This window comes from Falco biarmicus, chromosome 7 (assembly GCF_023638135.1).
Source record: "Falco biarmicus isolate bFalBia1 chromosome 7, bFalBia1.pri, whole genome shotgun sequence".
In the NCBI taxonomy this organism is placed as follows: Eukaryota; Metazoa; Chordata; class Aves; order Falconiformes; family Falconidae; genus Falco; species Falco biarmicus.
The window spans coordinates 63,714,356-63,786,251 of NC_079294.1; the positions used below are offsets into that span (position 1 = coordinate 63,714,356).

Below are 71,896 nucleotides of genomic sequence, written 5' to 3' on the forward strand. Positions count from 1 at the left end.
AAGGAGGGAGGCTTCCAAACTGTCCGGTTCACTATGTGCCACAGTGGTGCCAGATGAAAATGTGGTTGCGATGCAATTAGAAACACAGACCATCACCAAGCCTTGCTTGGTGTTTTTTTGTTTCCTCCTGTGGATATCAACTCAAGTTACAAACCACAATAAACTACGGGTAACAAAGGGTCACAGAGGTATTGTGCTGTGTCATAAGTGGTGGGATGGGGCCAGCTTCTGGTGACATCTTCATGAGGGTGCCCACAGGACCCTTATTTGCAGTGCCCCCAGGCTGGTTTGTGTATAATTGATGGGTACCCTGAGGTTCTCCCTCCCCCTCCTCCCTGGGATGTCCTTTTCTGTGTTAGTTTATTTTTTAAATAATTAACAGACTTTGTGACTGCCTGTCTATCTGTCCCCCTGGAATTCCTCTCCAGCTGCTCTCATCCCTCCCCGTAGCCCCTCCTCCTCCCCCCCAACGTGCTTCTCCTTTCACTGTATGTTAAAAGCATGTCTTTTGTTTTAGCTTTGTGCAGTGAAACCTCCGAGCAATTTTTGAACATGATGCCCTTTGCCGCTTGCTGGTATCCTGAAATCTTCTTTTTTCCTCCCGGATGCACAAGGGAACCTTCTGCTCTTGACAAAGAAACTGATTTTGGTCTGAATAATTCAGTGCAGGGTAACTCTTGTCTGATGGGCACCTTCTCTCTGCCCAAACTGCCTTTAAAAACTGCCTGTCCCCATAGCATGGAGGGGTGGGTGCAGCTGAGGGTGGCAGGGAACACCATTGCCACCCTGTATGTCCCCTCCTGCACATCCTCCCGGTGGGTCTGACCCACGCAGGGGTTGCTCTGGCTGATGTGGATCTGAGGTTGTCCAAGCAGCCCTGCGTGCACCTTCTGCAGCTGTTGGTAGCAAGGGCAAGAGCCTGTTCCTTCTCTCTTCCCAGTGCATCCGCCTTGCTATGGTGCTAGCAATGGTATGGGCAGTAGGGGAGGTTTAGCACATCATGCCATTGGGAAAGTCAGCTATTGAAGGTGCTGGCTTTCTTTCCTCTGCCATGCTGGCCTCTCTTCCCAGAGGAAAGTCTTACTAATAGAAGAGAAGCTCCAAAGCACAGTAGAGCCACTGGAGATATTTGCTCTACATGCTGGACTTTGGATAAGTGGCCAGCAGCAAGGGTGGATGCTGTGGCCCCGGTGGAAATGGTGAGTTCTCTGTAAAAGCCTGGGATTCCAGGGAAGTGCCAGTGCCTGGGCATGTATTTAGGAGTGAGAAACGCTAGGACGATGCTTGTGGAACCTGGACCCTTTCTGATTGTCAACAGAAGACTTTGTTGGATTGTTGTTCTTCTACCTCATATGAAGACCATCCACCTATTTTAATCGTTTCATAAATAACCTTGCTTCCCACCTTTACTTGCCTAGGCTTGCTGCTCTCCAGATCCACATTTTAATTGACAATCAGCTTGTGGCGTGGCTGGAGGCTATGCCAATAATGCACATATTCATGGTATGGGAGGCAGATAGGCCCCCTCCCTCAGACACCATCATTCCAAGCAAACATCAGACAAGTGGCTGGCTTTGATGTGGGTCCTGGGTTTGCAGCCTAAAATGAGGAATCTTTGGAGCCCCGTTTGCCCTGTTCCCTGTGCCAGACATGGCAGAAATGTCATAACGGCCAAGCAGTTGTGTCCTCAGCATGGTGGAGGAAGTATTTTGCAGTTCTTCAGCAGACATGGTTGTGCTAGAGAGTAATCAAGAGCAGCCTGGGCTTTGCATAGACCGGTGCTGTGAAAATAATGTTAATCAGGGATGGGGAGTGGGGCAGGGAGGGTGGGTGGTAGGGCTGTTGTTGGGCCATCTGAGGCACTTGTCAGAGGACATTAGCCCTGCAATTAGGAGAAGCTGAAGAGAATGGAAGAGAAGACAGCAAGAGAAATGCTGCAGCGAGGAGGGCTTTGTGTCAGCATACAAAGCTTTTTTTCTCAGCAGGGCTGCAGGGATTTGCTCAGGTCTCCTCCCAGATAAATTAACACAGCACAACACCTGCTCCTTTAGTGCAGCCAGGCTAACTCCACTGCAGACCTGGCCTTTCTCTCCGTCTCTCTCTCTTTTTTTTTTTTTTTTTTTTTTTTTTTTTTTTATGTGACATGGAAGCAGACTGTGAACTCCCTTCTGTTTTCTTCCCCCTGAACCGCCCTTTTCTCATGGAGGGTGAGATTGTTTCCCCCAGAAGAAAGACTGGAAAAAAAAAATCCAAACCAGCTGAAAGATGTAGAACAAACCCTCACCAAAAAAACCCCACCAAGCTGGCAAGAGGTGAAGGGTATGTAATTACTATTCCTTATGCAGCCCACTAAAGCTGCATGTTTTAACCATCTGAGGACAGCAGGGAATTTTCTCTTCCAAGAGAGTCAAATGTGGGGTTTGCATTTTCTTTCTTTTCAGGAGGGGTGCGGGGAAAAAGAAGTGGACTTCATTTTCCTTGGGATTAGCTAAAGCTCCTTCCACTTTTATGTTGGCAACATGAGGTTTCATCAGACCTCTGATCCTGTGCTGAATAAAAATATAGCATTACTGTCAAACTGCAAAACGGAGGGCTTGAACTTAACTGGATTAAAGTGCATTTGAGACAGCATTCTTCCCTTAATGCAGTGATGGTGTGGGGGGCTGCTGCCGCCGTGGCCAAATCAACCCACATCTGTGCCAGAGCATAAGGGGGGTCCTGTTCACTGTTGCTGACCAGAGAACCTCGGGCTGAATTTTCTTCCAGGATATTTGACTTGATGCTTAGATGTCCCATTGCTGGAATTCTGTGGATTTATTCTCCACGATGCACCATTGGCGACAGGCTCGCTAATCAGTAGGGTGCACCTCATATTCATGGAGATGCATGCACGAGCTTTAATTGCACATAAATGCACTGAGCCACATTTGCTTATAGTTTGGTGTTTGTCTTTCCCATATGAATAAACATCCCGGGCTGCTCCTCTCTGTCCTGCACTCTTGATGGCACTTCCACAGCCTGTTTGCCACCATTGGCTCTTGGTTCACTCTTTGGGCACCTTTCTTGCTGGATTTTGCAGGTTTTTTCTGACCTCCACTGATGGTCCAGTGTATTGTGGGTTTGATGGTATATTTTACAGTGGGGCAGAGGCCTGGGAGAATCCACTCGTGCCATGTTGTGTGTTGCGCCTCCCGTCTCGATGAGTGCCTGCATGCTTGGATGTATCCCCATATGTCCAGTAATGAGCGTGGGCTAATTGCCTAGGCAGATAGAAAAATAGATAGGTAATTTGTAGCTATTTAATTTTACATTAGGCAGAGGGATGTAGGGGCAGAGGCTAATGTTGTTGGCATTTCTTTTCAGGGTTGTTAACCAGATATGCTGCCTCTGGGGCATAACAATGCCTCCCTTGGTAGAGCTCTCTAATACTTTTATTACATTCTTATTAATTTAGCAATGGCCTAAAGTCTGTGAGGCACCTTCCAAGGCATGATCCCTGCCCTGAGGACCTTACAGACTAATTCCAAAGCATGATACAACTGGGGATTACTCAGTGAGGGCAAGGGCCTAATGGAGTAAGAAATGGTTTGTATTAGATAAATGGATAAGAATGAATCAGTGGAAGAGTTAATCACATCGTTCCTTGCAGGCATGCCGGGATAAGCGGCTCCTTAGGAGGTCTGCAGTGAGGCTGGTTGGTTTAGCGAGATCTTTCCAAGAAGGGACCATGGACTAAGGTTGCTTCTCATGTCCCAGCTCCATTTGGCACCAGCTCCACGTGGAAGGCTCCTGTGGGAAGCAACGTGTTCCAAGTACAAAGAAGCCACATGAGTAAGCTGTCTGATCAACCAAAGCGTTGGCGGTAACCTCCAACAGGGGACAGGTCTTGCTCCCCCAGAAACACAAACAGCTCTCCTCCCAGCTCTCCTCTTAGCCCTTTAGATGGGGAAGGCTGGGGAGGATTTTTTATTTGGAGTGAAATTGCAAAGCCATGCCTTTTTGCCACAGATTTCAGTTCTTGAGAAGCCACAAACTGACAGTCCCAAACAAAAGAGCTATCCAGGAGGCTGGGGAAAGGGCCGGAGGGGAGCGGGGGCTGGAAAAGAGCTGCTGCTCAGGGGTGGCCGAAGGGCCCCCCCGTGCCCCCCAGCACCTGTCCTCCTCGTTTGAAGCTTGTAAGCTGCCCAGTGCGGCCAGCCGCTGGTGGGACAGATGGGTCTGCAACAGCTGAGGGAGCTCAGGTCAGGAGGGATGAAAGCGAGACAGTGAGCCCTCCCCTCGGTGCCTCGGCAGCGCGGGCTGGTGTGAGCCAGTGAGGAACATTTGGTGTCCATGTGGCATCTGGCAGCAGAGTTTGCTTCTCTGGCATTTCCTTTGGTGAAAGGAAGAGCAAAGCTATTCACTTCCAAGCAGCTGCTCTGCTCCACTGGGAGGGAACAGCATCATCCGCCTCCCTGCCCCGGCCCTTTGGCAGGGTGCTACAGCACGGTCCCCTAAACTAACGCCCCCAGCCCCAGGTAAACATCCTTTGCCCTCATTTACTCTCTCGTATTTTTTTTTATTACTGAGAAAAGAAAAACTCACTGCATCACTTACTTTAAAACCTAGTTGCTGTGGCAACTGGACGCAGGGTTTGAAGTGGCCAGCTCCTTCTTCTTGACATCATTGTTTGACTTTCAGTTGCTGGAGCAACAGATCGCTGGGAAGAACCAGCAAGGTCGAGGTTTCTCTTTCTTTCTTCTTCCATGTTGCTTTTCTTTAGGGCCTGAGAGCACCAGCAACGGTTTGCTTTTCACTGAAGACACACACTGTTAGCATATGATGGGAAGATGTCAGGCAGTATTAGAAGAAACGGAGATTAGGTCAAAGGCTTGTTACAATGGCAGAATTCCTACAAAACTGGGGAGGGAAAAAAAGAGAGAGAGAGAGAATGAATGAGCCATTATATTTCCCAAGATCAGAGGGTTAGAGAAGACATGGCTCTAGCACACTTGGTGTTAACATTTACCACATAGCATTTTTCTGTTGGTTGTTCTGAACCCCAAGTTTTTCCAAATCAGAGCTATAGCTGGGGTGATAAGCAGAGAATGTAAAATGCTATCAGATGTAACTACGTAAGCCAATACGATAACATAGCTCCATCATTTCCTCTTATTGAAATGTTACACTTACAGCTTCCTTCCAAAAAGTTTTTCTTTCTGTCAGTGTCATCTCTGGCCACAGAATAGCTGTTTAACCCATCCCAGACTGCTTTCCTCTGCGGTGGGGCACAAGAGGGGATATAGGACAGCTATTTACTTAAATATTGCTTTATAAAAGTTACATGTCCTCCACGCAGATTGTCCTGGGCTCTGGCTGTAGCCACAGGGGTGGTGGGACAGTGCTGCCAATCGGGTGCACCAAGGTCACCCTGTGCTGGGAGTGAAGAGGGACCGTGTCCTCATTCATAGAGTCATGGAATAATTTAGGTTGGAAAAGACCTTGGAGATGATCAAGTCCAACTGTTAACCCAGCACTGCCAAGTCCACCACTAAACTGTGTCCCTAAGCACCACATCTATGCATTTTTTAAACACCTCCAGGGATTGTGATTCCACTGCCTCCCTGGGTAACTTGCTCCAGTGCTTGACAGCCCTTTTGGTGAAAAAAAATTCCTAATAATCAATCTAAACCTCCCTTGGTGCTGCTTGAGGCCATTTCCTTTTGTCCTGTTGCTTGTGACCTGGGAGAAGAGACCGACCCCCCTCGCTGCAGCCCCTTGCAGCAGCTGCGGGGAGCGATAAGGTCCCCCCTGAGCCCCCTCCTCTCCAGGCTGACCCCCCCCAGCCCCCCCAGCCGCTCCCCATGGTTCTTGTGCCCCAGCCCCTTCCCCAGCCCCTGCCCGGCTCTGGACATGCTGCAGCCCCTCAGTGTCCCCCCTGCAGTGAGGGGCCCAGCGCTGACCCCAGGATTCGAGGGGTGGCCAAGGGACAAGGGTGCCTTGAAGGTGATGCACCAAGACTTCAGTAAGCTGGCCACTGTCCTTTATCAAAATGCTGATGGCCGGGAGTGCTCAACATCATTTTCCTAAACTGAGACTCTCTCCATTGGTTCTGTGTGCCGTGGTGGCTGACAGCATCTTGGTCCTGGCTGAGCTCTTTGGGTCAGCAAACACCGTGTCCCTGCACAGAGCTCTTGGTGAGATTTGGCTGGTTTCCCTCTGGGGTTAGTGTTTGCAGAGCCTGAGGTGACAACAGCTACTAGCTTTTAAGCTGATGCTGAATTTGCAGTTCTCTGGGTTTGAGTTTTGAATTTCTTCCTGGCACGAGGCTGACCAGGCATGGCGTAAAGGCCAGAGCAAGGGGGAGGTTGGAAGTAGGATGATGCATCCACTGGAATACAGTTTTGGCATTATGCATCAAATTAGTAATAAGTAAAATGTCAAAGCAGAGGCTGGTTTTTGGCAGACGTTTTGTGCTTAAAACCTAAATGATTAACTACTGCTCTTTCAGGAGGCTAAACATGTCCTTGATTACCTGACAAAATATTCGTAGGATTTCAGTTTATATCAGTAAATCAGGAGTGGCCGTAAGTAATGCTGTTGGATGGAATAGAGTAAATGAAAAGTAAAATGCAGTTTTTAATAAAAATGCAACTGGAAGTTAAAAGTATATTTTGAAAAAAAAATAAATTAGAGAATTAGTTTAAAACCCAAAAAAGTAGAATCTATTGGTGTAAAGCTAAAGGAAACTGCCATTAAAAGGTACTTAAAAAGCTGAGCTTTTCTTGTTCTGAGAATTCCTGCTAATGTATCTGACTGTCCAGCTCATTCCAGGTTTCCATATATATATATATATACACACATATAAAAGTGCAAACTTTTTCACAATGAACTTATGGTTTCAGTATTACACCCTCATTGCCCACAAAATACACAGAATTCAAATTAACAAATATACATGCCTCACAGCCTGCACAATGTCAGCCACAAATATGCAAGCAAGAATGCTGGTTGCTAGAGTTCGGAGTTAGCTATTAGTGAACATTTGTATGGTGTTCAGATAATTTGTTCTTGAATGCCACACATGTACCACATGGTTCAGATGTGGTTTGAGGAGCTATAAAATGGGATTTCAGACTGGTTCTGTCCCTACTCTTAAACCCATGGCTCAATTAGGGCTCAGATGCATCTCAGCTATAGGGCTGGCGTCCTGAGTCTGGGATATTGTGACTAGCTGGGTTTTGTGGAGGCTAAAAGGCATGGATGCAGCTGCTTATTAGTGAATTTGTGCACGTGCCAGTCTGCAGTGAAATGTACTTGAAATAACCTATCCTAGATGTCTCTATGAGGATGACGGCCCTGATGATTTAGCTATTTCAGTTCCAGCTTGAATTATTCATGTATTTGAAAACACTCATGAATTATTTGTGTTTTCACTAAATATATAATTTAAAAACCCAAACCCTTTCTACGAAATATAAAAATTAAATTTGTTTTTGCTGCTCTGAGATGCTGCCCCCACCCTGAAACAGCCCTTCAGCTGAAGGCTGGTGGGGAGCTGTGGTGTCAGGCTACAGTGATGTCTCAAGCACCAGCATCCCTGCCTTAACCTGGGCCAGCAGGTGATCAGCCCCTGAGTCAGCAAGAAAAAGGAAGACCCTTATAAAACTTAGATCTAACCCTAACTTATTTTCTTAGCTTCTGGATACTGGGATTTTGAGAATGGTGACTATCTTGCACACATGGGTTTAGGGTTTAGTCTGCTTTCACAAGCTGATGCATCTGGACTTAAGGTGCACACCAGTGGATCAAAAGAGCTTGATCCCTGCGATGCAAAGTCCTGATCTGGTACAAATTTACAAGGTGTTTCAAATGCATCCAGCTGTTTTGGTGACATAACTTTATCCTGGCAACCTTTATGCCAAGTCTAGTACTGTCTGTCATCTTCAGGCTGACATAATATGGGCAACTAATCTAAAACTGGAGCACATCATATCATGTGCTTAGGCTAATTCAACAAAAATGTGTTTGTGCTTGATCCAGATCAAATCTGTCCTGCCACGAAATCTGGGATACAACTGATGTGATATTAATAGACATGGAACCACAGCCTAAGCCTCTCCCCCTCCCCAAACATCTGCAGCGGAGGGGGGATGGCAGCGCTGGGAGGAGGCGTCCTGTAGGGACAGCAGTTCTGCTCTCGTTTAACTGTGTGAACTTCCCAGTGCTTACATTAATTTTGAAGAAAGTACTTTGGCATAACTGACACAAAATCTGGTCCCTTCACCTCAAGGGATTTGTTTCTTCCAGGGGAAGTCTGAGTAGCTGCACTCTAATGAAGCATCTTAACATATGATGCAGTTTTTCTCATATTTTTTTTCTCTCTCAACTCTTTTGTTGCCGTAGAATTGCTTTATACAGCTACTATAGTAGTAGTTTTTTAACCTCTTTGGGCTTCAGATTGTCTGAAAGATCTGGCTGGCCAAGGGCTCTTGATTTCCCCTGGATGTGATATTGTCCTGAACTGCCCAGTGGCACTTCTGAGCCCTGTTAAAAATTACCCCTTCCATTTCGTTGTCTCTGTGCTTTCCCTTGGTTTTTAAAAAAAATAAATTAAAAAAATTGCCATTTATAGTTTTCCATCAGATTCCCTGGTCTTTTTGCCTTGTATTGAGTCTACATTCCACTAAAATCTTTCCCTTTTGTGGCTTCTGTCATAAGAATTTAGATATCCATCCCCCCCATTAGCTGATTAATGTGCTTTCATTTTGTCTGAAGCACCAACCGCTTCCACTGACTGCTTGGGGGGCGTGTGTGTGTAAGTGTGCGTGTGTGTGCGCGCTCAACAAAAGCCTTTTCTCTCTTCATCTCTGTGTTCTGGGACTGAGGCCAAGTTGTGATTGTAATAATGTAATCTCTTCTGAATACTTGAAGTGATGGGAAAAAATGAGATTTTGAAAATGAAATAGATTAATCTATACAGCTAGAGGGGGGAAATCATGCATTTTAATTAGCTCTTGAGAGTAATTTTCCTTAAAGTAGTACAAGCCAGGTGTGCAAAAGTATCCTCCTGCCTTGAGAGTCTCGCCTCTCCTTCTGGAGTCCTTGGAAAAGATGGTGACAAGTGACAAGTTCATTCGGGATGCTTCTGCTGAAGGGATTGAACATAAGGCAACTTGACGGGACCTGATTTTTCAGAGGTTGCACTTATGGAACTATGTGAAAATCAAGCTTCTCTTCCCCTAAAGATGCCTAGAAAATTGAAGCAGCTGCTCACTTCAGCATGCAGGAGCACTCTATTTCTTTGTGTGCTCGTGCACACGGGGGAATGGGGATTTATCAAGTTATTTTATTTAACTTTTGTTCAGGATGAGATCATTCCCTAAAAGGTGTTCGCAGTTTATTACCTCGCTGGCTGGGGCTGCTAGCTGTTCTGTGTGCAGGAGAGCAGAGAAAGAGGGTCACACGTGCTTTTCAGTGGGCAGGGGCACGGGGCTTGCATTGGAAAAGGAAAGTTGACCTGCTGTAGTTTGCCGTACACCTGCTCCTTGTGAAATGAAAATCGCTCGCCCGCAGTATGGCACTTGTGCCCGTCCTCACAGCCAGGGCCGGGACAACACACCCAGGTGATGGCCATCGCGTGGCTGATGAGCAACATCCATCAAGCCAACGTAATCCTATGACTTTTGATTGTGCACCAGCACTCTTGGGAAACCCAGCTTAGTTGGGAAGCCACCCAGTATTCACCCTCATTTCCTCTCTTTGCCTGGGAAGGGGCAGTTTTGCGATGTTATAGCACATGAAGTCTGGTGACTGGGACTGGGGAAGTGTTTGGTTCCTTGACAAGGACCTTTATTGATCAATTGAGTCTGGTTTTTGCCCAGAGCCTCCCCCGCTTCCCCCGTGCCAGGTGCCTAATGAAAATCTCCCATGCTGGAGTGCTAACAAGCTCTTCAGCCTCCTCCTTCAGCCCTGATCTGCGACTGACTGCAGAGGAGAGATGATCTTAGAGAATGTGTTGCTTTACCTCAGCCTGAGTTTTATATCCCAGCTAGGCATACTGAAATTTTTCAGACTTCCTTTTCAATCACTCACTTTGGCATGGTAATGGCTTGGGTTGCTCTTTTCTAAAGTCTGTTTTAGTTCTTTACCTTTGTATTTTAGCAGTGAGTTGCCTTGAATTTACAGTTCCTGTTGAATTCCTCTATGAATAACACCTAGGTTTCCTACTCTGCAGCTGCAAACAAGGTTTAAAAGCTTTTGGGATTTCTTGGCAGCTAATAACTCCCAGACTTCAGCATAGTTCATTTTCGAAATGTTTCTCATGCTTCAATCTGGACAGCGTTATGCAGGTCAGGGAATCCTGTCAGACTGGGGGCCAGGGGAGGATGTTCCATCAAAAGCTTTTTTGGCAAATAAAAAAAAAAAAAAGGCCAAAAGGACCTTTAGGAATACTGCTTAATATCCTTTCCATCCAAAATAGGAAAAGCACCTGTAACTGATGCCAAGCACAGGACAAAATAAATAAAAAAAATTCCCCAAGCAAAGACCTCCAACTGGAAATATTTCCTGAATGATCTCACTGAGAATCCCGTAAGTGGCTGGATCAGTTTTCGGGAAAAGGGAACATGGGCTTGAACTCCGTACTGAAAGACAAGAAAAATCTTCGGGAAAAAAAATGAACCAAACCCATATGCAAGCTGTCAGAGGTGCTAGGATTTTTTTCATTCCTGATTGGAACCTCTTGACATTTACATGGAAAATGTCACAGGGATACAGCAAGACTTGAGATGAGGAAACAGGTCTAAAAAGTGACATAAAATTATGTTTGCAGCTTTCATGCTGGGCCCACTCTGGTACAGGGGCAGAGCTTGAAGGGCAAATGTTGGCTTTATAGACCTGGTATTGGTACGTGAGGGATGTGGCATGTGGTGGGTTGAGCAGCAGAGGACTTGTTTCATGTCATCTTGGACTTAAGCAGTTCATGCAGCTGTGCTGTACAGTAAGCGTGTGTGTGTTTGGTGCATTGCCCCACAGAGACAGGACCCTTTTAGACCTGTGCCATCCCCCAGATTTTAGGCTGCCCTTGATTACAGGCTTGCGCTGTTACCAAGGACAAGGTGCCCCATCAAACTCATCACCAAGCTGGGGTTTTTCTTTAACTACGAGCAGATCTTTGCTTACATCTGACCTAGAGTCAGATAACGGTCTCTCCTTTTTAATGATATGTCTGCAATTAGTATTTATTTTTCATTTAATCAGTCAGTGCATGTCAGCTAATACCTCAATAATTATGATCTTGCTGTCAGGGAGGAAGGAAATCAAACCTCAGGAGGTCACACCAAAACTGTGAATCTGATCTCAGTGTAACAGGGGTTCTAGGCAGGACTGATCATACTAATGAGGGATAGGCACTTAGCAGGTTTGGAGGCATAATCCAGGGAACAATGTGACAGATTTTTCCTGCAAATTTGGGCCAACCCGAGTCACGAAGAGTAACATCCGGATGGGTATTTTCACTTAGCAAAAACACCTGCTCAGAGCTGGATCTTTATCGTCCAGAAATTCTGTTGACTTGCACTCTGCTTCACTTCTACTCTGAATTTTATTCCTTCAAAGAGGTTCAAATAGATGTATCTTAAGATGCAAAATCCACCAATCTTTGCTTCCAGCTGCACTGAAAATATTGCAAGGCATTTTCTTGTTGAGGCTAAGAAATGCAAAACAACTGGATCATACAGATCAGATGTTTTCAACCTGTAAATTGCAAATGAATTCAAGAGGCCTCCCTCTTATTTTAACTGCCAGGAAAAAGTCTTGAAGTCTTTCTTTTCCATTGCAACACAGGATCATGAGATAGAAGAGACTGAGATCTGCCAAAATAAATCCTCATTGGAAACTTGCTTGGAGCTTTAGAAAAGATTTGAAGAACTTATTTGAGCTGAATTCGTTTGCCTAATCCTAGTGATAATTTGGCTGAAGATGTTCAGTCCTCTCAGATATACTGCAGGCTGCATGATGTTGTACTTAGACACAGGCTTAACAAGAACAGAGTCTCAGTGAACTTCTGTACCACTGTCCTAACACCTTCAACTTGCCAGACTGATGCATTTCATCAAAGTCAACTGTTCTGTCACAATACGATAGCTGAACGCAAGGCATGAGCCTGCAACTGCAAGTGTGTTTAGAAGGGAAAGTAATGCATATGCCATATGGTAGAAATTGATGTCTGGTAATAGATGTTTCATATATTCCAAGAACATCATTTGCTCCAAACGAAAATTCATATACTTTAACTCTTTTTTAACCTACAGCTTGTTTTTTAAGTTAGAGGCCTTGGTTAGTTTTTCTTCTGCTTGAATGGTTCTGCTTTCTCCGAGGTTTCATAGCATCCATACTAAGTACTACGCTGTTCCTCTGCAAATGCTATCTGTGGTCTCAGCTTCACATTGCCCCTCATCTCCCGTGCCCCGTCGGGAGGGCTGTGCAGTGCTGACAGCTTTTAATGAGCTGCAGAAATGCAGGGCAGAGAGCCTTGCTTCCAGCGGGGGAGGGTGCGCTTATCTCTTTACTCACAATCTCAAAAATACTCCCGGGTCCTGGGAGATGAAGGGCCTGGGCATGTAAGTGTAAAAGACAATTAAGAGTGGTGTTACTGGCAAGTGAAGATGATTGAAACGCTGTGACTGAAGTGTCCCCTGGCAAAGCTCTGGCTGGAGAGTGCACTTCTGCCCCAGGCTCAGCGTGCCCCAGGACTGTGCCCAGTTCACTGAACGCTTCTTTAGAAGAAACAGAGGAAGGAGGTTCCAGCAGTATTGCATAACTCAGTATTTAAGTGGGTTTGGAGTTTCATGTTCTGCTGTTTCATTTCAAAAAAACCTTTTTGTTTTAAAACTTTTACAGCACTCAGTTGTAAAAAACTAAGTTATTTATTGTGCTCTTAAGAAAAAAAAAAAGGAAAATTACTAAATAACTTGTAAGGCTCAGAGTAAGGCTGAATCTTATTTTCAGGAGAGATGTGATCTTTAAGCACTTCACAAGAATGGAATTGATAACTTCTTTCTGTATAATTTAAATCTGATTTGGTTCAGCAAAAGCAATGCCTCATACTTTTTGGATATTTTCAGTAAAAATCACCTCTAAATCATCTTTATGCATCACCTTTTAGGAAGAAATGTGGAAATGCAAAAGTGTCTGGGGTGGAGAATGAACAGTGTTCAAGACAATGCCAGCGCTGCTTAGCACCAAACTTTCCTGGGCTGGAAATGAACAAAAATACCAATTTTCCTTGAAACTCTTAGGGGCATGCAAGGCAGCAGAGTACGCTCAGTGGGTAGTTTAGGAAGACCCATGCAAGTAGGGGCACTGGAGAACCCCTCAGAGCTTGATACAGTGCCTTATCTAGGGAGAAGTGTTTCCCACTGCTCCATGACCCCTCCAAGCTTGTCCGGGAGAAGAGGGCATCTACCAAACCCCCATCCCAGCACCTGCAGCCTTGCATGGACATCTTGAAAGGCAGCTGGGCTCTAGATTCCAGACCTGGAATAAGATGGGCCAGAGGAGGTTTTTGCCTAGGCAGAACAGTCCTTTGGCTGCTGCATACTCCATATACATAAATAAATAGACAAATAAATAAATAAATGCATGTAATATGTATACGTCCTGGATGCAGTTATACTTTTCTCCTTGATGTTTTCTTTTCTGCCTCACTGACAGGACTCTGACCAAGACACATAACTTGTAGTGAGTGTGTGTTGAGATCTTGTGAGGTCTTTTAGCTTCAGCGAGGCGAAGGACTCTGTGTTTCAGACCCCCATCAAACAGGGCAACATAAGTTGTATCTGATGAAGACCAGCGCAGCATGTCATCGGTTCAAAACAAGGGAACAAAAACAGAGCAGAAAATTGCAGCCAATGTGCTGGGAAAGACTCCAACAAAATAGGGAGGCTGCCTCTTTGTGTGGATGAGACACTTTAACTGGACAACGGAGTGAAGAAACACCAACAAAGAAAGGAGAGACCTTCACTTGCAGAGAGAGACCTTATCCAGTGTTGTCTTCTTCCTCCTGGACTGGTGCATGCATGCTTTGGCTGGTGCCAAAAGAAGGTGCGGAGGAGGCCCTGGGATTTTGTGACAACAGTGAAGACCGCAGCATGCTCTGCTTTGTGATACGCAGATCTCATGTAGCAACCGAGTAAGGTTTCAGGTCTTCTTTTCCACCCTTTAATGAGACCCTGGCTGCAGCAAGGAGAAGAGTGTCCTGGGCCTCTTCCCGTGGGCTGTTTGGATGTTTTGCTGGAACGGTATTTGTGATGCACAGATCCAGCTTTTTTCCCAGGCATGAGGGAAAGGGAAATTTTAGGAGAGGGGAGAAAGGAGGCTGATGGTAAGAAGGAGAAAGCCTGTGTGTTTTTTACTTTATGAGCATACGAGCAGCCCACTGTTACAGTAGGGATAGGTGTTGGCTTGTCAATTTTAATATGGTGAAAAGGTGCCTAGAATGATGGTTGGGCTCTTGTTAATGGAAGAATGGTTTGTATTACTGGTAGTAATAAACTGATACATAAATCTGCAGCAAACTTAAAGGCACTTCTAGCTGTCTGAGGAAGATGCTGTTGGTTTAAAGGTATTTTTTCCCAATGACTACTATTTCCTATCAAAATCAGATCTCTACAGGAAAGAAGACTGTGAAGATGTTCCTCATGCTGAGGCACTATGTGTTCAAACTTTCTGTACGGTTACGGAAAGAGAGGCATGCCCTTAGCCTAAGTTTTTTAACTGGCCATGTAAAAAACCTCCTGTACAGCAATAGACACTGGCACAAATCATGGGCAGCATCCTACACGTGAGAAGTTCTGGAAACTGGAATGGATGAAGGTACCTGCTTAAAACCTGTGTCATGCTCTTGGGTGACTGCCAGTGGATGGAGAGCAGCAGGGAATTATTTCATGTTCTCCTGAAGAAGCCAGACAGGACTACCGGCAGGAAAGGGAGGCAGCTGCTGGAAAATACCCACTCCTCAAGACATCACCTGGCCTTTGGCCTAGCTGATGTGACCTTCTGCAATCACTCTTCCAATTTCTGCATTGACTTAACCAGTCAGTCCAGTCAGTGCTGGCAGGTTGCATTTTCATGTCATTTTTCTCAGGGCATAGGCCCGGGCTGAGATGTGTATCTCTCTCACGGTGGCACAAAGAAGAGGAGCTTCCAGGACTTGCAGCCTGCAGATGTACAGATAAAGATGAGAGGACATCTGGTCTCACCCGCAGTCTGTTGCTAGCTGGCTGCGGTACCAGAGAGACAGGCTCTTGGCAGAGGTTTCTAAAGTGGCTTGAAGTGGGGAGGAGGGAGGGGTTGCTGAGGATTATACGCCCTTATTCTTTTGAAAAAGCAGGAGGGTCCTGGGGAGAGGGCTGGGTGAGAGAAGCTACCAGATGTGAAGGGAAGCTCAGCCAAAGGAAATTTTCCAAAAGCTGAATCTGATTTTCTAAGAGAAGGCATACAGAGGTATTCCTATGCAGAGCTTCCACGTGCATCTCCAGACTGGTGTCTCCTCAACATGGCAATCAGAAAAATTGTCAGGCCAGTAGTGGTACAGTTCCCCACCCTCAGCCCCCATGAAATCCACATATCAACCAAAGATATACAAGTCTGGGCTTTTTATCAGGTTCTTGCTGTTTAAAGAAAGAATCATCTCAAATAAGGACAATCTACGATCAACCTGTAAAGATGCTTCAAGGTTTTGCTCTATGATAAGCACAAATAGAGACTGACTATCTAAAATTCATATATCCCCCCCTGAAGTCCCTGACTTAGAAGTACAAATATCTCCCCCACACAGAATCACCTAGGGTCACATTCTCTGCTGGTGTAAACTGGCAGAAATCCATTGAATTCTCCCATAAATCAATTTAATTAAAAGTGTCTTCTGATGTGTCTTTGTTTAGCAATAATGTTCATCTGAGAGGGTGTTATAGCAGGAAAACAAATCCCTTCTTTACATTCCCTCCCCCCAACCCCCTGGCTCAATTTTAATGTTTTTAAAAAATATTTATTTTTTAAACTGGAACAATAAATGTGTTGTTCACAAAGAACCTTTTGTTCTGCCAATACATTCACTCAGAAGAATGCCTATCTATGATTGTGTATTAGAGAGGGAGGAGAGAAAGGGTGGGGGGCAATTCACAGGTAAAAATTGTCCATATATGTAACAAAGATGAGTTCATTTGATAAAATAAGACCACCCTCCCTGCAAAGCTATACCTGCAGCATAAATAAATAAAAAAATAATACTTTTCTGAACTTCTGAAATAATGTGATTTATTTAAGAACTTTTGGGTTTTTTTTTTTTAGCTTTTCTACAAATCTGACTATTCCACTGGGACAAACCCATTAGGCCTAATTCAGCAAAATGCTCCGGCAAATCATTTAACCACATGCTTAACTTTAAGCAGGAGCTTAAGTCTCAGGCATTCAAACCATTTGTGTGTGATTTATTCCTGGCCTTTTGGAGAGCAGAAGGAATGCAATGTGGCCAATCCACAGCTGATAAGGAGGCAAAACCAAAGTGACAGACTAAGGTGTTGGGAAATATTTGCTTGACTCTGAACTTGTGTATTGGCTGGAAAGAGTTCGGATGCTTTTTGGAACTCTATAGAGAATGCTCATGATATTTTTTCTGCTTTTCATGCGGGCTTTAGCCAACTCACAGGCTCCTAAGCCCCAGGTGCTCTTGCTCAGCACTTGCACCATGGCAGCACGTAGCACGCGGGCTTCAGGACTGCTTTGGGAAAAAACTGGGAGAGGCAGCCAGTCTGCTGGATTGTTATGGTTGTAAAGGGTCAGCTCTCAAACAGGTCTCTCTCCCTTCCAGTCCGCAGTGCATCTGTGATTTTAGGTTACTTACACTGTATGGAATACGTGTCTTCAGTGTTTTCTTACCTTTATGTCATGTGGGGCTCTCCCAAAAATCTGAAACGTCAGGTGTCACTACGCCTGTCCTTTATCATGTGCCAAGATAGACCTAAAAACAAGTTGTCTGAAGACTGTCAGTCCACTTATTCTTTTAAGCCTCCTTGTGATCGTTTCATTTCCATATTCAACCTCTTTCCTCTGGTGAAGGAGGCATCCAAATTGTGCATTTTGATACCAGGTAAAACGTGTGTGTCTGTGTGCAGCAAAACAACATGGTACGTCTGTGTTGGACTTCTCGTTTTAGCCCACCCCAGATCTCTCCCTCCTCCTCTCTCTCCCCAGGGAGCAGCTGTCACTCAGCCACCCTTTCCCTTCAGAGCACCCCACAGGTTCACAGCCCACCAGGCGAGCAAGTGTTGTAACGAATGGTCTCATCCAGTGGTTTGCAGCAAGAAGAAAGTCCTGGCCTCCCAGAGACTAAAGGAGAAACCTGGGGAAAATTCCAGACCTTGAACATATACTCTGACTAAGAGACTAAAGATATAATGTGCTAATGCAGAGATTTCCTTGGAAGTACAGGAGGCTTCAGCTCCCCTCTTGCTGGCTTTGGTCATGGACTCCAGTCCTACCTCACAACTCACCACTGCCTGTGGTTTCTCCTTATAGGTAGATAAGGGCTACACATTCCTTGATCTTCACTTTTGCAGTCCTCACTGAATACAAACGTGCAGTTCTTTCATGCATGAAAAAGATGTGTCAGTACTGCTGTAGTGAGACCATCCACTGAAACTGTATTTGCTTTATTAAATCCATTTTTCTCTGAAGTTTTCCCGTCACATGCTGGCTGTGTTGAGCTGATGAGACCTCTTCACCTCCTGAGATGTTTATAGGTTTTAGTAAAGAATATGATGGACAATTTCATCCTTCAAGAGCTAGGATTTCAATTTTAGCCTGCATTAAGCAGGGATATACTGTGGGATAAACTAATATTTCTTACTTAAAAGTCTTATTTCATTTGATTCAAAGCACCTTATTTTTCAGACTTAAACATTACTGCTGTAATTAATTTCACAGTGGCACAACACTGAATCCTAAGAATAGTTCTGAACTGACCTTAACACATATATGTCCTTTTGAGGACTGAAAGAGGGAAAAGAATCAGAAAGGGAGAAAAGAGAAAAGACTGCAGGAGCTAAAATAAAAGACAATCCCTTCGTCACCTGAATAAAACCCACTAAGTGTTGAAATGAGGTCGAAAGATATTCGTTAAGACTGTGAAGTAGAAAGGCAGCAATTATTTCTTTGGAAAGTCTCTCTTAAGGACTTTAAGTAGAAGCCTGGAGGAGGCTGCCTCCAGCTAGGAGGAATTGCCCCTGGCTTTACCAGGAGCAGGGAAAGAAAGGAAGCAATTACCCGCTGAACAATGGCGAATTAAGACGCTCCTTTCTGTTTTCAAAACCAAGCTCCTTCCCCAGTGTGGTTTCCAGCTGGGTGAGAGGAGGAGATGGCCTCCTGGGGAGGAACCAGCTGCAGCACCCCACAGAGCCCCCATGGCCGGGCAAGGGAGGGAAGTGCTGCGGGACCTCTGAGGTGTGCTCCTTCCTTCAGGGCCAGGTAGCTGGAATGGGGTTATCCTGTGGACCCACTTTTGGCAAGCCTTGCATCATTCCTGTTCCCTTCCACGCTCTCCTCCCTGCCCACCGACCCCCTCAGCTGTCCTCCATAGCCAAAACTCACCCAGAAGCTTCTTGTCAAGGTGTCCTTGCATCCTGCTCCCTCCTCAGTTTCCATGGTGGTTTACCAGCTGAGGAAACACCGAGAACATGATGTGGTTTTGCCACATCTCCATCTCCCCCTCCTTCCCCTCCGCCCAGGATGGGGATGGGCAGTGCATGGCTGCCCCATGAAACCAGCCCAACCCTCGCAGCAGCTCAGGGGAAGCAGAGGGAGGATGGGCTGTGGGTGGAAGTGTCACTTCAGGCAGATTCGGGTCAGGCCTGGGGATCGGCTGAAGAGGATGCAGAGACATTTGGCTGACCAGAGAGAAGAGGTGGGGGACATAAATCCTTCAAAGCTGGGGCTGAGCCGTCACGCAGCCCTGTCCTGCAAAGTGCCCCAGTCCCTCCACTCCTCTGGAAGTTAGTGGGAGTTGGGGAGGATCAGCCTCCTTGCTGAAGAGGCAACCCTGAGCCCATTTAAAAAAAAAGATGAACAAACCCACCTTTTTTAATTAAAACCAAATCCAAACCAACTCAGGCCCTTTCTCAAACCTGCCTTGTTGTCAGAGCAAATTGCAGAGCACCTTGCATGCAGCAGAAAGCTGCTGTTTTTTAATGCATTGCTACAGCGGTGTCCCTGGTGGGGTAAAATAAATGAGCGGCATGCACAGCCCCATGTAAAGGTCAGCAAGAGGCGTTAAAGACAAGAGGCCCTTCCAGCCTCCACTGCCGCTTCCCGGGCAGGCGGCGGAGGGAGGGACCGTGAGTTCACCACCCACGCGGGAGCACTCAGGGGCTTCAACACACACATGTGCTCCCGGCCGCTGTGCTGCACGTTTGCCTTCCAGGAGCGAGGGGTTCACCCACCTCCGGCACGCTGGAGTGCTTAGCTTTGTGGGAACAACCCTGGGCATCAATGCGTCGGGCTGAGCCTGGTGCACAGCCGGAGCCTGCTCAGTTTTATGAAGTCTGTAAAGCTCTTGCAGGTGCTGGCAGCCCCCCTGCCCCCCCTCTCCACATCTCCCCGCCTCCCTCAGCCAGGCACCCAGCCTTGGCCTCCTGCCCCAGCGCTGCGTGCAGCTGGACAGTATTTTTGGGCTGCTTGGAACAGCCAATTCCCACCGCCTTTCTCAGCCAGCCTTGTTCCTCTTTATGTATGACCTTAAAACCATCTTCCTGTTCCTCCTCCTCTTGCCTTATTCTTACACTTTGCCTTCCCTGACCCATTTCTGCACTTTTTCTTTCCCCACCCTTGTGCAGTTAGGTCAGAGGGGTGCTTTCCCATATCTACGACACATTTCTGGTTGTCATCTGTGAGTAGTGTTTCACCTCCTTCCTCATGACTGTCCCCAGCTCCGTATTTCTGCCAAGGTCATATGAAGCACATAGGAAGGCTTTTCTGCCGCCGTGGGTTCGAATGCAGGCTGAGTGACTGCAGGGGTTTGCTTATCTGGGTGGAAACCCCCCCAGCGCCTCGGTGGCATGCGTGCCCCTCCACGCCTGTCAGGCTGCCAGAAGCTGCCGCCTCATTCACTTGTGTGCTGTGTTGGAGGGCATTTCCCCCCTTTCGTTCTTCTTCTGGATCTTGCTGACTTCAAAGAGATTTTGTTCTCCATATCTATAGGTCAAAACACTTGAGCACACGATGTGAACAGGGCTGACCCCTGTAACGACAGTGGGTCATGAGTTCAGCGAGGAGGCTGGTTTTGTTCCCTGCTCAAAGGGAACTTATTGCAGCCTCTGTTGGGGCAGTCTCTGCAGGAAGAAGTGTAATGGGAAAACCAGTCAAGGTAGGGCCACAGTGCCCCCAGGGATGTCAGTGTCCATCCAAGCTAAAAGAACTTGATGGCTGAGACGTGGATTTTGAACTCACCTAATGATCTGACCCTGATGCTTAGAGTGAGTGAATCCCTCTAGACAACACTCCGGATAGTGGCATGGATGTAGCCGCCTTTGGGCATCTGTGTTACAAGTCCCTGACGCCTTCGCATTCTCTATAACACATATCTGTTCAGTCCATGAAACAGTGGGTCTGACCTGCTCTTGGGTCTCAAAAGCAGACTTCTCCCCCATACACACTGTAAAGCCTGAAGCTTGCACTAAGTGCCACCTGAGCCCTGCTTTGGGGTTTACTGGTAGAGGGGACCTGAAGAGAGTGAGGCCTTTGGGTAGGTCTGAGGAGGATGAGAATGGAGTCACAGCTGAGCCAGCCCACAGATGTCCTAAATTTAGCTCCTCTCTGCTAAGGTGGTGGGAAGGTTATAGCCAGCAGGGTCGGTGGAAGTAACAAAGGCTATAGGGCTCAGCTGTTAGGCTGATGCCCCTGCTCAGAGAGTACATATACCCACCCAGCTCCTAGGAGAATGCTTTTTTTCTTTAGTCTGGTGGGACCTTCAATTGATGGTTCATCTCTGTCACCAAGGTAGGACTTGTGCTATGGTTTTGCTAATAGGTCATTTTCTTTCGCCTGAGGATGGACTCGTTGCTCTGTTCTTCTGCCTCACTTATGTCCTACTCGTAGCTGGGAATAAGGAGAAGAGCTCGTGTGCAGCCGTGCGTGGCTCTCCTCTGCATGCTCCTCTGCCTGGCGATCTGTAATCCTGGTAAAGCACCATCTGGGCTGTAAGTGTGTGAATATCCAACATGGCAGCACCTCAAATTCCTAGTTTATGCTTATTAATAACAAGCTGTAAAAATAGCAGTCAGACAAGATGAGATCATCAGGCTGATCGTGGGATGCCATATGCTGTCTGTTCTACTGAGCAAGCCTCACACAGAGGAGACCTGTGCTCCCTTGCCAGAGCAGGGTGGGCTGGGAGGCAGCAAGGTGGTGTGTGGGTACCATCCTCTTTGGGCAAAGCCCACAGGAGCAGAGAGGTACTGCTGGCAGCTGCTGAAAATCTCCACGCCTGAGGACAGGACAAATATACTATGGGTTTTAGATGGCTTTGCCTGGCTGTGCCTCTAGCTGCTTTGTCCTGCTGTGACATGTACAGTGCATAGAGACCTTCCAGACCGGCATATTTCTGTCTCATTGGGGTGATGGTGCCTTAACAGAAGCCAAAGTTTTCTCATCATTTTTTTTTTTTGATTCTGTTTACCGTGAAGTTAAGATATAAAAAACCCCAGTGAGAAAATGCTAAGCCCATTTTTGTATGTGCTTCAAAAAGATGATGTAGGTCTTGGCCAGTGGTGGAATAGCAACGTTTTCTGTACTGAAAGGAATGAGATTTCCAGCACCTAGCAGTGTCCTATTTGTCTTTCACAATCCTCTGGCTGAGAAGTGTTTTTCTAGATTAGGGCTCTCCAAACTTTGATAGGTCATGGACAGCTGTGCTATGTTGGTGAAGTGTGAGTGGCACGAACTTGCCCTCTGCTAACATGGGCCGGGGTGCTGGTGGCTTCCCTTGCTCAGGAGATTTGCCTGTGTTGCACCTGGGCTGTGGTTCACGGCAAACAGCAGAAACAAACTTTCTGAATCCTTCCCTCTGTTTAAGGAACTAATTTTCTGACTTGGATTGTTGCTCCCTCGGTAATGGCCTGGACTGTGGAGCTGCATATTCAAATCCCCCCGCGGACCCTTGTCTGGTTCCCCTTGCTGGTGCATTGCCGCCTTGCCAGGGGGGCTGCTTTTGGGCGGGGGTTGTGTGTGTGACTGTAACACCCAAACTAGCCCCTTGCTTCTCTGGTCCTAAAGAGGCTCAGGTGCCAATTAAACCTTGCGCAATCAGGAGAAAATGGGGCCTTTGGTAATATCCCTTCTCAATGCCGATGCCGCAGGTTCTGCTGTCCCAGGATGTGTGTATGAGTCATTGTCTGGAAATCCAAGTGGCCAGATGTCCGCCAGATCCTGCCGAGCCCCTCGGCTCGCTGACTTCAGCTGCTGCAGGGAGGGGGCTGCCCTCCCCCGCAGGTGAGGAGCCTGGTGCATCCCTGCAGGTGGGGGGCGGCTGGGCCCACCTCAGTGACACCCCCCTGCCCCGGGGAGGCTGTGTGGGCAGCTGCCCTGCGCCACTCACTCTCCAGCTGTGACCGTTGTGGCTTGCAAGGAGCTCTACGAGGGATCCATGCAGGTCCCTGCCCTGAACAGCTGGGGAGATGCTCCTTTGGGTCTTGTTGGTGCCCAAGGCTTTTGTTTCTTAGCACCATATTAATGCCAGGGTGCTGCCCCCCGCTGCTGCCCGCTGCCCCCGGGCTGCCACCTCCGGCAAGGTTCGGGCAGACAGTGCTGCCGTAGGGTTGGGGTTGGGATCTTCTGAAGGGAGGCAGGGTCCTGCTTTGGACTCCAGGTTGGGCTTTGGCTTGTAACCAAGATGGTATTCTTAAAATAAAAAAAAATATTTTTTCCAGAATCTTTCATGTTGTCAAAAAGCCTGGTGGCAATGCAAAGTGTAGATACTCCATTGCTTCTAGACAGTGGCGCATGAGATTTTTATGAAAAAAAATAAATGAAATAGCCAGTATTGAATTCAATAAACTCTTTGAAATGTTGTGAAACACCAGGGAGTCCTGTTCTAAGGAAGGTCATTGTGTTTTCAGGAGAAAACCACAGCTTTCTGTGGAAAAATGTGTGACTAGATCAAGCTGCTAACTTGTTGACCAAGGCCAGTGGTCTCTCTCCTTGCTTCAGACCCACCTCCAGCCTGCCCCATAGCCCTGGGCTCAGCTGTACCACCAGTGGGCAACTGGGTCCCATCAGCCTTCATAGGTCAGGTGACCCTCTCCCTTCTTGGGGAGAAGAAATCAGCCAAAGGTCTTGAACCCTGTCACGATGAATGGGGCACTGCAAGAAGCAGCTCTGCTTTAGGGCAGCTCCCTCCTCACCAGCACGGTTATTCGATGGGTGTGTTGTTCACGTACATGCCCACCTTAGGGGATGTATAGACTAGGGCTCCATAATGCACTGCCACGCTCCAGGAGTGCAGCAGAACCCCCCCTTTTTGTATCTGTCCCTGACCGAGCCTTGCTGGAAGGTGAGTCAGGGCAATGGCTCTGCAGGAGCCTGTTGTAATTGCCAGATTTAGGATGTTGGGCTCTGAATAAATCTCTGCTTTTACTTTGCTGGGGATAATTCAGGCTTGAAAACTGAAGTGGCAGTTTATAGCCAGGGTTTTCAGTTTGGCTCATCTAAGATTATGCATATGTGTATGGGGCTAAATGCAAATAAGCTGCTCCCAGAAAATATAGTCTCACAAATGCTAAACTTATTATCCATGTGGACTTGATAGCGTGAGTGACTGGAGACTCCATAAATTACCTTCTTTCTGTTCAGAGTGAAAGTGATACTGGTCCTGTAGACCCTGACAGTAAGGAATGGCTCCCTTTCTGGTTGAACAGGTTTGATTGGCCACTAATTTACTCTCTCTCCTGTTGTAATTCAGCACAGCTTTCTTGATGCACTCTTCAGCTCTTACCGATTTGCTGCTAGGAGGATTTTCATGTAGTGAATTGTGGATTCTAGTTAAAACACGCACAGAGCACGCTCCTGCTTGATGACTCTGCTCTTAGATGTCACAGGAAGAGACAGTGTTTTGTATAACTGCAAGAAAAATACCATGTTCTAATTAGTGTAATTTATAGTCCCTTGCAGGCTAAAACAACAGCTGATGAGTCATGGAAGTTCCTTCTGACATTTGCTGAAAGAAATGTTATTTTAGCTCCCATGACTTTTGGGGAAGGGGGAGGAACACGGTGGGGAGGGAGCAGTTGGTCTGAAGTGCCTCACCCCTTCTCCAGTGCCTACCTTCTGCAGCATGTTTCCTGCTGAAGGACTTCTGGTGTGTTACTTTGCAGCGAGGAAGCATTGTTTATCACCATGTCTAATTACCAGGTGTGGTGGGTCCCGGTTCGAGTTTTTGTATCTGGACTGGAGTTCCTGAGCTGATTGTGGTTGCTGGAGTAGGAGGTTTCAATAGCTGCAATACTACTGTCATCGCTGAACTTGATGTAGCTGCGCAGACAGAAGACTGGACACTAAGGTCCCTGCCATGTGCTATAACTGGGCACTGGTGTGTTGTGAACGTACTCACTGTGGTCAGGTGAGGTCTGAGCATAGTGTAGGACCCTCAATTCTATTTTCAAGGATGGTCTTGCTACTGAGTTGCAACCTCTTCCTACCCCTGTGATCCAAGACTTTGTTCAAACTGGTCTCTGAAGATGAGATGGTTGGATTAAAGCAAAGGTTTTCTCCAAGTTGTTTTTTCCACCCTGAGCTGGTCACTGATGATTAGGTGAACTGACATAAACAGCTCAGGAGTTGCTCGTTAACCGCGGGCGGGAGGGACAAGCACAGGGTGGGTGATCCTTCCACCTCCTGGAGACTGTCCCTGGCTCTGTAAGTCTGGCTCCGACCATCAGAGGTCAGCAATGGACCTGCCCAGCAGTCAGCTTGTCTCTCTGGATCATGCATCCGCAAAGCCTTCTCCCTTCGAGTATCAGGGATGCCATACGGACTATTTTGTTCAACATGTGTTGTCCATGCACGTGTTTGGAGTGGTTAGCGACATAAAATAAGATCCCCGGAATAGCGGTGTCTACAGCAAGCTGTATGAAAGGCTTTGCCCACAGCAAAGCTGAAGATTACTTTAATGATTTTTTTTTTTTTTTTTTTACCCTGGTGGCTTTTTGCTTGGCTACCATGAGATACAGGCATTCTTCCATTTATTTTGTTGGAAGACAGACTGTTGTTCTCCAAGAATAAGTAAAATGATGCCAAAGTGATGGCTACCTTGCACCCTTGTCTGTGCATTTCAAGAATTTATGGAGGCATTTAAAACGTTTTGTTGAAGGGAAAAAAAAAAAAGTAAAAGTCTGAATCTTTCAGGTTGGGTGAAAACACAGTTCCAGAAAGTTCATCTAATGACAACGCCAACTGAGGTGGCAATTGCCTGGCTCTGCTGAGTGTGTGAAGGACTATCCTGTCCACAGACCTCATGCTCCTCCTAGAGGTACTACTTCAGCTTCTGGCTAAGTCCATGGCTTTTGGAGAATTTCTTCAAAATTCTGTGTGCTCGTGGCAAAAATACCATTGCTGTTTTGGCTCTGTTGAGAGTCGGTGAAGGGCCAGTGGTCAGAAGGAGGCAAAGGTGGCTCTGTGAAAGTAGTTTGGACAGAGCCTGGGGGTATGTGAAGGTGTGAGAAATGAGAATCTTTAAGGAAAGGGAATCTTACTGTGGTGGGGGAAGCACAAAGAAAAAGATCCCAAGGAACTTGGTAGAACCTTTATACAATTTCTTGTGACCTCTGCATCTTGCTGTATCTGGAGCAATGTGTGGCCTTTGTTTTTCAAGCCTATCAGAGTTAATAATAAAACAAGATAAAAAAAGCCAGGGAAAATACTGCTTTGCATCCAGATGCGAATGCTCTGTACCTGTGCAAACCAGAATAACTTCTAAGGCAACAGGTGATCTCAAACGAGCGGTGCCAGGATAGCAGAGTTTCTGGCAGACAGGCACAATTGTAGGGTGATTTTCCCAGCTATTGTTATGGCTGTTCATAAGATGAAAGATTCAATAATTTCCAGAAGACCTAATTTTTCAGGGAGGGAAGGAAATTTCTTGTAAGGACTGCATGTAACCTGAAAACCTCAGTTACCCAGGTAAATTTGTCAAGTCTCTGACTGTGATAACATACTGGTTCAAACAGATTTTGGGTGGATGGATCATTCATATGAGGCCTATTATATTTACTGAGGAGATGTCAGAAAAAAATAGCACTCGGTTCAAATTAATCTGAATCTTTACTGATGTGTTCAGTCTTAGCTTATCTTTTTCTCCTATCTTTGTAGAAAGAGGCCTAAATTCCTACATTCAGACACTTGTACTGAAATTTTAAGAGTTGTGACAAGACTAGCAGCATTTGAAAGCAACATCCTCAATGTTTTATCAGTTTTTCTCGGGGAGAGAGACATGCTACTTTTCAATGTGATTTATAGAACTTTGCAGATGACTTCTAGCTCTTTCCTCCTGGGTCTTATTTTATTTCATCCTTCTGCCTCTTCTTTCTTTTCTCTTATCAGTCACTTCTGTGTGAATATTCTCTACCCTTCCAGGACACCAAGTCAGCATCTGTAGTCCTGCAGAGATTTTGTTCTTCTGGTTAAATCGGTGCGTGTGATTACAGACCCTGCAGAATGGGAACATAAGCAGAGGTTGCAGAGACATCAGTGGAAGACTTAATAGCTGCTTATCAATAGCTTTTTCCTCTGGGCCTGTATGTAACAGCTGGGGTGACTTTTTGCAGCCAAGTGTGGCAAATATTCGCTGTTGTGGACGGAGCTGTTTTTCTTTCTGCCTGTTGCATATTAAGGATAGCCTCGATGAAAAGTCTGATGCTGATGCCTGAGAGGGCCTCCTTGTATGATGATGAGATGTTGTTATATGGCGTAGCTTTGCTGGAATGGCCTCTGGATTTCACAGGGCAGGGAGATGGCTGTGAGCTGTTAGCCTCTTGCTTGTGGCTTCCTTCCCAGAACTGACACTGGGCTTGAGAGTTGTCCTTTGCATTTCTCCTCCCACTTATATATCAAATGACTTCTCTGCAGAGACTGTCTTCTCTCTGACAGCAGCAGCAGTCTGGGGAAAGCTACAAAAGCCTTTCCATACGGTCACAGAAATATCTCTGGAAATGGAGATCTTTTAGGAGATACCATAAGTTAAGGGCTATTTGTTTCTTGCCTTCTTACTTGAGAAGGGCCTTGATGAGGGAAAGGGGAGGTCTAGAACTGGAAGAATATGGGATGATATTAAGCTAAGAGATTGGGTGAGGAATGCTACTCAAATGGAGGCTGATGCTTTGGAAACCAGGAGCCTGTGCTATGTGCCTTGGGAAAAGGCAAGGTGAGGCTTGATGAAGGTCAGGCAGCAGTAACGCCATGAAAGCTGTGGATGGCACGAGGCAGGGATGGTCACAAGTTACACGAGTACAGCTGCAGGTAAATGGTACAATGAGCATCCAACAGCACTGCTAGGATGCATTTTCAAGCAAGAGAAATCATCCCTCACAGCTTGTTCTTCACTGGCACTGTGTATGAGGCTGTCTGTCACGAAGATGGCTGATGATCAGCAGGCTCCACAGCTTGGTTGCCCAGGTAGATTCTGGCCCAGACTAATGGAGCTAACTGATGTTTTAGTGCTGATATTTCTTTCTCCATGTGTTGCCTCCAGAGATGTCTCCTGAGGTGTCTGTAGTCCTTGAAAGGGTCCTAGCCTAGGCTTGGATATCTGAGGGGTTACTCTGGACGTGTCAGTGGCTCTGTTCATCCCTTCTGTCATACATCCAGTGAAGGGAGAAGTCAGTGCCTTGGACAGAGCTTAGAAATATGGATGGTATTTCTGCCTCTGGGGCAATTCCTTTTTGTGATCCCATAGGCCACTCTTGGCATATCCAAATGCTTTGACAGGATTTAGGCCCTTTATTTTGGGGAACAATATTCAAAGCTGGTCTTCCAGATGCAGTGCCTTTGTTTATAAGTTAGCCCTGACACATAGCTATGTAATACTGTTGTAGGGCACCATCCATGATGCCAACCCTTGAGCCCTAGATCTTTTGATGGAACTTGCTATCCAATTGTAAAGATAAAATTCCTCAGAGATTTAAAACTCAAACTCTTAAAGCATTCCTGAAATTGTTATGAAATGATACTAAGTAAATACCTAAGGCAATGTTTAGATGTGGCAAGCAAAAATGCCCTGAAGCTGTTGAGGCTTGCCAGTTACCTCTTAAGTGTATTCTGGAGCATCCAAAAAGGACTTTGTGTTTTTGATGTAAGTGACCATGCAAGGCATGTGAGATGCCTGGATAACTCTGGCAACCTGCTGCTTGAATTGGAACCTGGCAAATCAATTGCCAGTGTGCAGCAATGCAGCTTTCCTCAAGTGAGGACATGAGTGAAAACATACTTGATACTCTTAGAAATTGCTTTTCACCATCGGCCATATATCACAATCAGTGTGGTTGGGGGAGGAAAGGGGGGCAATGTCTCCTTTGTTCTGCTCCTTTGTGTTAAAGGAAAATCTTATTTGAAAAGCTTTAAATTTATTCAGAAAAGTAACCTTCCATTGGAAAGGCTTGAAATAAGCCTGGGCATTACACCTGTAGCAAGGCAAAGTCACTTGAAAATCCCCCACTAATAAATTGTCATGCTCTTACATGGTCTTGTTCCACTAAGTATAATTTATACCAGTGCTCCAGTGGCTAAGCACAGCACAGGGCACAGGGAGGGATAAGTTCAGCAACTTGTAAGCACAGCTCATGTTCCCCTCTCAGGATGTTAGAAGGCATAATGGCAAATTCCTTGTCTTGACTATAATTTATTCTTTTCTTAGGAGCGTCAAGATCCTGGTTGGCAGAATCAGGCTGATGGAGCAGTTGATTGAGAATCTGAGCAAAGCCTATACCTTAGGAATGAATTAATGAAGCAAGGTGAATGTCTCTCTGAGGTGTCTACATGGTCTTCCTTGTGACTACATTTTTCAAGTTCTATCTGCATAGTTCCCTCAAACTTAACCTAGGAGCTCTGACTTGTGTGTGTGTGCGTATGTGTGTGTTGGGGTTTTTTTTTTTTTTTTTTTCTCCCTGCAAGTGATCAAAGCCCTACTGCCAGTTAAGGAGAAACTGAGCTTGGTTTTAGCAAAGATGGACAACACATGTATGCAAAATATGTATGTGTCTGGACCTTCATGCTGCCAAGGCAAGATTCAGTGATCACATTGGAGGCTGTCCTGATTAGTCGAGCAGATCTGAGTCTTGCGTTAGTATGCTTTGAGTAAAATCTATCATGCTCAGTTAGGCAGAGAATTAAAGTTGTTGTGTACGTACTTATATTATTCCAACAGTGCATCTGAGCACTGGGAAAAGCTTACCTTGTTAGTTTGCCAGCCAGCATCCTGAAATAAAGTGGAGAAGCCCTGGGACTACTTCTGCTTGCACTGTCAGGCAGTAAGGAGGTGGTGTGGGGCAGGTGAGTGCAGCCTCGAAGCCTTGTCCAGAAGAAGGCAGGGGTAGAAGGGGAGGGAAAGGGTGGTGTTACTGGTGGAACTGGCTGCAGAAAGCTGTGAGCTGGGGATGGGGAAGAAAGCTGCTAGATTTTCTAGGAAAGACTCTTGTGGATCAGTGTGACAGTATGAGATGGGCTGCTTTTAATAATCTGCTCAGAGCTATTTCTGCAAGAACAATGAATCTCTGTGCCTCAATCACTCCCCATCTGTTTTCAGATCTCGCCTGAAAACTCATCTTTTCTTCCTTTCCTCTCCCCTTCCGCTTTCTTCTCTCCGCTGTCATTTTTATTTTGTTTTCCTTTCTGCTCTCCAAAGCTTTTGTGAGGATGTAGTTTGAATGAGGCAATAGGCAAGGTTACATGCATTAACCAGCAAAGCAAGAGATGATTTATTTTTATTGCACCCATTTATTTTCTTCACACCCCAAACAACTTCATAAAGGAAATGATTTAACCTTTTGAGTACAAAGAATAAGCCAGGAAGTTCTGGATCCATGTTGTAAAGTGTTGTAGCTTTAAATTAAAAAAAGGAAAAGAATTAATCCCTCCCAAGTTTGATGCAGTTTTTGAGAGAGGGTAGTGTGAGATGCTCCAGGTGAAGTGTGGGAAATGTGCTGTGCTGCCTTCAATCCCTGAGCAAATATGAAAAGTACTCTTTGGTTTTCTGAACGTATACAAAAAGGAACAAGGAGGGGAAAGACATTTTTTCTTAGGTGTGTCTTTCAGTGATACTACCCCTCCTTCCTTATGGCTCATGGTGGAATTTGGGTTCTTTGGGAGAGGCAGAACATGAGTGAAATGGGGATATGAGGTATTAATGGATTGAAATCTTTTAATACATTAATCGTAGGCTTAGGCATTCTCTCTTTATGCTCTTCCAGTCACCCCACCCAAACTGCTCTCAAGGGTATGCTTCCTTTGGGTTAGAATAATGATCTCTCTGGTCTTCGAAGTGCTTCTGTTCAGCAACTATTTCCAATTTTTACTGGCATAATTTTGCTGTGTATTTTTTTTTTATTTTCTCCTGCCAAAATACCCAGCCATATGCTATTATTTTCTTCAGGTAAGCTGCCACCACTTCCCTTTCCTGAGCCAGTGCCTGTCAGGCAGGAGCCTGCCAGCCTCCTATCTTGATAAATGATGCAAGCCTAAACAGCAGTGTCTTGAGCCAGTTCCCGTGCCGGCTGAGCATGAGCGTGTTGGCCACGAGAGCTTGGGCATTCTTCTTGCTGTGGGAAGCTTACACTAAAGGTCCCAGGAAGATGATTTTTTTTTTTCCCCAGAGACATTACTGGCAGGTCCTACGTGCCAGGCATGGATGCTGGTGGTAGCAACGAGTAGCAGTTTAAGCTTGCAGCCTATTGTAAAGAGACTTTTACTTGCTGTGGTCCAAAGCCCTTGCTGGGGAAATGACCAGATGTCTGAATTCTGTCAGCTGAAAATAAAGTCAAAGAACAGTGCCTTATTTGATAATCTACGTTGCAAGTTGTTCTCTGGACTGCAACCCCATTGATTCTCTTCTGTTTTAAGACTTGCCTCCCTCCTGCAGGGGTTAGGAGTGTGCAGCGTTAAGGAGTGTTGCAATTGTTTCTAGCACTGTCTTTCTGAAGGCCTTAACTGTTTGGGGCTCTGATGTTGGGTGGTGGGGCATTGGGGACAGGTAGACTTTGAGAGCTGGAAAGTTGTGCTGTTAGCATGAGCTAATTAGCATGAGCCGATCAGCCTTTGAGCTTAGTGAAACAGAGCCTGCATCTGTCTCATGGCACAGCTGCAGTTATGTTTGGCTTTAAAGTTTGTGAAGCTCTTCTGTGAGCCCTGATGTTGAAGAAAAAATTCCAGCTTCTCCTCTGTCCTGTTACCCTGTGATGGCTCCCTTCATCCTATTCCTAAATTGAAGGAAAAGGTTTTCTTATGAAACTCTAAACACATAGCTACAGATCGGCTAGAATAACTTTGATTCAATTTGGCTGTGAAGTAACACTGAAAAAGGCTGGAAAAAAATGTATAAGCATAAAATGAAAGGCTAAGAACCCAAAAATCCACTAAGAAATAAACCAGATTTCCCTGGTCTCATAATTTCTAAATAAATGCCTTATCAGCAGCGTTGATATGGCTCATGCCATTTCCCTGCTGTAGTTAGCTTGCAATGATATTTTATCCTCCCTTTCCTACAGTCCTTCTGAATGCATTGTAAATGAGACCTTGTATTTTTCCCTTCAGCATCCACTTTATTCTCTGCTTGTATCCACAGACCTTAGGATGCACTGCATGGCAAGGAGGAAAATAAATAAATAAGCAGAGTTAATTTGCTGGTATCTGTACTGAACAAGGTTGCTGTTAATTGCCAAGTTTGTAGTCTTCTCCTGGCTGGAAAAATAAGCTGGTTGAAAATAATTCACTGTGTGCTTCTGTATTTTGCTGACAACTTGCCAGCTACCAGCTATGGGTGTGATAAATGCCCAGATATATAAAATTTCCAACCAGCTCACCATTCTGCGTTCTAAGCTCTACTTTTAGTTTCAGGTTTGTCATCAAAGTGACTGTTGCCTCCTCCACCAAAAACTCAGCAAATATCTCCAATCACCTGGCATTTCAGACCTTGGCCAGCCTGTGCAGCCTTCTGAATCTGGGCACCCTGTTGTATGGTGATGCTGACAACTTGCTTTCTGGCCATGTCTTAGTAAAATTCTCCTGAGCATGCTGAGCCAAGAGCTGGCTGGCTAGGCAGGTAGCATGTTAATTCTGTAGGGGACTACAACCAGGCATCCTTTTTTTGGGGGTGTGTGGGGTGGCCATGGGGTGGATGGTGTGTGCATTTAAAGCTGTTGGACTTAAAAGATTATACTCAAAATTTCATGTTTATTGCCTGACCAGAATGATGCAATGGAGGTTTTCTGCCCATCTTTACAGCCAGAGAAGCAGTTATCTCTGGCAGTTTAAAATGTGACACTGACATGCCATGCACAACCACTGTCTGATAAAGGTCCTCAGGTTTTATAAGTCTAGGTCTGACCTTTTTTAAAGTGTAATAAACCCCATAATCTGGATTTGTTGAGGTAGGGGCAGATGTGCTCACTGCATAAACTGATACTGACTATAAATATTCCCTTTTCATTATGTTGCTCCCATGAACACACAGTGCTGTTAATGATGCTTTGCTTTAATACCACAGTTAGTACTTTTGCTCTCCCTCAGGCTTTAAAATGATTGACCAGTTATTGTCCAGGAAGCAAATAGCCTTGTCTTGTGTTTCTTTAGGAAGGGATGGACAAATATTGAGGCCATGCACTTAATAAGTTTCACTTGTGTCTTTTTCCCTGGAGATCCATGAGCAATATATTTCTTGACTCTAAGGTAACAGTTAGATGAAACTTCAATGCCCTGAAGAATGCCAGCAAAAGATAGAGCAAGGATCTACTCATCTTAACCCAGAGCTCTTGTTTGAGCCTGAGATATAAAATGCAGACAGGAAACTGACGTTTGTTTGAACCCAGATGCAGCTGAAATTAAAGATATAGTTCAAAAAAAGCTGTGAACATCTTGGCTGCCAATTTGAGCGTGGTGTTTTTCCACCTGCTGGAGCAGTGAGAGCAAGTGAGGACAGCACAAACAGATGATGTTGCTTTTGTTATTTGTTTCTTGTTGAAGTGGACTCTTTAGTAGAGTTTAATTGTACTCAGAAGAATGAATGAGAAGAATACAGGTGTGATGGTTTAAAATAATATAGTGAAGGATAATAGGGTAAAGGGGAGACCTGATTATGGGCATTTCAAAGGGAAGGCACGAACTGTGTCAGTTCTCTGCCCTCTGAGGTGTTTTGTTTTTTTGTTTTTTGTTTTTTTTTTTTCTAATCTTGCTTGCTCTAGTACCTCATGCAGTTTGGTTTAAAATGCTCATACTAATGAGAACTCTATTGTTCCTTAGACAAGGAGACCTCCCCTTCCTGCCCTCTGGCCCAACATGACCTCAGCAACATCTCCCCACCTTCATTTCATCCTTGTAGTTTCATTTCTTCACCCGCTGCAATGGTGGGACACATTCTAGGTCTGTCTTAACAATCAAAATGATCCTTAAAGAAAAGATCTACAGCCTTTGTAGATCAGTTTTTCTACCCAATCTTAGAAATAGATCCATAGCAGAATAGTACAACCTTCTCTTACTTCAGATTACGGTTTGACATAAATACCAAGGTTCTGTTCTATATAATAAAACAAGCATTTAATATTTTACACAATTGTATTTTGAACCTGGGCAAGGGCAGTGGCTATTTCTGGCAATTCCTTATTATGCGTGCTTTGGGAAGAGTCTGCCCACCCTTTAAAAACAAAAAAGCCTTTATACATCAGCACGCTACGGTGCTTGCAGTGCAGCAGCTGATCACAAGAGAACATAAATAACAGGACAGGCTAGTGGACTAACATGAGGAATAAAGCTGACACAAGGACTTGATGATAAAGTAAACTCTGAGAATGAAATCCATGCCATGAGAGTAAAATGTCACAGCTGGAGGACATCAGGGTTCCCAGTTACCAGTGATGGTGCTGCATTAGAGACATGGTTGAAAGCATTTATTTTATTTTTTTTTTAATGGGAAGAAAACATAAATTGCTGGGCCAGAAGAGAGGCACAGTATAGACTGGTTAGATCTCTGACAAACAACGCAGAAGCTTTTTGAAATACATAAAGATTTGTTTTTAACGATTTGGGCATTTGATGTGGTTTTTCTGTAATCACATTGGGACCTTTGGCTGAACGTTAGAGTTGTTACAACCATTCCTGAATCTTTGGGTGTGGAAAGACGTCCAGAAGGCAAGATGACATGACTGGGGTCACACAAAGCCTGGCTCTGAAGGAAAGAAAAATGTCCTGCTTTCCAGGCTCAGTCCATCTGGATGATCGAGGACAACTGAAAAAGTCTCCTAGATCCCTTGCTATTGTTCACCACCTGTCTTCAAAAGAGGAACATCCCCTTACGGTATTGTGGTTCTGTACACAGTGCAGTGTTTCCTGAAGTCCAATATGGCTCAGTAGTATGAAACCACTGTTTTATTTTCCTTTCTCCTTTTTCCATGTGAATGATGGCACTTGAATCTGCTAGTGAAAGGAGGTTCTAAAGATTATTCCTCTGTGGGGAAACAGGACAGGGTGACTCTATGGGTTAATCTCTGCTTTCTTCCATCGTAGCTGCTTTTCTAATTAAAAATGCTGGCTGGCAGTTTGTATTATCAGGAGAACACTAGAAGCTGGTCTGTGCTGAGGGCTTGCAGGCGGTGTTTCTCCTGAGCTCTGGGAGCCACAGTGCTGTACGGTGGCAAAAGACACTGGAAACTCTATCATGCCCTGCCAGGCGGATGGAGATGTTCAGCCATTTACCAGCCAGTGTGAGCAAACTGATAGCAATTCCCAGGAGCTAGATCCTAATTACATTTCCCTGCTTGGGGATCATTTGAACCTTTAATGAGAGGTTGGTAAGGAGAGAGGGAAAGGTGGCTTTTTATTACAGTTGAGGAGAGGAGAAGGTGCTACTGCCCGGGAACATGGTCTCCTTCCAGTGCCATACAAAGGCAGATGTTTCTATGGTGGATGGAAGACACTGTAGCTACTCCCCTTTCATTGAAGGGGTGGGCAGGTTTGACTCAGTTAATGGTTCATTTTCCCTGCATGTTGCTTTCTGGAAGCAGGATTTTGCTTTGCAGAAATGGTTTTGGCATAGCTTTCCCAATTTTGACACTTGGTGGCATATCTCTCACTTTTTTTGAGGTGGGATGGAGTGGAATAGACATTTTTTGACAAGAATTTCCAGTTTGGTAATGTCAGAGGTGGATATACTGGCGTACAGACAGTGGTAGGCCAGAAAGGATGGTTTTCCACTCCCCACTGACTCTGATCTGGCCACCATTTATGGTTAACGGTCCCAGGTCGGACACATTGATGCTCTGCCCCATGCCCCTTTTTGTAGAACAGGTCCAACACTGGGACAGAAATGAGTGCTGCCACAGAAACTTTACCAGAATTAGTTCAGAGGTTGCTCCCTCAGTTGTCTTTAGCATAAACCCTTGAGACTGAAGACTGCTCATGGGATTGTTGGTGCAAAGTCATGGACTGGTTTTTTGGAATCCAATGTGTCCCTATAAACTGTCAAATCACCTGATCTGGGAAGAGCCAGTATCAGACAGTCTAAATCAACCAGACGGAGAACGAATGCTTGAATAAACTGTTCCAGGAGTGGCAGGAGGGAGTTCTGGGATGTCCCTGACAAAACAGCTTAAAAAACCTGTAGTGGTTTTATTGAAGTTTCTTCAGCTTTAAGAATAACAAATTGCAAGACCTAGACCACTCTCCTCTTAAGTCCCAGTGTAGTTGGAAGCCTTTTGATGCTCACTCTGTTTTCTGATTACATTATAAACCTATTTAAATTCTATTCCTGCTATCAGCATTTTGGGACTTTGACCATCTAAGGTTTGTCAATATTGTTCTTGCCATTCTGTGCTAATTTGTCACAGATTACCCTTTGTCAACCCTGAGTTTTTCAGATAGAAGGTCTTACATCTTCAGTGAGCAAATGCTGATCACAGCATATAAGCAGAAATTAGCTCAGCTGTAAACAGAAAAAAAATAATTTGAGTGTTTCTTCTGTATTCCATCTTTTGCAATGCTGAAGAGGTGGCTGAGGAATGAATAGTAAGAGAAACCTATGGGATATATTCTCCTTCTAAAGCAAGGAGTTACGATGTTCTTGCAGTATTGTGAAAATGTCTACCACGGACATCACTGCATTTTTTTTGCAGGGGCAATATCAAAGTTATTGCCTCTGCTTCCTCTTTGAGGTGTTTATAGTCTAAATGTTTTAGCTGTGTAATACCACCATAGGAATGAAGACACTAAATTCTTAGCAGACTCCTGGGAACTCCCTGTGCCATGTCAGGCTGGTTTTCCAGACATTGGGCACTGGGAAATGTTTTACTATACTCCTGAGTTACCAGTGAGGATGATATAGTTTAAGATGCTTGTTTTCCATTGCCCTCTTTGCTCTCCAGACTTATCTTCACCTTCCTTCATAAGCTTCCCACTTGAGCAGCTTTCTTCAGACAGAGAACAACTGGAGGAACTTTTAAAATAACATTGGAGACTTGTTATTTGTGAAATTATCTTTTCCTTTTCAAGCCTGCTGAATGGATAGTAAAGGGAGCAGGCAGGGGTGTTCTCTTCAACATCTCTTGTGCAATGACTGTGGGTGTTGGTGGAATCTGCTAAGGAAGGGATTATGCAGGTGGATTATTCTCGAAATAGTGTCTCATACAGCTGCTGTTGGAGAAATCACATCGGGCTACATGAACCACTAATCTAACAGGGGATTTTTGTGTTCTTCAAGCAGTCATATCTGTCCTTTTTGGAGTATAAATCAGAGTCCTGGAAAGTAATCGTTGCTCTAAAAAGGCTGGATGCACCCTGTGTATATCTGGCACACAAACACAACTGAAGCCCCAGCTGAGACTCTGCCAGAGCTTGCAGCCAGGTGCAATACTAGCTGAACCAAAATAAAACATCTCAAGTCAATCCACCTGGCATCCTGCTGAGTGTCTCACCTTTTGGCATAATCTTCTCATTTACACATGCTCCTTATTGTGACACAGCTCTGGCCGTTGCCCACGGTTCCTCTAGCTATCATAATTCACACTGATGCCTGGTACCCAAATGGTTAAATGCATTTGGCTTTGCTGTCCTCCTCATTCCCTGTAGATTGTGTTGGAAGAATTGAATGAAATTGATAGAGCTAGCATTACAGTGAGCAAAACCCCCCGAAGAAAGAGTAGATGGGTGGATAGAGAGAATGACCCCAAAGAAAACAGCTGTCAAGGGCAGCTATTGGTTTATCTTTCATGGAAAGAGAGACGTAATGAATTCTAAATTAAGAGAAACTAGAAGCAAGGCTGTTTATCAGCTCTCTACTGCAGCATAAACAGGCACTTTAGAAGTATCGACTGCAGTCTCACTTAATGTACCAGTAGGTACGTTTCCTTGATGCTTGGGAACACCATGTAACCATCAGGTTAGACTAAAGCACTGATATTGAAAGTATGCTAGGTCAGGGCATGAACTGTTTTGCATGTCGGTCATCTTTCAGAGGGTTTTTGACAGGGTTTTCTTCTCTTTGTAAACTAAAAGAGCAGTATATGCATGTGCAGCCTAAATGGCCTTTTGCTTAAGGAATCCATAAGGTACAAATGCAGGTAAAATCCCCAGGGATGGCACTGTGTAAGGGTCTCTTCTTCATAATTACTGGAGATGCTGAGAACAAAACAGCTCCTGAGTTAAATATACTATGAGAAATCTCAAGGAAAATGTTATCCCAACATCTTATCTGTTCACATTGTGAGAATAATTGCCTCTTTTGTAATTCCACTGCTAAAACCCCGAGTATTTATCAACTGATTGTACAGGGGTGGTAAGCAATCTGACTCCAAATAATGTAGTAATGCTGACTGATGAGTTTTCCTTGCTACTCGTGACTTAATTTTTTTTTCTTCCCCCTCCACAGCCTGTCTCTGAGACACAGGACAGGAAAAGTTATGTCTGCCCAAAGAGGGTTTTGTGCCATGGCTACCGATTGACTTAAATTCACCTCTAATTTAAGGGAATTCTTGAAGCTGCAAAGCACCATAACCTAGACAGGATCCCCAATTATGCACAGAAACATATTTCACAGGGTGTATGTTGCATGTTGCCCACAGAAAACCTATGTGAAGCCTGCCTTTGAAAGAAACTCATATTCTCAGCATCTAGTTCACAGCAGAGTGACTGACATCTGAGCCTGTATTTATGAATAATGTTCCCAGTAGCAAGCTTTACAAGAGCTGATAGAATATAATCCTATTAACTTGTTTGATAGGTTGAAGTATATCTCTTAGGAACTAGTGAACATTTAGTGAAACATTACTTTTGTTAAGATTTGATGGAAATTTTGAGTCTGCCATATCTTGAGCTTTAGTGTTTGTTCTTTGACTTATGTTTAGATAGTTGGCAACAGGAGGCTTCTGCAGCCAAATAACCTGTTGATTTTTCTGGCTTTTGCATATTATTGGTATTGAGCTGTAGCTCTTGGGGGCTGAGGGGGTGGGTTGAGTACCGATGGCTAAGCCACAAAGATGCTAGAGTGGGTTCCCATTCCTTCATCAACACCACATTCCCTTAGCTGAAGTGTTGAAGATGAATTTGTCTCAATGTGTCAGCTTAATAAGGTCAAAATCCAGATGCCAAGGATGAATATGGCTTATTACGTTATCTCCTTGTGAAAACAATCCTCGCCATCCTCTGAGGTGCTTTGACTCTTGTCCTTACTTGGCCACATGCTCTTTTGTCATTTTTGCACATTTTCATGTCTTTAATTAAAAGAAAAGGCCTTCCCCATGGAAGATTAATTAGGATAAATGTGCTGCCATTAATATCTGCCGTGTTTGGAAAGAGATGATTCACCCTGTGATTACAGCCAAACGGAATCTGGAATCTGAGGAATAATTAGCCCTCAGCGGCTCGTAAGTCTGAAGAAAGCACTATTTATCAGTGGCAGTGCTAATGCAATTACTTCTCCACTGCAGCCTTCTGGAATGATAAATCATAGCCTGAGCATTGGGAGAAGCTATCAATTCAGGTTTATGCTTCTCTGAGTCTACAAAGAGAAAAAGAGAGGAGACAAAGGGACAATCAGCTTCTCAACATCTCCAATTGTATCAAAAATGTGGAGATCAATGGAATCTGAGCATCTCTTCTGAATTCCACTTCCTCGTATAGAAAGCTGTGAACCTTCATGAAAATCATCGCAACTGGTTGAAATTATGGTTTGATTTTTCTTTTTTTAGGGACCTGGATCGAAGAGAAGTTTGTTTAGAAGGTGTTCTGTCCAGTTTTCACAGCTAATCTCTGCTGAAGCTGAACTTTGGATCCATCTTTGCTTAGATCATTTTTGCTTGGTTTTCCTCTGATGGTTTTGTTTAGGAGTGGTCAGTGAGCAGTGTGTATTGACATGTTGCTTCTCCACATGCTGCTCCTCTTTGCTGTGTTGGGTTTTTAGGACTGTTTTGCAAACCTGGAACACCTTGCCTGTGGAATCTGAAAGGGCCATGTAAACATCAATCAACAACAGCAAAAATATTCTTCTTGCCTTCATATGCACATGTATATCCACTGTTCCAGTCTCTGAGGCAGACAGTGGTGAACGAAGTTATCTGGGCCCCTTTGAGAAACCAGGTGCATCTGTAATGATGCTCTCCTCACTTGCATAAAGTGTGCCTTTTTGCATGAGGGATTTTTCCTTGAGACTTCCAATTCCCACCTCAATAAAAAAAATAATCTCATAAACCTGGATGTCTTGCAGAGCAAGTAACCCCCGTCTCTTCATCCTGGTGTTTCATAGGTTCAGTTTTCCAAGTTTGAATAACACAGCACTATACCACATTGAAAATAAGTTCAGCGCCATCTGACCCTGGGCCATTCCTTTGGCTTTTCCAACTGATGCCATGAAACTCGGTGCCACACACCTTCCATTAACATTGTATTCCTCAATCCCTTCCATATCCTGTAATGCATAGTATGGAATAGATCAGCCAATAAAATGTCTGGAGGATATGGATGGGAATGTGATATGCTAGAAACTGATTGCTGGCCTGAACCACAGGGAAATAGCTTGGTCCATTGCATTATGGTTATATACAACTATGCATTTAAACTTGACTTCTTATCTCTGAGCGGAGCCCAAATAAACAAGCACAGCTGAGGGAAGTACTGTGGGGATCGGACTACATGAGATCTTCCTTCTCACAGCTGTAACCTGCTGACAGAGTTGTTCTGGGATTGTTCTCTCTATTTATCCTCCCTGACACAGAGGAATTTGTGCCAAGACCCAAGCTGTTTCTTGCACTAGCTGAAATACTAACCCCGTTTTAGGTGTTGCTGGAGCTGAAGGCTATGTAGGATCGAAGACATGTTCAGTGTTTTGTGTTGACCATCTTCATAGGTACTTTCCATAGCATTTCACATCTGCTGTGCTGGAGCTAGAGATGTATGTAGAGTTAATAGTGGAGGGGCAGTGTAAAGATGAATCCTGTCCTTCAAATTCCAGGCAGGTCTTATTTCGGGAACATAAAAAATGAACAACATTTGGGATGCCTTTGTGGCAGGTGTTAATTGTGTTGGGTTTTTTAAGCAGATGGGCAAACAAAGACCGACTGAGATTTATTGAAGGAAAAGATAACAGATGAAATTATGTTGTTAGCTGTTGTGTTACATTTGTTGACATGTTGGCTGAGTATGGTATGTGTCACACTGGAACAGCTCCAGCATCAAGGGAAGAATACTGACATATTTTTTTTTTAGAAGCTAGGAGGCAAAAAGCTAATGTCCCCTTTGGCTGCTAGGAAAAAATCTAATTACCTATTGGTCCTCTTACAAAAAAAGATCTGACATGAGATGAACATTTTTCTGAGATGATTTTCTTTAACAAGTGTGTCCTTCACCTAGCTAGTGAATTATAGATGCTGTTCATCCTGTATCAAACACTTTGATTCTTTTTAATTTCACAGTGAAAATATAGGATAGTTTTGATTACTAGAGAGTGGTTTGCCTTTCTAGGTCCAGTTCTCTCACAACAAATTTTTGTGCTAGTATGTTGTTCCACAGCTTGCTAGGCATAACATTAGCCAACAGATCCTTGTGTCAAGATCAAAGAGATTAAGTTCAAAATTCAGAGGAAAAAAAATTGGAGAAAAGATAAGGACTGTTTTGTGAGGTTTAAAAATAAATAAATCAGTACTTAGACAAGTGCCTCTGTCTTGGCATCATGATAGCAACCAGTTAATTTTTTGGTGAGACATCAGCAGCACTTTAACTAGAGCTTGGAACCACATGGTGAAATAAGACATGGGCTAATATAGTGGGAACGGTAATACTAAATTTCTGTGTACTTTATATGTTTTCTCTAGAAGATGACTGCTTGGGTGAAGAAAAGTGGAATTAAGAAATCCCAGTACCTGTTGGTATTAATTGTATGGTAGAAAATTAGCTCCAGAAACAATACACAGAATGAAAACTGGGGGGTTGAAATGACCCCATTGCCCTTCTCTATGTTATATATTATGTTATGTACTCAGGTAAGCATGAGTACATCAATTTTCTTTCTAGAAGGTCAGTAGTGGGAGCTATCGGGTTGCCAAGGAGGTGGATTGCAAGAGACATTTGAAGTGTAATTGCTTGACTGGTTCTGGTTAGCTGCAAGGTTGAGTTTGTGAAAGGGCTGCTATGGGGAAAAAATGGCCAAGACCAAGTGAGGATTAACTTGATTTAAACAGAAAAAAAAAAAAAAAGACGTATTTTCCCTTGTAAGAACGAGGACTCTCTAATTCCTGATACCTCTGTTTGAGGCTCAGTGGGCCAAAAGGAGAGATTAGTAGGATTATTCCCTGTTATGGGTGCTCGTTGCATAAATCCAAATTTTGCATTCCATCCCAAGCACACTTTTTCCCTGTTCGTGGAAGCAGTGGATAGGGAGAAGTGCTGGGGATGAAAAGGAAAGCACCCCACCCAAACCTTAAGATGATCTGCTAGCTGCTTATTTATATTCTGTGGTTTGAGCTAGTGTTAAAGCCCTTGCTGATTCTGCAGTGGTAAATAATACTAATGAGCTGAAATGTCGATACCTCGTAAAGCTAGGGGTGTTTCAGTAATGGGAAGTGAGAGTGGAACTGGGTTTAGATGTAATCTGGACACTCAAACATCTTTCATAAAGGCTGATTTTATTTTTTTTCTCCTTGAACCCTCTATGTCATTTGGGATGGCTGAATGAATTCAAACAGACAACATCATGTGTCTCTGTCCTATTCTTCGTCACTAGCTGCAAAGGCAGCTTCGAAGAGGTGGGCTCACATTTTAAATGGAGTCAGTTATTTCCCATATATTTGGTGAAACATTCAAAGACTTCAACCCAAAGTGAGTCTTGAAGAGGTGCTAAAGCAAAAGTCTATTCCTGAAAGCGGTTTAGACATGTGGCGGCAGAAACTCTAATGACTGGTGATGACATTTAACTTTCTAGGTAACAGGCTGCTTCTGCTGGCCTTAGAGTCAATGAATCTACCTAATCTGTTCCCACACACGGCACAGCAATCCCAGAATATTCCATACTACCCCTAGCTGGAATATCATTTAAAGAACGTACTAGGAGTTCTTTAGTTGTTGTTCAGCTCTTTACTGCTAACGATCCATTGTAGTTCTTTCAGGACGTAGGAACTGGGGTGGTTTTTTTCATTTCTGGTTTTGTTCTTGAGGTCTCTGAAAACCACAGTCAATGTACCAATGTTTTTGTCCCTTGTTTCTTAACGCCTCAAATACTGCCTGTTTTGTCACTCTGGCTGAGGTTGGACTTGAAAGTATTAAACCAGTGTTTAACAGAACTACCTGAGTAGTCCGAGAGATCTGGGGAGACAACTTCCTCTTAAGAGATTTGAAGCTCTTTCCTGGAGTTGCAGGAAAGTTTTCATCACTGTAGTAAGCTTCCTTTTGCTTTCCTCTGTATCAGCTTGGAGTTTATTCATCACTTAAGGTTTTTTTTTCTTCTGTGTTCTGTTTTCTTCACACCTGCAAAACCGATCAAAATTCACCACTACACTTTTTAGTCTTGCTTATTTTTCCGGTTTCTTTAGAGGAACTTGAAATGTTAATAATCTAGTTTCTTAAAAACCAGTTTCATGCCAAAAGCTTTGTGTGTGCAAATGTGAGTATGCAGTTTGGAAGTTAGCTACAGAGCTGCTGGCTTGCATGCAGCTGCCCTGTTTTGTGGCGATAGCTGCAGTATGAGACCAGTGTGCAATTAAGTTTGTGCTTGGACTGCTGGGTTACAGAAGTGTGTGTGTGTGGGAACCCCCTCAGAATCGGTCCAGTGTTTTTGCAACTGGCTAACAATTGTTCTGTTGTCCTCAGAAGGCCTGGAAGAGTCACTATTTGTTTCCTTTCTCATATCCCTGCAGCACAACGTATGGTTGTTTCTATTTGGAAATGGCTTTGGGCATGTGGATGGGAATGTGGTGTGTAGTTTGGGTATCGGTGACATCAGCCCCATGCCAGCAACCCTTGTGACTAGAAGGACCAACTAGCTGACTTAAGTAGAAATTACATTTAATGTTCCCGGCCATGAGGGTACCTCTGGACTTCCCAGGTGTCTGCTGTGGTTTAGTTTTGTTGGCAACCAGAGGTACCCATTGGTCCTGCACTACTTTACTGTTCTAGTTAGGGTTTCATAGTAACATGTAAAAATGCTGGATTAAATATATCGTACGTGGACGTGCCGTGCAGAAGCTTCAAGACATGCAGAAGGTGCACTTGCTGCCAAAAGAACTTGTCAAATTTGCAGGCACTGCTGGCTTCCTTGCACCTCTCTGAAATGCACACCATCATCTTGACTTTACAAATAGATGGAGGCACAGAAAGATTTACCTGAAGTGGCAGTGCGCAGGGAATAGAGCTTCATGCTCTCTTTTCCTTCCCCCTTTTCTGTGGGCACCCTCAGCTCAGTAGGGCCTTTCAGCATCCAGTAACCACCCGCAGAGGCTACAGCAAGAATAAACTGTGTGTACTGTTCAGCCTGACAAGAGCCCCATTAGGATCCTCTGCTCACTTGTTAATAGCAGACGCCCATGATGCTTGGCTCGTGTTCAGGAGGAAGCCAGCCATCAACACTCAGCAGCTCTGTAAATACAGCCAGTGCTGCAGATGCTTTCCAACAGCATCCAACACACCATATTGGGTCTTTGAGTAGAAAAGTCCTTTGCTGTTTTCTCTCTGAATGTCATCTGGTTGCCTTCATTGTCAGCCCTGGGTAAATAGATTAGCAAACTGCCCTTTTAGCTGGAAGGAACAAGGCAGACAGTTTAGGAGGAATGTGATATGAGTGGGCTAGAAAGCTCAGACCTGAAGGATCACTGCAAATATCAGCATTCCCTACTGGTCAAATGACAAGCCTGGGTAGTATTTCAATGCTGGGTCTATTTAATTTTTCTCCTGTGCCATTGGAAAATGGAGAAGTGTGAATTTCCTGTTCAATGCTTCATTCTTTGTGCAGAAAGCATCAGAAAAATGTCTTTTAGTACCTAATATGATCATCGTTGTTTTTAAATTTGGTGTATTTGCAGGTGTAACAAACCTGGGGGAAAAGAAAATATTTTTACTACCCATGCCACTCCAGTGTTTCTGCAGCCAGTGAAATTATTACTGTTCGTTATTTTTACATTACTAGTGGTAAATGTTCTGCATTAGTGAGGAACATAGGAAGAGTTAACATTCCTGGATTGCACATCACATAACTGGACTTGAACGGGCCTGCTCCTGTCCTTATGTCTGTGTGGTTATTTCTGACCATTTAATATACACATCTCTTTCTTCCCATGAAAGAAGCGCTGCAGGGATTGTGTTCCCGTGGATTTGTGCATCTTCACAGGACTTTCCAAATCCACATTAAGAGCTTGAGCTGTAGACTAGGGAGCATAGGAGATGGGGATGAGGAGGCCAGGGGTGATGCACATTATTCTTTTCCTGGCTGAAGGAAGCTGCCTCAGTTGCTGTTGCGGGATTTTGGTCACCTCTGACTCAGTTTGGGCTGGCCAACACAACAGCATCCGAAAATGCACGTTGGTCACTTGGTAGGTATGGGCAAAAGGATTAATAGAATGAATCCACTGGGAGACGCTGAGCACACCAATGACAGGTCAGGGCTTTCTGCTTTTCCATCTTTTTTGTTCCATTTTTGTCTGGTATGGAGATACATGGATATGTATGCTACTTGCCATTCCCCACTTCCCTCCTAAATTAATCTCTTTCACAAAAATCCCCTAACACCATGTGTGCTTGTCACAAACTCCTTCCTCCGTACCCCCTCTGCACTGAAGTCTATTAAGATCGTTACATTTGCTCCAGTAGGTGAATCCTTTTGTGAGTACCTCCTGCAGCTGCAGAGACTTGAGATGCTGTTGTCCCAGACGCTGAAGTATCTGCTACCATTTGTGTCCAGTGGAGCAAGGGAAATAAAATTTGACCTTAGACTGGGTGAATCAAAGTGAACATTCAGGGCTCTGATCTTTTTGCCCCACCTTTCCTCCTGGCCCATGGATTTTGCTAGTAATTCCAGCTTGGTCTGGTGGCTTTGCCTGAGGCTTAGGATATGAAAGCTTTCTGTCTGTTAGGCTCCAATAGAAATGGGAGTTTATTAATTTCCACACCTCACTGGAAAATAACAGAGATGAGGCATTTTGAGGAGTTTACATTTGAATGTTTGGATGGTCTTATTCTGGCTGGGAGGCTGAAAACTAAAATCACAAGTGGAAATAATGCAGGTCAGGGGAATTCTGAAACTCAGAAAACTGCATGTGTTGGCTGTTTGCCAAAACCCACACCTAGGTACATTATGAAAAATACCTATAGTGTCTGTCTCTTTAAGGTTCTGTAGATAGTATTGCGGTGAATAGAGATATAAGCATTTACATTAACCTAAAATATGTGGTTTTATGATGCTATAACACTTCAGTCACTCATCTAAATATTTATCACAGCATTTGGAACCATATGTAGGTCTATCTTTATCTGCTTAGCTTGTGATCTTCTGTTGTATGGCATACTTTGACATGACTCAATAGTTAAAATACAGTCAGTTCACCAAAACGGTACCAGTGAGGGTGGATGATCTCAAATTTATGCCCCTTATTACATGTCAAGACTGCATTTTAGACAAGGTATTTTGATGACAATTGCTTTCTTTTATTCCAGTTTGCTTGGATTGCAAATGCTGTGCATCAGAAAGTCAATTTTTTCTGTATTGTAATATGTAAAATCCTGGGGTGACTAGGGCTTCTTGTATCTTGAGAAAGCCAAGGAAGAAACAGTGAGAAATCCTTAACTAGGTTTTCTGTCCCTGGGAAGTTGAGAGTGGTTCAGCTACAGGTCAAACCCAATTCTGTGCAAATTTCTAATTTGAAAAATGTTACAAGAAGGAAATATATATCATTAACTCATTTCTGTTATAGGGTAACTATTTTTTCCTCTTCATCTTTCTTTCAGCCAGTAGTCTGGGGAATCTGTCCATATAATTCATGATATCTGATTTATGTTAATCAATTATGACGTCTTTCTTGCTATGAAAAATGACTGTATTATGCACACATGTACTTACCTTTCACATAAGGGCTCCAAAACATGCTCAATAGAGTAAGACGAAAGTGCTACACTTCAATGCCTGTCTCGACAAACAGCAGACATGCTCAGGAAGGAGCTGGAAATGAAAAATCAGTTCCTCCTGCCTCTTGGGGATGAGGGGACGGGAAGAATGGAAAATAGAAGGGGCAAGACAAAGAGGTTACAAAGTCTAAAAGGGCAGCTCCTCTGTCCTGGCCCTCTTTAATGGACATGCTGGCTGACAGTCTCTATGAGATGTCCAAGGACTGCGTTAAATAGCAAACCACATGGTTAAAAACAATAAGATCTAAGGGTAGGTTTGAAGCATATTAGGAAGGAGGTAGGAATGTAATGAGTATGAGCTCTTCCATTGCCCGTGCTGAATCTCTCCTGAAGGCTGCCAACCAGTGGAGCTAAACATATTTCAATTACTGCTAGTTTGAATTAAAATTAAATGTCACAACTCGTTTGGCCCTTTTCTCTGACCATGCCTTATTTTATCTACAGTTATTTAGAAAAGTGCTTAAGACAAGCGAGTGAGATGCAGAGTCTCTGCAAATTGCAGTATGAATCTAATTTCAAGTGACATTTGGCAACCCGAGTAAGCATTCACCTGGAAATCTGTTTCGTTTTCCATCCACGTAGAAGAGCTCATGCTCCCAACACAAAGCGGAGGCAATGCCATGCCATGGACCGAAACCACGGGGTGGATGCTTTGCTGAGTTACAGCTAGATGCAGGGAGCTCTACTCACACCTCCCTGCTGGCAGGCGTACATGTATGTGGCAAAACTTGTTGTCATTCATATGTGGCTGCAGCTTCTGTGTTGGGTAGTGTGAGGTAAGCAAGATTATGCAAAATAAAAAGGAAAAGGAGAGAGCCATGTGCAAATCTAGAAGCATGATTAACTTTGGAAAGCTAGTATGGTTTGATTACTCATGTATTATTTATTTTTTCACCTGATTCATACAGCCCACAGGCTCCCAAATTATCTATGCAGACTGAAAATGGCAATAATAACCCTTGGCTCTTGTTAAAGACATCAACAGAGCAAGTGAGAGAATCCAGAAGGTGAAAAAACTGAATTGAATCTAATCTGTGTGCACATAAGTTTTCCTGGAGGTAACAGAGTCCCTGCATTTCCTTTTAATGCAAGCCATGTCAGAGTCTGGTGTGCCCAGAGTGGTCGGTCTGTCTGTTGGATAATGATGTGTTGCTCCTGAAGCTTCCTTCCCATGTGCTGTGGTTTAGTGAATGCTCTCTCCTGCTGTAATGGTCATCTGTGCAGGTCCTGATCTCCAGCCAGTCCTCTTCCTCCAGGCAGCCACAGCTGGTACAGCCTTACCAGAGGGGTTGCCAGGCTTATTGCATGTGTAAAAGGAGGGAGGAGTCATCACAAGAACACCTTAAATTTGTGTCAAGAACTTCTATAACTCTGTTTTATAGGCTGGATTCTTCTTGAATGAAGGCTATGCCAAGCTTTACCTTCTTTGTGTACCTTAAAATTGATGTGCTCTTTAACACACATGGGTAATTGCTTATTAAGAAAAATCTCAATTAACGTGTAGCACCTAGATTTCAGTGGTATTGTTCACCCAGTTTTCCAACTGAGTTGACTTATGGTGTGAAGGAGTGAACTGAATTGCTGAAGGCCACACAGTGAGTGGCTGACCCAGGAGGAATATCCTGCATAAAAATTTAATCTGCTAAACGTCCTTTATAACAAAATCTCATCGTGCCACCGTTGACTCAGTTTTTCAGTAGTACAAAGTGTCAGCGGCTCCTACAGGTTAAAGAAGCAGGGTAGGAGCAGAAATGGCCTCTCTGATGCTGTTAGTCAGTCTGACACACTGGAAAGATGCTGTCAGGCACTGGTATCCTCACCAAGCTCTTGTCTTCTCTCAGATGAAATCCATATAATTTTTTTTAAAAGGCTTATTTCTTCATTATTTCTTAATTAAAAGAAATGCTTCTTACAACTCAGAAAATAAAACTAAGGAAGAGCTGGCTGAAACTGGCCTTTGGCTGCTGTGACCATGAAGGGATGCTGCCAGCAGTGGAGCAGTAACAGCTGGTTCATCCATGCCCCTCGCTGTCCCTTTCTTCCCACCTTGCGTGTTCCTTGCTTTTCAGCCTGTGACACATCACAGTGGTAGCCACATCTTCAGCCAGGTCTGGGCCTCTGGAAGCTCCTTCCGGGGCCACTGGGTGGATTTTTCAGGAGTCAGTCCTGTTGTATTTTTGCAGCCTTTATGCGCTGGTGGAGAAGTTGGCCAACAAACCGAAGCCTACCCAATATATCTTGAACTTTCAGCTATAATCCTGCACCTCCCTTTTGGCAGGACTTTTTATAAGACTTTTACATTCCCCCAGCCTTATTCTTCCTGAAACCTCCTTCCCCCCACTAACACCTTATGCTGGCTGGAATCCTGGAGTGTGTCTTTTCCAAATGAAGGGTCTGGCAAGAGAAAGGATTGTCCCCCAGAGCCAACTTGGTGGCGGTTTCAGCCATTAGGAGAGCCCTAAATTAAGAAATTTTGCTTGGCTTTAAGGCCAGGATTTCATAATTTTCTGCTTTTATTAGTTTGTTTGTACTTCCTTAGCCCCTGGATGATAGATTTTAAACCACAGACCTTGCTGCAATCCATCTCTGTTCTTTAACTGTGCTGTTTGGCTCAGTCTGATCCCACTAGACACTCAGCAGAATGTCTAAAAAGCTGCAAAAACTAGGGGAAAAAAAAATGCAGAGAAGAAAAAGAGGGAAGAAAACCTCCTTTTCCCCCTTTCACCTTCCAGAAATTTTGGCTTAGCCATGCATGGCCCAGAAACGAGGACTTTCCAAGACAAACAGGCTGCATTATCACACCAGAGTCCCCTGGCAAGAAATGCATTTTAACAGCCTAAAAACATATTTTTAGGTGGATGGGGGACAAATAGTTACAAAGCAAACACTGAGCGTGTTCGCAGGTGCTGTGCTCCATTGTGTTAGCCAACCAGATGTTCTGCACTGGGATGCTGCCCTGGCCTTTTCTGGGATGAAATGTCACTCTGTGGATGAAATAGAGCAAAACCCTGTATAGTTTCTTAGAACGAACTGAGTGTTTAATTTGTAAGCTATTAATATAGCTGTGTCTTTGTATTGGGCAGGGCACCAGTCAAAATAAACATGTAAAATTTGACCTTTAGAAAATTAACTACTATTAGACCATGAAAAACTGAACTTCTTGCGGCAAGCTGTGGTGCATTTAAGTACTATGGCAGCGCTGTTGAAAACTGTCTTGCCATAGGTCACTGTGGGGCTGGGAGGATCTGGGGGAGCCCTCTGTGCATGGCATCCAGTCTGAGTGCATGGAGAGTTTGTGCTGTTGTACCTTGACCTGCTGCAGCTGAGTGCTACCATGTGCATCTTGTGGTGTCAGAGAAAGGTGACAAAATGTGGGCCCTTGCACAAGCCAGATATTAAGGATGTCTGTGAGTATCTTGCTCAGAGTTGTGCTTTCTCTGTTGATCCTGCAGCAGGCTGGATTTGCAAGAAAATATCTCCAAATGTTAGAAGAGTGGTGCTGGGTCTTATAACTAGTGATCCAAGAGGGAAATCTGACAAACACCAGGGTCTGAGCAGGTAAGAGAGTAGGCTTTGCTAATACAGAGATACTTTTTAGCTATAAAGGCAGGTCCTTTCTGCACAGAGGCAATCGAATACTACTATTAACTGCTACTTTGGATCAGTGAATCCACTGTTGCTTCCACAATTGCCTGCATGATGCCCAAGGTGTGTGTCTTTCCCTTTCTGGTTTTGTTCTTACTGGATAACAGCATGAATGTCATGAATTTGTCACGAAAATAAAGCAGATAATATTCAGCCTTTACCAAGAAGCTCAAAGGAAGAGACTGGGATATTGACTCTCAAGCTGTTTGTTCCCTGTTGAGGCCAGTGGATGCTTTCCTCTATTACGTGGCTCATCCAGCAACATCCTGACTCATGGGTTTTCCCTGAATGAGCAGAAACCTGTTTTCCTTGCAAGGAAACTGCCATGGTCTCAGCTCCCCCACTCCCCAGAACTACCTTTTTTCTTCCTGCTTGTTCTTGCCTGGTGTAAAAGAAAATAGGGTCTCTCTTTTGACACACTTATCACAAGGGCCACAAGACCAGCTTCTTTGTTTTTCCTGTTTTTTCTTGACCTTATTTCACATACGCCTTCTGCTTGAGGTAGCAGTGCTAATTGACAGGGAGCCAGAGGAAGCACACTCATGTCAACTACTGTCTGCTCTAGGATCTCTGAAGAATATTAATCATAGAATAGTTTAGGTTAGAAAAGACCTTGGAGATAATAAAGTCCAACCGTTAATCCAGCACTGCCAAGGCCACCACTAAACCATGTCCCTAAGCACCACATCTACATGTCTTTGTCATACCTCCAGGGGTGGAAACTCAAACACCTCCCTGTGGGGCTGAACCTCACACAACCAGCCCCGGCCCCTCTGCAGAGCCCCCTGCCCTGCAGCAGGTCAGTACTCCCCCTGCCCGGGGCCATCTGCAGCGTGCTGGGGGTGCGCTCCGTCCCCTCGGCCAGGTCACCAATAAAGATATTAAACAGGACTGGCCCTGATACTGAGCCCTGGGGAACACCACTTGTGGCTGGACCGCCATGCTTAACCTCCAGTGTGGCATATTTAATCCCTAGTTTGGAAAGCTCTGCTGCGCTGCTTTTGTGAAGACAGGCTGTGGGGCTGGAGGGAGCACTTTTGTGCTGGCAGCACCTCTTGGAGGTTTTCTCCGATTCAATGCCACGGGCCAGGTTGATCGTGTACACGAAACCCAGATTTCTCTTCTCTAGCAATGCATGGCATCCTAGGGTAGATGTAAATAAAAATGGCCCTCAAAGTTCCCTTTGTGCTCCCAGGGTGATGTAAAACAGCCTAAAATGAGAAATCAGGCCTGTGTGTGAGAGGGAGGATGCTCGGCTCATTAACGAAGTGCTATGATTGTGCCTATCCCCAAACACTTGAGTGCTGTTGATTCCTTTCCAGTTAATAAACCATTTATATGTGGCCTGCTTTTAGCATGGAGCAAAATATTTCTTTTCACTCAAGCTGTGATATATAATTATATAGCTGACATCAAACATTAGCAGATACCAAGTCAGAGGAATGAATTTGGTTCTGTTCCTGTAATTCCATTTCCATGTTAACAATTTTCCCTCCTCTTTAAATTATATTTTTTATTGAAAGCTTCAAAGGTCAACTTAGACATTCATAGAAGATTTTAACTCTGATTGTTTAGTATTTTCTCATACAGCACAGCCTTACATTACTCTGTGTCAGCAAATTAAGGAAATGAAAGTTGTGGCCAAGGATTACAATAGTACTGGTGTTAACCTTTTACAACATATGGCATCCTATCAATTTTAGCCACAGGAGAAACTTGCTGTTCACATACAGCAAGTGGGTGTTGAAGTTTTTAATCTAAAAATGAAATCTTGCCTCTAGGAGAGGGATATAAAGACTGTAGATCTTCCTTGCTGCTGTATAAACCTCTGGAGCAGCTGAGATCCATGTGTTTTTCCTTCATTTTTTCTTCCTTTCTTCCTACTTAGATGCAGGGGGACATCAATTCTACTTGACTAGAAGGGTAATACTCTAGCATAGACATATGAGAGTGCCCATATATTCACAAGACTGAGAACCTAAGAAGATGGATAGGTAACCTACAGACTTTTTCTTAGTTGTGAAACCTCCACTTTGCAGCAAGGTCTAGCAAAACACATTCAACTAATGCCGGTCGTCTTTGTAGTCCTAAGGAGGTTAATGGAATCGCTCAGCTGTTTAAGTACCTTGCTGAATGAAGGTGATAATTAATCAGGCTGCTAATTATTCAGGGGAACTGAATTTTAACATTAGGCTTGCTTTACGCAGTAGCTGTTACATACTTGTTCAGGGCACGCTTGATTCAGATGGGTGGAGAAAAAACTGATAGGCCAGTTTCACTTCATTGGTATTCAGTAGGGGCTTTTGATTTCCCTGGAAATGTTTTCTTTCCCTTTCTCACATGGGATTTGTGACCTGCTTTTCTCTGTGACACTTAAGTCTTCACCCCAAATCACAGCAGGATATGTCCTGTAGTCTTGGAAAGGCTTCATTTTGGTCTCTAAATTTAGAGGCTTATACATAGATGGTTCTAAAATTTTGTCAGAAATAAATTTCCCTGGGTGGCTGTGTAACAGGGTCAGAGTTTATTGGGTAATGCTCAGTTAGCAGATGTTCCAAAGATTAGGAATTATTTTATCTGGGGCATGAATAATTGAGTTGAAGGCAAACTAAAGTCAATGAACCCACTCACCAGGTTCTGTTACTGTAGGGTATGATCATTCAGTCTTTCATGTTCTACAGAACTGGTGTTAAAAGTGATATTGCCAGCTGAGCAGGTGAGGCACAGACCGAGGAGCCTATTCATGCTGTCGTGCATAGATGCTCGAGCTAGGTAGTCTGTAATTGCTCTTTTGGAGAGAGAGAGGTCCTTCTTCAGACAGGATTTCATAGCCCTTGATTTCATCTCCTGCTTTGATTTGCCTTTAAAGGAGGTTGTTTATGGCTTGTCTTGCCTGCACAACATCATCTCAGCAGTGGGTGGGAGACTTACATTAGTTGCTGAACAACATCCCTTCCTAGTCCTGAAGACAGGTGTGTTTTAGGGGTAGTATGGGCATGCTCTTTCCTATATGTCACTATGCTCTGCGGCTCTAGTGCCTGCAGGAAATACAGGATAGGCTGACCTGAGTGTCTTCACAGGCTGGTTTTAATCTGACAGTACATTCAGACCTCATCTAGCCCATCTACCCACCTTCCTCTCCCATTTCAAGCATTCTAATTCTTCTAATATGAATTGCCTGTTGGCCAGCCCCATAATTTGCCAACAGCGAGGAAATGAGCCTTGAGTACTGTGCACCGGTTTTAAATGTAGAAGGGGATGCCCCATTGAAGACAGCCCTGCGCGTTTGAGATGCTGGGAAAAGTACAAGCCATGCTTTCGATCTCCCTGTCTGCAGCAGTGTCCAGGATCAGTAAACTATAGAGTGAAACAGTACAGAGGTGCTTAGAATTGAATGTGTGACCTAGAGTACTGATCCTGACATCTTAATCCTTGGGAATCATTTACATGCCCAGTTTAAGCACTTGTATCATTAAAACAGTATTGCAAAGACAAGTCATACTGTTACAGCATGTCTAGGGTTATGAGATTGGCCCTTTTCTTTCTTTCAAAGGGCTTTTGCTGGGAGGACGGAGTGGTGGGAAGCAGAGGTCAGCTTGGTAGGCTGTGGCGAAATGGAAACGATCCCATGCAAGCAGAAGGCTGGAACTGGGAGATGAGTCATGTAACTGGGAGGTGAATTATGCTCTAACCCCCCCCCCCCCCCCCCCAAACTACCCCTTTTCTACATTTGTTCATCTGCTGGACTCTGTGAGCTAAAGAGTTTGTGGTCCCCAGCTACTTTCCATAGAGCCCCTCATGGGGTTGCTCTTGTGATTTTAAGTCATTTTAATAAAGATGATCCAGTTTGCTTAAACTCTTATGAGCTCATTTTGACAGGAAAGACTCAGCTAACAAAGGGGCTAATAATATCCTACAGAAGGAGAGTTGGAATGCACTGAGGATCATAAACTTGTCATCTCACGTAACTGTGGCCAAAAGGAGATGGAGATTCGTCAGAAGGAGATTGAGTTAGCCTTGAAAAACAGGTCTACTTAGTTCTAGATTTAGAAATTATAAAATCTGTAAATAGAAGGTTTCTGGGTTTTTTGGTAGAGAAATGCTGAAAGAAATGGAATCTTTAATGTATTTTAGCTATCTTGTAATCTCTTCAGATATGCATAGAATGACCTAATCCCAGCATTTCACATGTAAGAAATATTAATATTTCACATCAACCATTTTCTAAACTGTCTGTTGTGTTCAACAGAAAATGGACAAAATTTCTTCTGGGCTGATAAACTGGCAGTCATTGATTTAGGAGTCTAGTAACTAACACTGGACTTTCAGATTTAAAATAACACTGGAAAATGAGCAGACAGGGAACTGTGCATAGAATCCTGATGTTAGAGAATGCTTCAGGGGTGGATTCATGGGACTGATTCAGAAATGGATCCCTGATGCCCACAGATTCAACCCACAGATAACATTAGTGGTGTCAGGGGTTGCATGAGATAACATCTGTCTCACACACAGAAGCCAGCATGCTTGGTGGAAGTTAAAGACAACCTACAGCTGCCAGGATCGGGGGGATGGAAATTGTGTCTCATGCTAGACCTTTGGGATGTTATCCTTTTCTCTTAAATATAATATGAAGATCTGGTCTGTCAAAATGTAGAGTTACTTCTTTTTACTGTTCCTTTTCTTTCCTTTTTTTTTTTTAACTGGGCGAAATAAGTCTTGATTGCATCAGAATATAGCAACTTTATGCTAGGCAGGACTCGCAGAAGTGAAGCTGACAGGAGGCAACTGGACTACAAATTAAAAATGAAGCAGACCAGCCTTTTCTCATTCCACCAGCTCAGAAAAATATTGAAAGTAAACCGCTGGCAAGTAGACAGTGAAAAGCAAATTAGATTTGGGACCAGATGGTGTAGATCAGTATAATACAAGTTGATGTCAATAAAGCGGTGTGATTAACGCTGCCAAGAATATCACTCATGATCTTTTTCAATTTCAGGTGTTATTTGTAGCACAGGTGAAGCAGTTACACACAGATGCGTGCAACAGATCATTTTGAAAAGTAGGATTTAATTGAGGCTCTGTTCCAAGAGAAAGGGCTAGGTTTGTATCCAGATTTATCTGGAAATGTGCAGGCACTGGACATTGTCCTGGAGGGAGGAATCTGGGGCTGAAGAGGGAAAAGAGCAGCACATCTATGGCTGACCATGAAGCTCAGGGCAGGACTTGGTCCCGTGTGCTGAAGGTTTCCTTGCTGGGAAGGGACCTGAAAGGGCTTTGGCTTGCTGCTGAGTGCATGTGACAGCCTCCCTTGACTGCTTTTAGCTTGCACGTCTGCATCCCTCAGCGCTTTGGAAGAGCTCTGAAGGATTTCACGTTGCTTGCCGCTTGGTCTGTATGACTCCTCGCAGGCTGCCAGCAGCCTCCCTTTCAAGGGCAAAATATTTACCCGTAATGCAGTTCTCTCTCAGCTTCAGTCAGAATGTGCATGATTACTTATGTAAATACTGTTGCAGAAACAAGGCATGCTTATTCTTTGTTCCTGCCATGGTCTGAAGCAAGAAGAATTAGGGACTCATAGGATAATTTTTTTTTGGTTAACAAAGACAACGTCGCAAGGTATATCACAATGGTTTAACTAAATCCTTGGGCTTTTCCAGATACGTCCCTCGCTGATTAGTTCAGTGTGTGCTTTGCAGTCGTGGTCCAAATTAATAGAAGATTCAACTCCAGGAGTATCTTTATGGTGCATTTTATGAATTAAGCTATTAGAGTTAATTGTTGATAAGAAGAATCATTACCAGTTCTGTATGCCAGTTAGAACATAAGTGTTTAGTTGTATTAAATAGAAGTAATAATAAATTATAGCTGACATTAAAACTATCCCATCTTGTGTATGCTGTTAAAAATACTTAGACTGACATTTCATATTAAAAAAAAAACAACTTTTAAAGAATGGACAGAACATGTTACCCTTTAAGTATCAGGTTTTTTTTTTTTAAATAATGTCTGATAATTGGGTAATGTGTGTTAAGATGATGGGTGTGATTTCAGTATGCTTTATATCATTCCAATAATTACGTATTTTATTATTGCCTAGGCGTGTTACCTCACCAATACTGGCTTACTCTTGTTAAAAAAAACCCCCAGAAAATCTACTCATCTTCATTGTTGGTGGGTATTGCCTGACCATAATATATCCTTGAGACTCTTGATTTTCAGAATGCTCTGTGAATTAATTGTGAAGAATACTTCATTTAGTCAATAGTCTCAATGTAGTAGTTCAGCTTCTGATGGCAAACTGAAATTCTATATGAATATCTGATAGAAAAATGAGATTTCTGTAAAATAAAAGACTCACTAGTGGATTAGCTACAAATCTGCAAAACAGAGTTATAAAAGATGAGTTTGATGATAGAATGAAGAAAATTTTAAAAAATGAGTCACATCGTTTTGGGGGATGTAGCTGTTTTCCAGGAAAAATCTGTTGCCAAGCATCAGGGCACCCTTGGCAAACAGAAATGTGCAATCAACATCCTTTCACAGAGCTGAACTTTTGGTCTTTATCTTTTTTTGTAAGGAACTTGATAAGAGACTTCACCTTAGTTCAGTAGATAAATATTGGTCAAAACTGATTTTTTTTTGTCACCTTCTCCCTTAGGCAGACATGAAATAGGCCAGCTCTGAAAGTATTTAGATACTTCATCCTATTATTTGCCGTGGGAGTTTAGATGTTTGAATAAGAAAATCTGATCCTTATAAGTGAATATTTCATTCTCTGACTACCTTTTGAAATATATCTTTGATGACTTAGTATGGAAGTTTTTCATTCTCTGGATGTGCTTTTTTCAGTGTTTCTTGTGCTCATTAATCACATTAGCATTTCCCAGTCTTTGTAGCACACCAGGAGTTAATATATTCACTCCCTTTTGTGTGTGTGTTTATAAGCATGTGTCTCCCCCTCGGTTTGTATTGAATCTGAAGCCTGAAGTGACGATCAATGCCTCAGATTATTTCCTTGCTGTCAGCTATTGACTTTCTCTCAGCCTGATATCAGAGCTCCTTTCCCAGGGTGATGCTAGCAGGGCAGAAATAAGAGGGGGAGAGCAGGCAGGGAGGTGAGGGGGAGCTGAAGATAAACTGCGAGACTTCTATCAAGCTTTTCTTAAAGCATCTTTAACTGTATGTACACAAGAGGGGAAAAAATTTGCCAGAACCTGCACTTCAGGGTGGAAAATCAGAGAGGCCGGGATAGTTTTTTTTTCCCCCGTGAGGTTTATTTATTTATATGATGACTGTTGTCCCGCTCGACCTGTTTTGAAGCCCCAAAGTATTTCATTAGCTAAACCACTATGTGGGTTGGGCAGTGTGGCTTCCCGTCGTCACAACAGATGTAAGACCAGTATGTGTGAACTCAAACTCCAGGTTCTGGAGGAAGGCTTTTCATCTGTCCATCTATTCAAGCGTGAGTTCCCAAGTCTTCGTTCTCTGCTATATGTATAATCACCTACACCATGGTACAGTAGCCACAGATGAATTCCTAATTAGAATAGTAGCATTTTACCTTTCCTGCTGAAGATGATGCCGAAGCGTCAAAATAGAGGACAAGATAAATATTTTCAAGGGAAAGTGAATTTGTCATTAGAATATTAATAGCTTAACTTTCTGCTGTAAAAAATGTCTCTCTTCCACAGGTCCCAGTTTTTTTTATAGGGAAGTAAGCATCTTTATCTGGAATTCTTTAACCTTTTAATGAAAAGGTTATAAACTTTTAAGTGATGGTATATATGTGGAGGAGAACAGGGAGAAAAAATGGTGGAGTAATGGTGAAAGAGAAGCTAGACATGGATGACTATTGGAAGGACTATCAGCTGATTTTAAGAGAAGGTTCTGTGTCAGCCAGCGTCTCTCCAACTTGGCTTCTTTTCTGAGCTCCACTGCAGAGGATTGGGAGACTACTTCAAGCCAAGAGAAAATTTCCACTGACCTCAGTGGACTGGAGTCCTTGGCATTGCTCCAGGGCTGGAAGACATAGAGGGAGAGTGCATGTGGCAGCCCTGACTCAAAGCCCGGACACCGGTGGGGGAAGCTGGACAGACAGGTGGGATGTCTTGTGGCTCTGAGTCATGGCATCGAGTGTGAACTGGAAGCCACTCCTCTGCTGAGTGCCCTGGTGCAATGAGTGTGGAGGCCGGGAAGGAAAGGCTGGAGGAGGAAAGGATGAGGATGTCTGTGAGCAGAGAAATGCCTTGGGTTTGGATCTGGTTTGGATTTGATTTAGATACTGGGCTGCTCTGATCTGTCAAAGTTGAGGCTGTAATTGGGTGGTTCAAGGTGCTGGGGGAATTTAAAGTAAATGCATTGATTAAAGACACAGTATGGTTTAAGCAGCTGGCCACAAAGTTGACACAATCTCTATATTGCGCAAAAGAGATCCCATACTGTCATAGATCTTTCTGGGATGGGATCCAATCCTCCCCTCCTTTCCCCATGCTTATTTTATTGGTCAGTTCAACCCTACATTTTCATCAATATAGTCCATCACCAACATACGTACATACCTATGTGTAAATACAAATATATAAACTAACTTCAGCTAGGTTGGAAAGATAAACAACTACCTTTAACAGAATTTCCCTGCATCAGATTCTGTCTGAAAGCAGACAGCAGGGTTGCTTGTTTAGCCCAATTTAGCTTTCATTTAACCAGACCAGAGAGTCTATATTACAAATGACATGGGGCCACCACAGTAGCAAAGTTACTGTTTACTTAATCAAACATGATTAATGCATTTGCTTTACGTTGGTATCTGCTTTTCTCCATTGTGTGAGTAGTCAAGGGATTCCCTTTGTCTGCTAGCAAGGAAGAACATGGTTTTTATCCTACCCTGCTTATTGTGCAGTCATGTCAGCAGTAAAAATGTCTTTAAACATGCCTTCTTTTATCAGTGGATAGATCAATACAGCAACTTTCTGAGAGCATAATTCAGTTACATGTGTTGTGGGAGACTAATGCGAGCTCTCTTGGTGAGGATGCTTTTCAGATAGTCAGGGAAAGACAGCATGGACTTTATTTCTGAACAGGGTAAGATTAAAGGGATTTCAAGGGTGCTTTGAAAATATCTTATAAGGGAGGATGGTTCAGGCTTACGGTGGAACCTGTGCTACAGAATGGAAATACAGTATTGCTACGGATAAGATTTACATTTTCTTCCAGTGCTGGAATCAACAGAATGGAGATTCTGCTGAATTGGACCTATACCTAACAGTGTAGGTGTAGATGACAGTGGCGGACGGTGAAGAGAGTAGCTAGATGGATGTATTAATTTCAAGTGAAAGCCACCACTGAAATGGGAAGTTTTCACCAAAGAAGTAACTGCAAGGGTTAAACCCTGCCCTGAGATAAGCTGGAAGATTTTAAGGGGCTTTGAGAAGTGCTGGTCAGACATATCCTCGGTGAAACTTTGTACTTGGTAAGTGAAGCATACCGAAGCCAGATGAAGGAGGCACTGAGGTGCACCATGATCTTTGCTGCTGCTCTTTCTTGGGTAGGACATGCTGTTGAAAGAAATACAGCAGCACTATTTGATGGCTTTTCCTGGCAGGACTATGAGGAGCTGACCTGAGTTAGTAAGCAGGCTACTGCAACAAGTAACCAAGGTTACAATTTGGCTGGAACATCACTACAAAGGGCTTGAAAAATATACCTCAAGCATGGTGTAAGAGGATTTTGAACCATCACCCATCATAGTTTTCAGGGATTACTTTCTGGATTTTCTTTTCCCATTTGTAAATACCAAGGAGGTTTTCCTAATCCCTTGCAAATGCATGAGTCCACTTTGACTCTAAAAAATGTTGGGCTGGTACCTTCCCTAGACTCAGTCATTCACAGTCCCTCTATCACCAGTCAGGATAAATTTAATTACTTATGACTACTTTTTTATAGCATGCTTACAAAATCTCATCTTGAATCAGAACAGACATCCATAAAAGCTACTGAAATCCAGAATATTCATTACATAATTGACTAAAACATTTCTTCCTTCTTGCTGATGACTTTGCTGTCCTTTGCACATTGTCAGGTTGGTTGTACCTCACTACCCCTCTGCAGAAACGTTTTCATTTCCAGACTGATTCCTGTAATTGTCACAGTCATTAACATGTAAATACATCTCATAAAGTACATAAATGAACTCATAATTATAGCTTTTCCAGCCATTAACACGTGTGATAGTTAGGTCTGATTATGAACTTTGCGTGTCCATATTCACTGGCAACACGTTCCTGCGGGTCTCTGTATTTCTTTGCCTGCTCTGAGCTGGACTGACTTGGGAGTCCATAAAGCTAAAATCTAATTAATTGAATAGCAGTGCTAATCCTTGCATTGGGCTTAAATGTGCAAGAGAGCATTTCTTTTTCTGGTTTTCAAATGTTTTTAACCTGCTTATTGAAAATGTCATCCTAGAAATACGAGTCCCTGACTTTGAGAGATGCCCTGGAATTTAACAGCCCATTATTTTTCTATGGGCAATTTATTGCAGTCAGAAGTGATACAGTTCATGGAAACCGGGTGGATGGATGGCTGAATCATTCCATCACCTGTCATGACTCATTCCCATCATTTCCGTCTCTTCATGAAGGGTGCATAAACATGTCTGCAGACTTAATCATGGCCGAGAGCATCTCATTAAAATATTACCTTGGTTAGGGTCAGAAAAATGGTTATGTAGCCCCATGGCTAGATTGTAGAAGAGAGGGGATTAAGACCTTGACTGCTTCATTTAGAGGAGGACATCCAAACCAAAAACGTGCTGTGAGGGACTTTAGCCTGGGCTCTTTTTCTTGAGTTTCTCACCTCTGCAAGCAATCCCTCAGATATGGTTCCTTCAGGTACTTGATAGAGTAGCTTGGTTTGCCCCTTGCGTGGTAAGTTAGCATCCATATTCTGTCCTCCTTCCCCAGCAGACTCTCGTACAACAAACTGTGCAAGCCTGTTTGTGGCTTGGCTTAATCTTCCTTGAAAGTGTGCTCAGAGGGTTTACCCAGCCTGTTCCTCCTGGCAAGCAATCTGAACTGACTGTGAGCTGACCTGACCAAATGCCACATGGTCACAGTTAACTTGACCAGAATTTATTAGCTTGCAGAGGACACTGCATAATCCAGTTACACAACTTCTCTTTTGGAGCTGGCTTGTGTCTGGCCAGGTTGAAAGATGGGCAAATGTCTCTGAAAAAAGGCTGTATCCTTCATGTATGTGTATCTTTCACAAAGAGCTCTGTTGGTGGGGGGGGTGTTGTGTGTTTTGGGTTTTTTTTTCCTCTTTTGTTTGGTTGGTTTTGGCGGTAGTAAGGCCCTACTGAGGAGTTAATAGAGTGCTTGAAAGGGTGTGTGTGTGTGTGCATGTGTAGAGGTTATTTCTCTGGTGCAGCTAAAAGTAGAAAGACAGCTGGATTGCTTGCAGGTGGGGAGCCTTCATTACTGACTACTGCTGAGTAAATCCCGGATTGGTGGAAGTGAAAGGAAGATAGTATGGGCCAGGTACTCCACCCCCATCTCCAAGGGATGAGTGAAGAGAGGAAAAAAAAGAAAATTACAAGATAGTTGCATTAAAAGCTGTTTAACACATGCTTAAATCACTGCAGATAAGGTGGTTGTTATTATTATAACAATAAAATCTTATTGTTTGCTTGCTGCAATGCCTAAGAAACCTAATCACAGATTAAGATTGCACTAGGGTAGGGATACTTCAAACAAACCAGGGAAAATAGGGCGTATGCCTAAAGGAATTTATAATCTGGATGTCACCTACCCTTGATAGCAAGGTATCTCCAGGCTGAGCACAGCAGTGATAAGCTCATGCACTTGTTGGCTCTGTGGAAGAAACACAGTGCCAGTGGGGAGATGAAGGAAGGGGTTCTGCAGCTCCGTGGGTAACACAGCTGTGGCTCCAAGTGGGGCTGGGCTTGAGACACAGACCAGGTGCTCCCCGATAGACAGAGGCTCTGGGACTGCACCCCGGAGGGCAATAAAGCATAAGCAGGCTGGAATTTGCCATCCCTTGGCCTCTGGTGGAGCTCACAAAACACGGGCGATCTCTGTCCAATGTCTTCCCCAGGTCTGTGCCTCGCAGACATCACCTCAGCAATTGTTGTTGGCTCTTCTTGAGCTGATTCTTCATCCCTGGCTGCACGGTGATGTGATGTAATCATGCGAGTGTGGTCCCTTTATTGCACTAAGCATAATGCCCTATTATTCTAAAGACAAGGGTAGAGGGAAACAGCTGTTTTACTGATTAAGTAAATAAAAGCATGACTCTCCAGTCCTCCCTCCTCCAGCACACAGTAATCTGCCCAGACTCTGCGCAGTGTCACCATCCACTCAGCTCTTTGCCCCCGAGTGCCGTGAAGCGGGCAGCGCGTGGATCTGGAAGGCTGCCCTTGCTGTGCTTGCTCCGGTCCAAGTGGTTTTGTGAGTCAGGCGCTTTGCTTTCGCAAAGAAACCCGTACTCTGTCCTGCCTTTCCATTTGCTCATGCCCCTCTCCTGCCAAAGTAACCATCCCCGGGACGGCGTGCAGGGGGGCGGAGAGGACAGAAGCAGCGTTGCCAATCTCTCATTAATTTCTAGATGTAGAATGATGGGAGAGATGCATGTGAGAGTCTAATAATAATGAGCTGAGGTCCCAGAGATGGTGAGCAAGGTAAGCTTCTTTAACTAACAACTTAATCATAATCAATTTGAGTCTAAGACCACTAGGCAAGTAAATCGATCAACCCTGGCAGGCAGGCTCATTAAAACTAGTAAAGTACAGACCAAAAAGGTCATCTTATTAAAAGGGATTAGTGTTTTCCAGTTAAATCCTTTGCTACCCGTAGGTACCAGGAGAGAATCTGGATTCTGAGCATTGTTGTTGCAATGGTAAAGAGCTGACCTTGCACAGCAATAAATGCCTTTGGTCCCCATGGCTGGGCTCTTGGCTGGCTGGTGCCAATGGGCAAGGCTGTATAAACGCTGGTGGACCTTTGCCAGTCTGGTCCAGCCGTGGGTTGCCAACTGTCCCGTGGAGCACACTGAAACATGATCAGGGTTGAGTTCTTTTGCAAAATACAAGTGAGCTCGCTCTCCAAGCTTTTCTCCAGTCCTGCGTGTTACAAACTGAGACATCACCTCAGTAATTGTTGTTGGCTCTTCTTGCAATGACTCTTCCCTGGCTGTGTGGTATGTCTCTTCTCCTGTCAGGTCTTAATATATTGTGGCCCTCAAGCAGCATTTTCTACCTTTGCTTTTCTTTACTGGCTTCAGGATGCAGCACTTTGAATTTTCTAGTGCTTTGAGAGGCAAATTTTCACAAACTCTATTATAGTCTTGTTTTTAGGATAGTATATTTACCTTGGAAGAAACATTAAACCGAGAACAGCTATCAAAACAGCTGGCATCCTTCTTCCTGCTTTTTCCTTCTATTGGATACAGTGTTGGTGGTGGGAGATAATTTTTTTTTCCCCTTTCAAACTTCTCTCTATCCACACTTGCATTCCAGTGGTGACCCTCTGTCTGTGCAACACCACTCCCTGCTATGGTGGAAATGCGATATGAAGATTGCTGCGTTGTTCAGAGAATCACTGTAGCTGGAGAGGTGGTGCTTGCAGGGGATGCTGCTCTTTCCTGTTCTGCATTGCATTTCTGATGGTAAGTGATTTTATGGAGGAAAAAAGAAGTGTATCAATGCCTGTCATTGGCTGAACAAAATACCTAGAGTTGGGATGATCTTTTCCACTAAGAGGAGACTGCGATGAGGAAGGTGGGGAGGGTCAGGTTATGCAGACCACCCACCATGTTGCAGACCAGAGCTCTGCACCTCTAACCCTGTTCCTGATGAGCCTGCTTTCTCCCAGAGAGGAGTCATTTTGGTGGCCACTACCTTGACCGTTCTGGAGCTCCAGTAGCTTGGTCAGCCAGCGAGGCAAGGGGGCACATTGGCTGTGCAGTCCTGCAGCCAGACTGAGACTGAATATAATGGGTACCACTCATGGCACACTTCCCTCGGTTCCTGCTGCAATCAGGCAGCATTTCAATGGCACAGCAGTTTGCAAATAAGTTTATGGCATATGATGGAAGTTCCCCTTCACTATTTTTGATCGTTTTTGAAGGTCTTTTCCTTTTAAGCCCTGGGAGGCCTCAGGGGCATGTAGGAAATTAATTAGGGAGTCTTGCAGCAGTTCAGGAGTTCATTCAGAACAAGCAATTATGTGTTGGAAAATATGGTGGGAGAGGGTAAGTATGAAAAAAAGATTGAGCATCTCTTTTATCCCACTAGGCTTCCCTTTTGCATAGGAAGTACTGAAAGTCTTTCCTGCTCTGCTTGACCCATCAGCAGAACACATCACAGAGAGCCACCGTGCTGCTTGGGGGAGGGAAGAAAAAAGAAGGAAAAAGAGAATATTTATTTTCTTCTATGTCTCCAGCCAGTCAGCACTGTGGTGCTTGAGGATGCTTGTGCTACCTCTCCATTACTGCAAAAGACTGCTGAGTGAGCAGTAGGTATGGGTTTTGAGCCTGTCCTTGGCAGGGAAGTGCTGGTGAATGGCCACAGGTAGGTGGCTGCCAGGTTGTGCTCCCTCCTCAGCTCCAAGAACTTGCTGGAAAACCTTTGGATATTGTCGTCTTCTTTTTCTGCATCAATTTTATGATTTGGAGCATAATATGTAAATATGTGCATACCAGCCAAGATGCTTAGATGAAAGCTGTTATAGACTACATAGCTGTATTTCAACTTAAATCAAGCACTCGGACTCCCCCTCTTCCCAGTGTGTTGGGGCTGCTTTAATTTGCAGCCCCATTAACATGCTGTGCAGAGCATAGAGTTTGGAGCCATTTTCTTATGCCTTTGTCTTCAGGCACCTTTGGTTTCACACATCCTTTGAGCATCTGAACGTCACTAGGTTTGCATGGATTTCTTGTCTTGAATGAGTTTCCTTGAATGAGAAGCCCCTTATGCTCCCCACCTCTGACAATCTTTCCTAATTGCACAGGGGCAGGGACAAATTCAGGACAGATCTAGTATCAGCATCGCTGTATAAGTTCTGTCAGCCAGTGTGATCCATGCAGGACTCAGTTATAGTGCAGTTTTATTGGAACACTGTAGAAAATACCCATTCTTTGTTCCCTCATATTTTCCACTAACTGCCACCCCTTCACATCCCTTTAGCCTTTGCCCAAATTTCACCTCAAACCACAGGCAATTACTCTTCTATTTTTTTTCCCTGGGAGGTGAAGGGTTAAAACAATAAATATATTGGTTCCTGTTTTTCCTCTCTGCAGCTCTGGGCTCCAGCTGGGTGCAGACATGGAATAGTAACAAGTCCATGGGAAAGGCTTATCTTCTCACAGCCCTTACAGCAGCACTCCAAGCTCAGTGTGAACTTCCCAGAGCACAGTGGTGGAGCTGAAGCCCTCACTGATGCTGCCAGGAACTTTTTGCAGGGTGTAAAGTGATAGGGTGGAGATGATGCATGTGTGAACCCAAGCTGGATTCGAGGTGTATATGAAAAGCAGCGTACTCAGTCCTCTGCTGAGTTTACAAAAAAAAAACAAACCACCACACCAAACAAAAAAACCCTTATATAATCTGTGGCCATTGGCAGTTGGTAACTTCTAGACCTGGAAGAACAGCACTTTTCTGGTGTAGGAAATTGGTGAGAGAATTATGGTGTATAATTTTGGTGAGACAAACACGAGGCAGCAATATCAGCTCAGTGGTGTGTTCTGATGTCCAGATACCTAATGATAATTCAGTACTGCTTTTGCCCTTCCACAGTAGTCGCTCTGTTTCCATGGACCATAGCCCCTGGGGGCCAGGTGGACAATTTCTGCTAACTTACAGTTTCCTCTCTGAGTTGGCTCATGTATTTCAAAGAAATATAACCAAGAGAGGACTTTGATGCCCCAGGGGTTAAGGGATGAGGAGTAGAAGGAAAACTGAGATCTCCCAGGGCTCTCTGGCACTGAGGACATGTGAAGCAGTGACTGCTGCACTGCAAACTTCCCATGTGCAGCAAGGAAGCAGCCACCTCTCAGGACATTTCTTGCTATTTTCCCTGGCAGAAGGGCTGCCCACCCTGGGGTACCAGTAAGCCACAGTCCTGTAGTGCCTGATGCTGGGGCAGCTGAACTCGGTCTCCTCCCTCGCATGAAGAGTAGGCGCTTATAATTAGTCCTGCTAAATGCTTTTGGTTCCTCAATGATTCCTGATGGGAAAGAGGGAATGCTGCTGCTTTGCAGATCAATAGGTCTGTTTGGATTGGTGTCTCAGCCTGGAGAATAGCAAGACCTAAGGACAGAGAGGAACAGTGTCACCCCTGCATGAAGACAGCCATGGTGCAGGTAGCCAGGGTGGTTTCAGCTCAGTGCAATCCCATTTCCACTTCCCTTTGGCTCCGTGTGGGCTCACGGAGAGTCTGCGGCTTGGTTGTCATTACTGTTTAGCTATAATAACCTGACTGTCATCTTGAAGCCTCGTTCATGGCAATGTGAGTGACAGCCCTGCTCCTAGTCTAGCATTAGTAGGGAATGCCAGTTCATGAGGAGCTCTTCAGTATGTTGTGCATTGTTTATCTTCTGGAGATGCAGTGGAAAGGAACAACCAGGTGATGGTGAACTTGTGGCAGGAGGGTCTCACCAGATTGGCACAGGTGTATCGGCACTACAATGTGGCAGGCTGACCTCATGTAGTAGTGCTATTACACTTTTGTTTTGCTAAAAGATAGTAAAGCTTAGAGTTAAAAGGACTGAAACTGGAGTGGGCAGAGATGGGAGAGCATTGCTGGATGTCTGTCATGTCAGCTTAAGCATAGTGGAAGTGCCAGGAAGCCAAACCCAACCAGCTGCCCCAAACTGTGCCTGATGCTACTAAGTGCTGCCACCCCTTGCAGTCCCTTTGATTAAACACAACAAATTTCTTTATTTTCATGTATTCTTTGTGAAAAAAAAAACTAAGGGGGGAAAAAAACAACAAACCAGGGAGCTATGAGACAGTCTGTACTTCCCCTACCCCTAGCCAAGCAGTAGAGAGCAGTGGGAAACAGTTAGCGAAGGTGTCAGATTTTCTCTAAGGGCAGCCACAAGGCTCTTGTGCCAAACGTTATTTGACATTTAATTTAAGACCCATGTAAAGTAACAGCCAGAGCAGGCAGCAGGCAGAGTGTTCCAGTTGACAGACTGGCTCTATTTGCTTTAATTTCCTTAGCAAGATGGCCAAGTTTATCTGTGAGTGAGAAATACTTGGAGTATTTTTTTTTTTTTCATTAGCCCATCATGAAAAGAGAGCACTGTGTTGTGTTCAGACACCATTTTGGGCTTCAGGTGGCCTTCATTAGGGAACATAATGCAAAAGAGCTGTGCGTCAGCGCCAGAGGAGCCAAAAAAAGTTGTGCCTCTTTGATTAAATAATGCCAAAGTCAAAACTGGGTTCCTGGTCTGAACTGAGCCATTCAGCAGGTGTAAAGATGGAGAGGGAGGATCTGTGGGTGGTGGTTAGCAGCCTTGCAGCCAGGAGATGTTGGTGGGCAGCAGGGAAGGCTTCCTTTTTCCTTAAATGTGGGTGTCACGACCACTCAGTGCAGAGGGCTTCACACAAGGATGCTTTCACATGCATGTGCAAAGGGACCATCTCCAACACCTTCTCTGCTCTTGTGATTTGTGCTAGAAGCCTGTGGATAGGGAAGGAAAGGTCCAGGGTGGTGGTGGGAAGATTACAAAGGGGTTCTTTGCACTCTAGTGGGGGTTTCTGTCCGAGCCCTGTGTGAAGAGGAAAGCAGCAGTGGAAGCTGGGCTGACTTTGTAGCCAATACTGGCAAAGGGGAAATGTTAAGAGGCGGGTGTAGAAACAAGTTGGGAAATGTTAGCTACTTGATTTTTTTTTTTTTTCTCTTTCTAAAGAAAATAAATCTATTTGGTCAGCAGAGTGAAGTATGGTACCTCCGAAGGTGCAAATTTGGTGATGAAGGTGTGGAAGGGTTACGTTAGGCACACAGGTAAAGCATATCAGGGGAGGAAAGGTCTGTGAAGCAAGTGGTTTGCTGTGTTGAAGACCAAAGGCAGTTGCAGAACTAGGAAACAGCAGGAGGAGAAGGGCTCCCCAGGCAGTGGGACAGAGACAGCAGCCTGGAGGCTATGTTGGCTGGGTGGAGGAGGGCTTGGCTGCTTTTCCAAGGTCATTAGGAAGTCTAGACTTTCCCATAAAAGGGTCCCATTTGTTGAAGAAATCCTTGGGCTACCAACACCCTGAGGGCTTCACAGAGAAAGTAAAGGCGTCCAGAACAGCCTGGCTAGACCGAGGTACCTTCCCCGAGTTTTTCTGTGTATATGGCCCTTGGAAGACAACTTTGGGCAAGCCCAACAGGAACGATTTCCAGAGAGCATGTAGCCTGCCCCAGCAGAAGGCAGCTCTGGGGCTGGCCCACCTGGTGGTTGGGGCACTGCTGCTCCAGACTGGCTGGGCTTTGCTCCTCATCAGGTTCCTCTCCCAGCAGACAGGACAGAGGAGCCAAAACCAACTGCATTCCTCTTAGAAAGCCAGAAAGCAAATAACTGCTCCTGTGTGCTGATGGAGGCATTTGTGGAACTATTCATGCAGCTGTTCCCGAAACTCAGAAAGGAGACTTCCACCTCTGTGATAGACCTTTCCTTGCTGCCTGGTGCCTTGGGTTGTTCGACCAGTTGCTTGGTGCCGTCCTATGGCTTTAAGCACTTTAAATACCAGCTTCCCTCCTTAGGTAGAGACCATCTCTCAGTCTAACACAGTCCACCCAGAGAGAGCTTCTCTGTAGCAGTGTTCAGAGTGAATCACAAGTTCAAACCCCTCTCAGATCACAGAGTATGCTTTTGTTGCTGTTAGCAAGGGCTTGCCAACTTATGCTGCAACTTACCTTGGAAGGAGAAACCAGGGTGAGTTGCTAAAGGCAGGGAAAAAATGAGTGCAGCTTTCTAATTGAGTCAGAAAAAAAAAAATCAAAAGGTTGAGAAATGCTTTTCTTGAATGAGTGTTTGAATGCCTGGGAGACTGGCAATTGTTGGAGCCCGTTGTTTTTGCAAGCCCAGCTATGTTATCCTTGTCTTAGGGTCCCCCTGTGAAAATCAGTGTCAGAAAAGGCTGGCCTGGTGGACTGAATCCTGCAAGTCCTTCCCTGGGATAAAGTTTCTACTGATGTGAATGAACACTGGGGACAGGCAATGGTGCCCATCCCAAAAGAAACAACGCTGGGGGCTGCAGTGGTAGATAAAGAACGTGGCCGGGCTTCTGTCCAAGGGAAACAGTTTGCTGAATGTAAGAAACCTCCCGGCATCTGCACAAACTTAGATGATGGTGATTGGAGCCTTGAGGAGCCGTAATCTAGCTGGGACCAGCAGTATGGTTTGGACAACCGTAATGCAGTTGATGATACCATCTTGGGAAGATGTGACTAGCCTGGGACCATTGCAAAAAGGTTTCTGTGTGCATTTACTGTACATTTTTGCAGCATGATTTATTTTTCATAATTGGATCTTCCTGAATGGCAGTTGGACGGTTCGGAAAAGAGAAGAATGTGTATTAGAAATCCAACAGCCCACCACAACGTGGGAAGGAATCCTGGATAGCGCTAGGGGATCTTCCAAAACTGGTCTTTATCTTTTTGTTGCTTTTAATAATCCAATTGCTCTTTTTGCATTGTGTGTGCAGAGCAGCTAATCTAAGCTGAATTTATCACAGCAGAGGAACTGGAGCAACTCCAAGTACATCGGTCTATTTCCTGAAAATAGGAGGCTGCTTATCCAATTATCTGCAGCTTATTTTCAAGGGAAAAAGGAAAGGCTTGAGTCCTGCACAGGACAAAATCCTTCTAGAGTGTATCATCTTGTCCTATGGAGTAGGACGTAGTCCCAGGTTTCATGAGATGCTGGTTTGCCCCCTGGGTCTGTTGAAAAGCTGTTGTGTCAGACTGGGGATCTCTGCTGCTCAGGTGGCAAAGTACCTCTCTGCAGGAGTGAGAGATGAGGCCTAAAATACATGGGATAAGCTTTATCTTCCTGTCTCAACCCTTTTCACTCACTGTCATGAGTAAATTTGTGACAAGAGTCATAATAATAAATAAACTATATATTACTGAGGGCAAAAACTCCCAGGAGGGGAGGCGTTGAGTGGTACAAAGAGATACAGGCATATTTAACAATGAAACAAAGGGGCAGACTTTGGCTGAACATCAGGAAAAACATACTGAGAGTAAAATAAATTTGGCTGTAGGACAGTTCCAAAGAACAGTAGCAGCAGTCCTGTTACCCAGACTAATTTTAAACTCTCCTGTAGGCATCACTCCCATCTGGGCCTGGTTAGAGAAGGTTTCAGTTGCATGAATATTTTGGAGATGCTACCTTTTTTTTTTTCCCAAAATTTTCCATGAAATATATATTGAATCAATGGAGATAATTTGTTTCCATTTCAGCATTTCAGTAATTTTTTTTTTTTTTGTAGCAATGCAATTTGTAAGAAAAATCACTCTAGAAAGGTGAGGACAACAGAACTTTTCAGCTGGTTTAGCATGGCTTTTCCTTTAAAGGAGTTTCGAATTGGCCACCTTCAGTCCAGACTTTTTGCACTAGGTAACAGTATCAAGATGAGTTGAGGGAAGCGATTAAAAGGTGAAGACACTTTTCCTTCGAGTCCCTATCACAAACCTGCATCTTCTAGTTAATAAGTTGGTCTGCACAGACTGGCATCATCAGATGCTCTTGCCCTCGTTATACAAACCAGCCAGAAAGGGACAAGTTGTCGGGAGCAACATTTGACCAGTGATGCAGATAGGCCACATCAGCCACAACTTTGCTCCAAATTCTTCCTTCTTTTTGCTAGTACATTTATCTTTCCTGCAATCCAAGCAAATCCAAAATAAAAACTTTTACTTATTCACTGGGATTAAGCACTGAGCAGAAAAGGTGTGAGAGGTAAGGAAAAGATGGTGCAAATGACTCAACCCCTCCTCCAGTGCATGTGTGGGCAGCCTGAGGGCATCATGGGCTGTTGGTTGGGAGGGTATGGTGCTCGTGACTGGGCTCTTGGGGATCGGGAGGGACTGGATGGTGCTGGATGGTTTTTGTGTTTGCTCCTTGGCTTACGTCTCTCATAACGTGGTTTGCAGCACATATTTTGTGAAGTGAGAATGTGCTCTCTGTTCACTTCTAACACACCTGTTAGCTCCACAAACAAGCCTGCCAATTAAACACAGAAGTCAAATCCCAGAAGGAGCTTGGTTGCATATGCTAGAAGATGTATGTATGTAATAAACGGTATTATGAGGTATACACCCAAGTCTATTTATGAGTTACCATATGAGAGAGAAAGCATGGTCAG

At 44.3% G+C, this 71,896-nt stretch overlaps 1 long non-coding RNA gene across 3 annotated transcripts; it reads right to left on the minus strand.

Annotated features, from left to right (window-relative positions):
• Positions 1 to 824: 824 nt before the first annotated feature.
• On the minus strand, positions 825 to 18,811 carry LOC130153116 (uncharacterized). 3 transcript variants are annotated; one of them, XR_008823223.1, is made up of 4 exons: positions 18,631 to 18,811; positions 16,921 to 17,768; positions 4,597 to 4,808; positions 825 to 3,789 (listed from the first exon to the last, which is right to left on the minus strand). It is a non-coding gene; the product is annotated as an uncharacterized LOC130153116 (long non-coding RNA). The 3 variants fall into 3 exon arrangements; XR_008823222.1 differs by lacking the exon at positions 16,921 to 17,768; XR_008823221.1 differs by lacking the exon at positions 16,921 to 17,768 and having other exon boundaries at positions 4,597 to 4,899.
• Between the last annotated feature and the right edge of the window lie 53,085 nt (positions 18,812 to 71,896).